Source organism: Miniopterus natalensis, chromosome X (assembly GCF_054644295.1).
Source record: "Miniopterus natalensis isolate mMinNat1 chromosome X, mMinNat1.hap1, whole genome shotgun sequence".
NCBI lineage: Eukaryota > Metazoa > Chordata > Mammalia > Chiroptera > Miniopteridae > Miniopterus > Miniopterus natalensis.
Genome location: NC_142103.1, coordinates 7,233,965 through 7,306,053, shown reverse-complemented (window position 1 = coordinate 7,306,053; position 72,089 = coordinate 7,233,965). Strand labels below are relative to the sequence as shown.

The following is a 72,089-nucleotide window of genomic DNA, read 5'->3' as shown; positions in this document are numbered from 1 at the left end:
AAAAATATTCTAGTGTATCCTCTTCATTCCTTCTTATTACTGAGTAGTACTCTATGGTATGGATGTAACGTTTCAAAAGTTGAAGAACATTTTGGTTGCTTCCAATATTTGGCTATTATGAATAAATCTACTACTTCATTTCCCTACTGAAAAAAAAACTTGTGACTTATCATTGCCTACATTAGGGATCTCTATTCTAGGGTTCATGAACTCCAAGGGAGTCAATTAACTTCCTGAAATTATACTGAAAATACGTCATTTTATAACAGTCTTATTTCCATTGATTCCAGTTCTGGGAAGGGTTAATATGTTCAAGGTCACTGCAAATAAATGATCTGACCTCTTGCTCCATTTCTCTGTACAAGTTGCAACTGTTCTTTCTGCTTCCTGCTTATGTGACCAGGTCAGGACTTCTGCCTGTAACTAAATGGCTAATTTCATCTCATTTAGGAGGAAGGAGTAGGATGTCCATTTCGGCCTTGGGGTCATACTATGTTTTCCAACCCAACTTTATTATTAACAAAGCTCATACTTTGTTTCTGATTCATGTGCATATTTCTCTATTGGTTCAGATCCCATAGGGGAGGGAATGTGATTAATTCACATCCTTGACCTTCTTACACACACACACCCCTTAAGAACCTACAGGATAAAGTCCGCATCCCTTCATCTGGGATTCAAGTTGTTCCTAAACCTGATGCTCCACACTTATCCTCCAGTGCTTTCTGTAACAAACCATCTGTTCCAGTCAGAACAATCCACCCATCTTTATTCCAGCCACTGGATCTCTGCTTAGATATTTATTCTGAGATTCTTTCCCCAATCCTCTCTGCCAGTCCAATCCTACCCATATATTTTTTTAAAAAATCATTGAATTAAAAAATTGTATTTTTAAAAATTTATCTTTATTATTTTTTATTTATTTTTAGTATATCTTTATTGATTTCAGAGAGAGGAGGGGAGGGGGAAAGAGAGAGATAGAAACATCAATGATGAGAGAATCATTGATCAGCTGCCTCCTGCACACCCCAAACTGGGAATTGAGCCCAAAACCCAGGCATGTGTCCTGACCAGGAATCAAACCCTGATCTCCTGGATCCTAGGCCAATGCTCAACCGCTGAGCTACGCCCAGCCGGGCTATCTTTATTATTGAAAGTTTTACAGATGTCCCCTTTTCCCTCCCTCCACCCAGGTACTAAAAAAAATTGTATTGAATTTATTGGGGAGACATTGGTTAATAAAATTATATAGGTTTCAAGTGTACAATTCTTTTTTATATTTTCAGGTGTAAAATTCTATAATACATCATCTGTATATTGTGTTGTGTGTGATTTCACTTACATGTGGAATCTAATGAACAAAATAAACAAACAAATCTTACCCATATTTCAAGGACAAGATCCTTTCAAAGTTATATTCTTCTTTGTGAAAACTCTCCTGGCCACTCCAGTACAGAGTATGAATTTAATTATTGTCTGTAGTATAAGTTAAGGTTAACTTTTTCTTTGTCTACGCATCTATTCTCCCCGTAATTACATTTGTGAATCCCTGGAGAGCTTAGGTCACATCATCTCTTTGTCTCCTCAAAGTTTACCAAGAGTTAGAATCACAATAAATATCTGTGGCTAGAATTTATCTTCTCTTATTCCTCCATTCAGAGCACTGCTTTTGCAAGCTGGTCGGTTTTGTTGCTTTTTAATTTTTAATTTATTGCTTTTAGAGAGAGAGGAAGAGGGAAGAGGGAAAGAGAGAAAGATCAATTTGTTGTTCCACTTATCAATGCATTCATTGGTTGATTCTTGTATGTGCCCTGACCAGAGCTCAAACCTGCAACCTTGGCATATGGGGGATGATGCTCTAACCAACTGAGCCACCCAGCCAGGGCCCAAGCTTGTGGTTTTAAGGGCACTAAATTGCCCATCATCCACCATAAATAACAGCAATAGACTGTCTTATAAAACATACATCTATGAGCTTGCGCAGTGGCAGTATTGTAGCCAATGAGGTTTATCTGAGGTGGGATTATTGCTAATTGAAAAATATATTTATAGCTTCCATTTATTAGATGCTTACAGTCTGCCAGGCATGATGCTTTATTGGGATTAACTCATAGATTCCTCATGCAAACCCTTTTAGAGATGAAGAATTTGAGATTCAGAAAGCTTTGGTAATTTATTCAAGGTCCATCGTCAGACAGTGGACTGGGCCAGGACTAAACCCAGGCCTGTCTGAACTTCAAAATCACTGTTTCTCAAATTTGGCTGCACAACACAGGCACCTGGGGAGCTATAAAAAATATTTATGCTTAAAAATTAATTAATTGAACAAAATAAAAAAAATACTGACGCCTGAGTTACAGCCTTGGCATTGGAAGCTTTAAAGTCGCCCCAGGTGATGCAAATGTGCAGCCAGGGCTGGGCTGGGCTTTTAATTTTGATACTCCACTGTCTCCAGTGTGGGTAACAAAGGTGAGAAGGTGAGACCATCTGTTTGCTGACCTAATTCAGCTCAAGCAAGAACTCAGAACCAGAGGTGTGTGATTAGAAGAAAATCAGGTTCTTCTCAGAATGCCAAACACGTGCTGGGGCTCCTATGGATGTGGGACAGGGGGTTAAGCCAACTGCATGGGAATCTCAAATGACAGGGTGACCCCAGTTGACATATGACTTTTACAGACTCCTTGCCTGCCCCAGATGATCACTCATTTACTCTATAACTGCTACTCAAAAGCCTTGGGCAAGGCCTCCTTTTCAAAGTGTCAAGTCTCAAGAGCTTGAAATATTTAAATAAAATATGTAAAAAGTTTCTGATGAAAATAAGGAGGCATATACCTCAAGTAAGGCCTTATCAGCTGCTATCCTGAGTCAGCAGTCAGCAAAAAACAAGCCTCTTTGTTCTGCTTTATCTCACTGTATCTTCTGCAAGGAGTACAGGGCTTCTGAGAATGAGAATAAATGAGTCGGCCTCAGGGTGAGGTCATGCCTCTGCAGGGACATCAGGAAAGGCAGTGGTGAGAGCATAGCCCAAAGCACCAACCTGGCCAATCTCCTGGGAGGTCCTGGACAGGTTTTCTCAGTAGTCAGTAACTCGGTCCTCTCTGGAGGGATTCTCCCCTTCCACCTTGGCTCTAATGTTTCAGGGACCCAGAGCAGGAATGTTGAAGCAAGCCCTCCGTTTGCCCTAGGCCCACAGAAATAGGAACCTCACCAGTGTGGGCATTAACGGTGCTATACTAGCAGCCATCGATAATAGGACAGCCCAGGGAAGGTATCAATGGGGTGACTAGACACATAATTTTGTGACTATGACAGTGCAGGCAGAGCACCAGCAGAGCTGGCCCACAACAGGACCAGCAGCTACCATTTATTGAATACTGTGTACCAGGCACTAAGCAATTTACCTTGTGATATGATACTGTTAGGTGCCCAAAGAGATTTTCCCCATTTCTTATTTTTTCCCCTTTTATTAAAGTATAACTTAGATCATTAAAGTGATTCCTTTTAGGTGCACCGTTCATTGAGTTTTATCACACAATCACCAACAGCTTAAGATGTGGAACATTTCCATTACCCCCAAAAGTTTCTGCATGTCCCTTCACAGTCAATCCCCTAACCCCTAATCCGAGCCCCTGGCAACCACTAATCTGGTTTCTGTCTCTATAGCTTACTTTTTCTCTTGGAACCACAGCTAAGCAAAAGGCACTCAATACTACATAATCTAAGTTCAGAGGACCAGCAACTCTTAAGGCCAGACAACAGCCAACAGATCTTGCTGTGGAAAAACCAGCTTCCTAGTTGATATGAGGTCTAGTTTGGGAGTGTGCAATGTTTCCCTTCCCCAAGTCAAGAAAGACGAAACCCTAAGAGAATCACTCACAAAAATAGAGCGTGCTAGAAGTAACCCACCGTCTTACTAAAATGGGAACTGGTGTCTATCTTTTCTCTGAAAGTTGCAAAGCTACCATACTGGCACTGTGTCTGATGCTGTTGGGGTGTAGAGGAAAATACTATGGGACAGATGAAGGCCTGGGGGTCTTCTATGTGGAGAAAGGGCAAGGACAGGCCCCTCAATTTCCTGATTCTTGAGGTGTAGGTATGATATATATGGCATACGTCTGCAAGCCTGAGAAAAATTGTCCCAAAATGATAGATGAGATTGAAGCCCTTGGGCTTGCTGAAAACTATCACAGTATGGGGGCAAAAAGTTTCATACCTCAGCAGAATGTGATATTATGCCTTCATCAGCGGTACAGCACAGTTGAGCGATAAAGTGAAACCATTTTTATGTATATATCCCAATGAATTGAGGCAACTCAATAAACTTGTTACACTTTCACTGCCTCCATTAATCCTAAAAACATCCAAAAGGTACGTACTCTTATTATTCATATTTTATAGATGAAGGAATTGAAGATCAGAGAGCACAAGTAATGTGTTCCAGGTCACAAAGCAGGTACAAAAATGACAGAACCATGACTTGCATCCAGGTCCGCTTGATTCTAAAAGCTATGTTCCTTCCTTCTACATTGGGCTTCCTTATATGTGTGAATCAGGGAGAGGGGAAGAGAAGGAATCATTTTGAAGTAGAAGTGAGATTCCAGTGGAGACTCAAGGGTGTTCATCATAATTGTTAGGTCCCTGTATTTTTCCCACTTGCTGATCTTCCTCCCTCTTTAGCTAACAAGGGCTTGGTTCCTCAGAATAACCTTGTGAATGTTCTAGTTCATTCCCTGCTCTAAGCTTCTGTCAATATGCTTCTTGTCTCTTCAGGTTGGAAGCCCTCAACCTACTCTGACCACACACCGAAACCTAAAGCTGCCTCCTTGTCTGGGACTGCAAAGCTATATCTGTCCCTCAGTGCCTGTCCCTGCTCCTCGCAGGAAGACTCCAGCTCACTTCTCAGATCCTCAGTTTGTGTGGTACCACTGAAGCCAACTGCACCTTGCCCTGAGATCTGACATAAACACTTCCCAAGTTTTCACCTCAGTATGAGGGCATAACTCAGTATTGACTTGGTAGGTTAAAAAAAATAATGTGCTACCTCGCCCTGGCAGGTGTGGCTCAGTGATTAGAGCATCGGCCTGAGCACAGAATGGTTACAAGTTCAATTCTGGGTCAAGGGCACGCATACCTGGGTTGCAGGTTCAATCCCCCACCCCCAGTCGGGGCATGTTCCAGAGGCAACAGATCAATGTGTCTCTCTCACATTGGTGTTTTCTCTCTCTCTCTCTCTCTCTCTCCCCGCCTGCCTCCATCCCTTCTTCTCTCTAAAAATCAATGGAGCCCAGCCGGGCGTGACTCAGTGGTTGAGCATCAACCTAGGATCCAGGCGATCAGGGTTCGATTCCTGGTCAGGGCACATGCCTGGGTTTCGGGCTCAATACCCAGTCGGGGCGTGCAGGAGGCAGCCAATCAACGACTCTCTCATCACTGATGCTTCCATCTCTCTCTCTCCCTCTCCTTTCCTCTCTCTGAAATCAATAAAGATATATTTTTAAAAATAAATAAATAAAAATCAATGGAAATATCCTTGAGTGAGGATTAAAAAAATAACAATCATGTGCTACCCAGTTTACGTACAGAACAAAACTCTGTTCCATGATATAAAACAATAATCTTGAGCAGATGGTGACCGTAGCCCTAGAAGAAAAAGACATTTCCACCCTAAGCTTCTTGCTACATGGGTTATGATTCACTAAAGTACTTACAGGAATTCTGTTAATGTCAGTACTAAAATTCCTTTCTTAAGAGCATTCTTGTTATGAATAGTAAACACTCAGCATTCATTTGTGAAGATTTTAAACCAGGAGCAACACCATCCCTTAAACTCATCCAGTTTTACAGGTGCTGCCAAAGCAATGCAAAGATTGTCTCCTTGGGATTCACTAGGCCTGAGGATTTCCTGTGTTGAAAGGTGGGTGCTAAGAAATGCAATAAAACCTTGTTAGGTTGATATGAATTTGCAAAACTGTACAGTCACTATTTATAATCTCCTTTACTTTGATTAAAATATTGACCAATCCAAATCCTCTTAATGCTAGAGGTCTGTTTTCTTCAGCTTCTTGCATTTTAAAATAACAAGGTGGTTTTGTTCAATGATGATACTTCCTTAGCTAGCTGGGTCACCTTAGAATATAGAATCATTCCAAAAAATGTAAGAACAGAAGGAATGCAAATGGGGGGGGGGGCAATACTCACATTTGTGCAGTCCAGGATTCTGCTGTTGATGTGGTGGTAGAAAAGGATAAGTGCCCTCCTTTGGTATCAGCCCCCCAAAAGTCAATGATGTCCCCAGACATCTTTAGATTCCTTTACTACTCTACCAAGCTCCCAGGAATTCATGCAAATAATTTTTTTTAAAAAATGTATCTTTATTGATTTCAGAGAGAGGAAAGGAGGAGAGAGAGAGAAACATCAATGATAAGAGAGTCATTGATCAAGCCTGCAACCTGGGCATGTGCCCTGACTGGGAATCGAACCCCGATCGCCTGGATCCTACGTTGACGCTCAACCGCTGAGCCATGGCTGGCCGGGCCATGCAAATAATTTTTAAGTTATCAAATGTCAAGCTAAAACAGTTGGGTGACAAAATTGACTAGAATTATGTCTGCTTCTATTCTCCTGGGTATTAACTGGCTTTGACACATGCCTCACTGTGATGTCAGGCTTCTGGATACTCATTGCTGATGAGTTTTCTGACTCTGACATATGTCTTTTGTTAGTTCAGGCTGATATAACAAATACCTGGGCAACTTAAACAACAAACTTATTTCTCAAGGTTCTGGAGTCTGGAAGTTCAAGATCAGCATGACCGGGTTCTTGATGAAGGCTCTCTCTCTGATTATGTGTTCACGTGACCTTTTCTTGGTCCAGAGGGGGGAGGAAGGACGGAGGGTAGCAGAGAAGAAGAGAGGGAGAGGTTTCGAAGGAGGGAGGAAAAAGAGGAAGAGGGGTCTAGTGTCTCTTCCTCTTTTTATAAGGGCATTAATCTCATTATATAGGCTCCACCCTCATGAGTTAATCTAACCTTAATTACCTCCCAAGGCCCCACCTCCAGATACCATCACATTAAAGACTTGGGGGGTTTAAATGTATGAATTTGGGTGGGACACAAACATTCAGTCCATAGCAACATTCTGCTGTCCTGTCTCCATCTTCAGCTTCTCTGTCTTCCATTACCTATGAGTACTGACCTTGGTGAATGACCAGATTTCTTTTCAATATAACTGAAGGTAAATGGCCACTGGCACCTTTGGGGAAGCACTAGGGGAATATTTATTATACATACTTGCAGTGGCATTATGGAGTTCTCCAAGGGCACCCAGCCTTCCTTTCAATTGCTGGACTCTGGATCTGTGAATTAATTTAGATTGGAAGCTGGATGAAGAATCATGATTTTCCATTGTAGTGCCTGACATTAGCCCTTTACTCCCAGCTGTAAAATATACAAGACAACTGTCACCCTAGTTGGTTGTCTATCTCTTTTGTCCCTAAGAATACAATGCCTATTAAGCATTGCTAGGGATTTCTGTAGGTCAAAGCATTCTGGTCGCTACTTCAGCTTTGTGTCCTGCATTAGTCTGTTCAGGCTGCCATAACAAAGTACCTAAGACTAGGGGGCTTAAATAACAGAGATTTACTTTCTCACAATTATAGAGGATAGAAGTCCAAGATCAAGGCAGGGTTGGGCTCTTCTGAGGCATTTCGCCTTGGCTTGTAGATGGCTGTCTTCTCCCTGTGTCTTCACATGATCTTCCCTCTATGTATGTCTGTGTACTTATCTCCTCTTCTTGTAAGGACACCAGACATATTGGATTAGGGCACTTCTATATGACCTCATTTTGCCTTAATTATCTCTTCAAAGACCCTATCTCCAAATACAGTCACATTGGTACATAGTGGGGGTTAGGACTTCAAAATATGAATTTTGGGGGACACAATTCAGCCCATAACATGGCTTACTATGGCAATTATTTCAATCTTGCCTAGGTCAATTAAATATCATCATTGGCTTTCACTATCTTCTTCATTGATACTGGGGGCCCAGTTCCATCACAGTATCTCCTACTGTCAATCCTGATCTACAAAAGACAATCACTATTGATCTTTTCAAAGAAGCTAGTGCCCCTGCTCACCAGCACATTTCTGGTGAAGAAATGTCTTCTGAACCTTCCCAGGGAACATAGTCAGGTGGCAGTTTATCTGGGGCTATGTTGTAACTCTATTCTAACATTGTCATATCCCTGACACTTTGAACTTTCTGACTCCTTCCCCAATATCTAATCAGTTCTGGAATGTTCACTTAATTTATTGTGGTCATTGTTTGTCCTCCCCACTCTCCCATTCCCCAGCCTCCAGTAGTCATCCCAGCAGCATATTAGTCCTGGCTCCATGTGTCCTTACCAGGACATTAAACTCTGAGTCATGGGTGAGTGCTCCTATGTCAATGAGTTCTCGCTTTTCCACCCTTATATTTCTCCTGTGATCAAACCTGACTATTCTAAGGTACAGGCACTTCCAATCTCAGCCCCAGGACCAGGTCCAGGCCCAGGCCCAATGCTGCTCTTTCTGTTACACTCAGTGAATAAGGAAAAGTCAGCTGATAAATCACTATTTTTTGGAAAATTCAAGGGTTACTCAGAGATTCTCAAGAGGAAACTATGGGCCCCTAAGAACTTGGAGGGGGGTGGCTTGATATCATGATGAAGTAGGACATGTCTATGAGAAGGCTTTGGTTGCCTGGCTTGCTTCAGTAGCTACTGATCTACAATTGAACTGCTTATCTCCCCTCTACTTTGTTAATCTTGGCCCTCTTGCTGGTTGCACCATCTTTTCCCACTCATCTTGAATCCTCATCATGCTCACCCTCTGATTGATCCCTCAAAGAGAGTCACTAAATCCACTCTGTCCCCTGGGCTCTCACTTTGATGGGTCCCCTTTTCTCCAACTTTGAGGCTCCTGCCACAATTCCAATCACCTGCCCTCTTTAGCCCTCTGATTGCAGAGGCCCCACCATAAATGCCCAGCTGAACCTGGAGCCTATTTTCTTCTTACTGCTGTTGGGGCTTCTCTGCCTTACAGCAGCTGAGAGCATATTGTCACATGATCAGAACTGTCACATCTAGAATTTCAGGACCTTTGTTGATCTCAGAGATATAGTGAGACTTACATTGGGCTCTAGAATTAAAAGTGCACTAATACCTGCTCTGAAGCCTGAGTGGATGATATCATTATTTATTCATCCCAACACAAACAATTATTGAACGAGCCACCAGGGGGCAACAGCTGCTCTGTTTTAGTAAATTCTAAATATTACAACCCCCCCCCCCATGTTTTACACAGGAATGATTATGCAAATGTTTGTAGGAAATAAAAAAGCCATGTGACTTTGAGGCGATGATTGGGTCTTTGATAGTTTCTCAGGGACCCTTCCCACTCCTTTCTCCCTTTGGGTTAATGGTGGCACTAACCTCCAGGGGATAATCAAGGCACTCCTCTCCCTGCCCTGCCTGGGCCTTCTCACATGTGGCATCTACTGTCTCTATGCTCCCTGCTGTATTTGGCAGAAAATTTGTTTTCTACGTGTTATGGGCCAAATTGTGTCCTCCCCCAAATTCATATATTGAAGTCCTAACCCCCAGTACCTCATAATGTGACTGTATTCTTCAGAGATAGGGCCTTTAAGATATGCTTAAGGTTAAATGGGATCACTAAGGTGGGCGCTAATCCAGTCTGACTGGTGTCCTTAGAAGAAATTCTGGACAACAGAGAGACATCAGGGATGCATATGCACAAAGGGAAGATCTTGTGAGGACACAATGAGAAGGCAGCTATGTGTAAGCCAAGGAGAGAGGCCTTAGAAGAAACCAACCCTACTGACACCTTGGTCTCCAACTTCTAACCTCCAGAACTGTGAGGAAATAAATTTCTGTTGTTTAAGCCACCCAGTCTGTGGCATTTTGTTATGGCATCCCAAAAAGACTAATATACTATGTGATGTTAATATTTTCTGTTCTCTCTCTCTATATATAAATATATGTGTGGGTATATGTATATTACACATATATGTATAATAAATAATATTACATATATAATTATGTGGTATAATGTGTATATACATTATATTTGTACATATTATATGTATAATATAATGTTTATCATACATATACCCATACATATATTGCATAGTTACAATTTGATATGGCTTTGTATCCTGCTCTTTTCAATATCTGTATCAAATTAACCTTATATTGCTAAAAATTTCTGACAAAATATGATTTTTAATGTTTGCACATCTAAGTGTGGACATACCATAATATATCAAATATTCCTAAGAAAGAAATATTAGTTTGTTTCTAATTCTTTTGCTACTTTAAGAAATGTTGTACTACACATTTCCCTATATATGTTTATCTGCTTTTGTGCTCATAGTTTAGGTTAGATTTCTAGAAACTGAATAGTATCAAAGGTATGAAAGTCTCCAGGCTCTTGGTAGATTTTCTCAGGCTGTTTTCAGGTTATATCAGTTTCCACTTTTGCTAATAATAGAGTATAAGACAATTCATATCATTACATCCCCACTAAAAGTAATCATCATTCAATAATCATTGTATCTGGTAAGCAAAAAGGGTGTCTTTCTAAAAATTCATTTAATTTCTATTTCTTTGCCAATCAAGTGTAGGCTTTTTCATATTTTCCTTATTATTTTTCTTTCATCTTTCCTCATAATCTATAAATTAATTTTGCATGGTCTTTCCTAGTAAAAATATGTTTATATGAGGTCTTTATTAATTGAACACAGTAAATATAATGTTCTGGAAAAGATTTTTCTCAATTCTTTCATTAAATTTCTTTTGATATATACAAATTTCAAAATGTTAACTCATCAAAACTATCAGTGTTTATTTTTTTAGTTATGTTATCATTATACTTAAAAACGTTTTTCCCAGAGACCAGATAAAAATTTGTCTTATTCTCTTACACTTTCTTTAGGTTAAATTTTTAATTCCTTCATGACAGACATACAAAAATGAACACAAGTCTTAAGGGTACAGTACATGAATTTTCAAAAGTTGAGCCTGTCTGCTTAAAAAGCAGCTCCCAAACTGAGAAACAGCATATTACCAGCACCTCAGAAGTCCCACTCAGGCCTCCCTCCAGTCACTACCCACTGAGAGTAACCACTATTCTGACTTCTAACACAACAATTTTACATGTCTTTTACCTTTACAGAATCAGACCACATTTGTCATCTTTTGCTCAATATATGATGTTTGTGAGAGTGATTCATATCCTGTCCATTTATCCCCATGCTGCTGAGTATTCCATCATGTGATTATATATAATTTATCTATTCATTCTACTTTTCATGGGCAATTGGGTAAGTTTAACCTTTTTGGCTATTACAAAGTGTGCTCCTATAAATATTATTGAACATGTCTACTGGTAAACATATGCATGTATTTCTGTTAGGTACAGACCCTGGAGTAGAATTGCTGGATTATAGAGAATTCAATTGTTCAGATTTTTCAAGTCGTTTTCAAAAGTACAGATTTATACTCTCTCCATCAGAATATGAGAATTCTGGCTGCTCCACATTCTCATAAGCACCTAGTGTTTTTTGTTGTGTTCAATCTAGCCATTACGGTGGGTATGTGATGGTATCACATTGTGGTTTTAATTTGTATTTCCCTGATGAGTAATGAAGCTAAGTATTTTTTTCATGTTTACTGGCTATTTGGAAATAACTGTTCACATCTTTTATTCATGTTTCTATTCTTTTCCAGTGTTTTGTTATTTATGATTATTATTTTTAAAATATGTCTTTATTGATTTCAGAGAGAGGGAGAGGGAAAGACAGAGAGATAGAAACGTCAATGATGAGTCATTGATCAGCTGTCTCCTGCATGCCCCTCACTGGGGATCGAACACATAAGCCGGGCATGTGCCCCGACTGGGGATCAAACCGTGACCTCCTGGATCAATGCTCAACTGCTAAGCCATGCCGGCTGGGCTATTTATAATTATTTTTAAATAATTCTTTATATACACTGGACAAAAATCCTTTGTTAGACATATGTACTGCAAATATCTTCTTATCATGTGAATTGCCTTTAACTCTATTAATGGTGCTCAGCTGATCCTGGAACCTATTTTCCTCTTCCTGTTCTTAGTGTGTCTGTAAGTCTTATGTCACTTGAGAGTATATTATGTCATCCGGTAAAGGGTAACAATTACAGTTCCACAAGAACACTCCTCTATGATGCAACAACTTGTCCTACTGAAGGATTTGTGAATCTTCAAAGTCCTGCTTTAGGATTAAAGCCTACAGAGGCACGTGCTCTTCAATTTCAGTGACTGACAACATTGCTCCCTCAGACTAAAGGCAGACAATCACTGAGTGAGCCACCAGGGGGCAAAGCTGCTCCGCCCTCCTGGAGGTCAAAACCTGCCACTGAAGGAAGTAGGAAGTGGAGGATGGAAAACACTACACAGGGTCTGGGGCGAGATTTTGCATCACGTCAGAATAAAACATGCTTTCAAAAGGGCTCAGATCTGCTGTGGGCATCACCTGGAAAGGGCTTTAGCAAAGACCTGCCAAAAAAATTGCACTGAAAGCACATTCGGGATTTCAATGGAATTACCTTCCCTTTGTGGCAGGTGCATCCACTGGGACTCTTGTCACATTTGCTCTGACTTTGGTTATTTTTGTCTTGTTTTTTGTTTTTAACATAACACAATTTTTAAAAGCAGTCTTTGGGTGTCCGTCTCTGGGAACTGTGAAGCCCACCTCTGGCTCTGCTGGCTTGGGCGGTCTGGTTGTTCTGAGTTAACACACACCCCAGATTACTTCCTGGGTTTTCAGGGGTACCTTCCTCCTGGCCGAGCCCTCACGCAATCCTCAAAACTGCTCTGCGCTCAGATGTTCTCTGTTGGATCCTCTCCCTGGTCCACTGGGGGTCTGTGCCCAGGGCCCACCATGGGTCGGGCATGGAGTGGTGTCCAGGAAAGACAGGTTACCAAGTGAATGGCCAAGGGTCTTTGCCTCCACTGAGGCCCTGTGGGTGGCACCGTGAGCCCATCTGTAGGGTGTCCTGAAGGCTTGTCCTGGGAGCATGGAGCCCATTTAACATTTAATGAGCCGCCTGCCTGGGGACTGTGGCATGAATTGGTATGTGGGGAAGCAGGGGGAAGGTGGTGTTCATGTGGGAGACTCCTGATTTCTGTGGAAGGGAGTGTTCTGAGTGGAAGAGCAGTAATGGTTGTTGCCGATGCACTCCGTGGAAGCCAGAGAGAGGGAGGGCTGTCTTGGTGGTCACAGAGGGAGGATTCCGAGAAAGGGTTGGCGGCAGGGCAAGGGAAAGGCTGGACTGGGGTGGCCTTGGGGACTGCTCTGCAGAAAAGGGATAGGGCCCCAGGTCCAGCATGGTTCCAGCTGCAGGTGGCCAAAGTGGGACAGAGCCTGGAGATGGCAACAGTGACTGGTGCGCAGGCAGGGGCATCTACCCTTGTCATGCAGGCAGCCAATCCAGCCCAGTGTGCCTGTGTGGGATTGGGGGTGGGGGTGGGCAGCCAGCCCTTGGAAGCTCTGGCTGGTAGTCTCACTGCCTTGGGCAGACTGTGGGCCATGGTGGCCTGCTGTTTGGGGACATCAGGCAGCTCAGTCATGGGCCCCCATGGGCTCTCTGGCCAGCGAGGGAGGGACCCAACCATAGATAAAATACCTTAAATTACTATAGAAGGATAACAGCCCCTCTGGATAGTGGATATTATCCTGTCCATGAGGTGGCCTCTCCTCTTCCACATACAAACACACTGGTCCCATGGAATAGAATTGACAGCAATTTTTGACTCGGGACATGAAAATGACCCTTAAGTCCTCAGTGGATTTGGGATGACCCTAACATTTTACTCTAAGCTTTTTATCTTCTCTACTTGGGGACGAAGGAGATACAAGTAGGTGATTTCAATACTCATTTCCCCCCACAATGATTAGTGCAAGCTAATCATCATTTTACCATTCCCTCAATTAGCAAGGAAGGGCGAAACAATGGGAAAATGATCCTATCGGGGCCAGAGAAATGTGAAAATTGCACTAGGATGCATCTGAGAAAGGTTTCTTCTTCCTAAGACATAAATGCAGGGAGGAGTCGTCCTTTTCCCCCCTGTGGAAATGGTTAGATATGACCCTTAGGTACTCCTGTAGCCACCTTGCCATGAGCCTGCCAATGAAGCCAAATCATGGAGGATGATAGCCACAAGGGAATCACAAAGAAGCAGAACTGGAGCTGTGTGTCTGGAGCTTGCTATACTCTGGACTTCTCCCCTGATGATTCTAAGAAATGAGAAGCTTTTACTAAGTATGTAACAGGTATTTGAAAAGCACATGTGCATTTCCTCAGTGTGTTTGTGTGTGACGCTATATCTTGCCCAAACATAAATGATTATAGAGTCGCTGACATCAAGCATTGCATTAGCCGTCATCCAAATTGTCACCGGTTTATTGAAGGAATTTAATGAAAATAAGTGAGATGGTGAAACTGAGGCTGTGTAGGGGGAGGTAACCTGCCCAAGTCACTTTGGAAGTTAGTAGTAAATACAAGACCTGATATTGACCTGGGAGAGTTTGAAATTCTCCAAATACTCTGGAATCCTAATGAACAACAGAAGCGATGAGATAAAAGGTTCTTGAAATGACTGCATTTCAAACAGCGACTCTCTAAAGGGCCCTTCATCAGGTATATTTTTTAAAGTATTCCTTCCCAAAGAATATATCAACAGAGGCCTGGCTTGGGGAAACCAGTTGTCTCAGCCTGACAAATATCTCTGTCCATTAGTCAAGACACAGGAGGTGGTGCTATGAGCAGAGTAGTTGGTTAACCACTAATAGCTACATACAGAGATCTTTTAAATGCCACTGTGTCGTTTCAATGGCATGAAGAAGGCATTTCCCAAATTAAAAGGAGTAAGGAAAAATGAATGCACTTGATGCATTATTGGATTGGATCATAGCCATGTTTTCTTCCTCAAACAAGTGCTTTCCTTGGCTTTACTATGAAGTTGCACTGCTGATGGGAGTGCAAATAGGTCCAACGAAATGGGAAACCTTTTTGGCAGTATCTACTAAAGCTAAACATAAGCATCCTGGTGACCCAGGAGCTGTAACTCCGAGTTCTTTACCCAGAAACATACAGATATTTCACAAAAGATATGTACAAGAAGTGACTATTTAGAGTGAGGAAAGGACGTAGATACGACTAGAATGACCCAGGAAAGTGTAAAGGTGGTTTGGACAAGTAGAGGTGCAAAACACTGGTCAGATTCTGCTTGTATACTGATGGTATAGCTTAGGATTTGCTGATAGAGTTAGCGTGAGGCAGGAAAAAAACAGAGGAGCCAAGGAGGACATCAAGGTGATTGGCTTGAGCAATAGGAAGGGAAGAGTTGCCACTTACCAAGATGGGAAAGACAGAGGAAGAGTATACTGGGAAAGAAAATAAACCCAAAGTCTTAATGAATTAACCCTTCACAAATACTAAATGACCCTATTAATTAAAAAAGTAAACCTATAAACTTTCTCAGGCAGGAAATGGAACATTGCAGTTTGGGCCTCTCTGGACTGGATGGCAAGAACAGGGTTACTGATTTTTATGAAATGCCAGGGAGAAACTCATGCTCAACCACCATCATAACATATCCACAGGCAGGTCAGACCGCCACAGTCCTGTTTTCCTTTCCCATTCGGGGAGATTTTAATGACCACCATAACGTTATTTTCTGAAATGTTTAAACTGTGGTAAGCTGTACAGAAGACAGGCGATTTTAGTTCGTTGGAAATTTTATACAAGAACCAGAAAGTATATTGATATGTTTAGAGAACAAACAATGCCAAAAAAACTTTTTCAACTCACTTAGCTAATTTAATTCTGATATTATAAAATCTTTATTAGCCTAGTAGTGTAGTATAATGAAAGATGCTTCAGATACGAGGCACCAAGATTCAAATACAGGCTTCACTTAGAACAAACGGTGCCTACTGCATCCAATTTTGGTCCCACTGACTTCTGGACTGATCTTCTGCAGTCATGCTAGTTACCCTACCTCTGTCTTAACCTCGAGAGCATCAGGAGACTCCCCATACCACCTCCATGATCCTCAAATATGTAATCATGGCCTTCATGAAGTGGCTAAAAGGACCACTTCTCATAAGGAGATATTAAATTACATACTACCTTTAGGGGCATACTTCCCGAAACAAAGTGGAGAGATTAACAAAGGGGAAGAGCGTCAGTAATGGCCAGGAAACCCCATTCCTCCCCACCAAACCCCTGTCCCTAATGCATCAGGTGCTATAGCTCAGAACTCTGCCCTGGTTCAGGCAATGGTGCACATGGCAGAGCCGCAGCTTCCTTGCTCATGCTGGTGTTCACTGTGAGACTAAAATTCTACAAGTGGGATCCACCGAAACAAAAAAATTAGTTGGAAGAACACACGTATTTTACAACGTGCAAGAACCCTAAGCAACAAACACATTTTTCTCTTCTTAAATTAAATTTATTGAGGTAACATTGGTCGATAACATAGTTTTCAGGTGTACAAGATTGTAAGTCAACATGTGTATACTCTATCGTGTGCTCACCACACAAAGTCTAGTTTCCTTCTGTTACCTTATATTTGAATAAACACATTTTAAAGACACCGATATGATGATACCTCGGGGGAACCCAGTAGTAGGTATTTTTAAATTACATTCTCTGAAAGATAGTTCAGGTTATTGTTTGTGGATTAAATCTATTACACAACCAAGCAAATATTTTGTGGTTCATGGGTTTTTAAAAATCAAAGGTAATTAACCAAGAGCTTACTGTCTTAGCACTTTTTTTTGGTCTTAGCCCTTTTGATCCAAGCACTTGGTATACGTACAATAGACCTGCAATTGAGTCCATTGTTAATAAATTGTTTCATTTCTTTCCTTGCTATGAGAGTGCGGTTAAGAGACAAGTTGGGAATCTTCTCGGTCTTTATTGCTGCTTAGTATTGAAACCGAAACCTAGCTATGTTCTAAGCACAAAAAAGATTCTGCTTAAGTACCAAACACAATGTTTCTATCATATTCTCTGCCTATAACTTTAGTTGAATTTCATTAGCACATGTTGGTCAGCTGAAATTGTTAAGATGAATTTTAACAGAACCAGCTAACCCTCTCATTTTAATTTGCAAATACTTGATTTATTTATTTTTGCACTCTTAAAGTTGGGCAATGTAATAAGCGGATATTTGCTTATCTGATTATATATATATTTATATATTTATATATATGTTTATATATATATATTTAAATATATCTTTATTGATTTCAGAGAGAGGGAAGGAGAGGGAGAGAGAGAGAGAGAAACATCAATGATGAGAGAGTCACTGATCGGCCGCCTAGCCCGCAACCCGGGCATGTGCCCTGACCGGGAATCGAACCCCGATCGCCTGGATCCTAGGTCGACGCTCAACGGCTGAGCCACGCCCGGCCGGGCCATATATATATATATATATATATATATATACACACACACACACACACACACATTTATATACATGCGTGTAAACCTCATTTTTTCATGTCTTCAGCTTTTCTAAAATGCTTAACACTGGGCTACTGTTCCTAATATAAAGGAGGAAATGATAAAATTATTGAATACGTGTTTTTTAAAAAATGCATCCTCTGCAGTAAAAGGATATTAATGAGCCATTGCAGGCTATCCCTCATTCTCGGGGCCCTGTCCCAACTCTAAATGTAATAAAAGTGTGATTGGCTCAACTAGCATAAGGTGACAAGCAAAACACCAAGTACTTATGGCCGGGGGAACTGATTCACACAGTAAACAGAAGGGTGTGGGAAGGTCTCAGAGAAAAGGTGCATACTGCAGAGACCAATCAGCCAAATACTTCTGCCTTCCACCCTGTAGAATACAAATACAGTACATACATTCACATTTTGACATGTCGCATATGTAAAATATTTCCAAAGATTTGACCAAGCGCAAAAGCACATATTATACACAGTGAAAACAGCCCAGAGTCCAAGCCAATCCCCAAATCACAGTGCCCCAAAGTCAACTTCTGGTCATATGACAAATAGCTGATGTCACAGGGCCACTCCTCGAGTCGTAGTCCTCCAGGTGAAGTTCGTGGCTTCTGTAGAACTGCTGTGATTCTATGAAATCCCGAATGCTATAAACTAAAGGATAACCTTTTACACTGCCAATGCAAATGCTACACATAAATGAAAAAATCAAGGCAAAACAAAAATACAGAAGCAGTAAATGGCATTTCCCACTTCCTCATGTAGAAGCATTCTTCCCCTTCAGTTCTGCCATCTAACCTCATTTGAGGGGAAGCACCCATCTGGACTTATGGGAGGGTCATTTTATTATTATTTTAAAAGCACTTTATTGAGGTATGAAGGTATGACTGGCATACAAAAAGCTGCACAATGTGCACAATGCTGCACCCTGACTGCACAATGTGTCCTCTCCAAGCTCATACTAGAGTGGAGTCTACAACAGGCCTTTTCCAGCATTCTGTGAGGCTGCCGCATCTGACTGATGGGGGAGACTGAAACAGTCAGCGAATCTTACTTAGGGGGCTCTGAACACAGCCCACTGCTGTTCTTTTCTGAAGTTGATAAGAAGCAGAACAGTAGTTCTGAATATGGCTAGGAAGAGGCAAGGGAAACTCAGAAGGCCAACCCAAATAGAACATGTGAGGTGGCCTGGCTGGCAGCAGTCAGTAATCCATGTATTGTGCTCCTGGAATCAGCATGACAGACTGAGAGGGCAAACGCAAATCCAGAGGCACCTAGAAGGGATCACTCCAACTGTACAGGAGCGCACACATTTTGCACATTATTTCCAGCCTTGTTGAGAGGCCTGCACACTAAATACACCTGACACAAGATCTGAGTCCTCACCTCCGACCAAGTACTACATCAGGCCCTGTGTATCACCAGACATAGAGATCAAACCTCCTCTGCCAGTAGGAGGAGATTAAACCTCTGCTCCTCCGGGGAGGACAGGAGAGGAAAAGTGCAGCTCAACAGACCAACAGACCATTGACATCAGCATATCAACTTAAACCATCCTTAAACAAGATTTGTAGTTTCAATCCTCATTCCAATTGATCATATTGATCATAAGAGAACTCCCCCTGAGGACACTGGTAGGGGTAAAAGCATAAGCAGCCTAGAGGATAAGCAATAAAACATAAATTATCCCCTCTGCCTCTCAGCAATGTATGCAAACCTTATGCACAGCTAAATGAGCCTCTTGGCAATTTTACAACTCAGGACTGTTTCCACAAGGGCCTGGCAGCAAAAATGCTTGCAACGCCTGAGAAGTAGGTAAAGAGGGAAAAACTTAAGCAGTTGAAACCAGAAACGCAGCTACACCCTCCCAAAAACAGAGAGGGAAATGAACACCATAAGCAGTGCCCAAGAATCAATAAAGATACAGGGGAGAGTGCCCTCAGCGGTCCCGGATCTCTCTCTTGCTCAACAGTGTTTGGATGGAACAGACCCAGGGATGCCCCTTTTTCCAGCCTCCGACCGCCTTCCAACGTCTTTTCCAGTCACCACCTTTGGAACCACCTCAGCCGTCCTCAGGCTCTGAGACCAGCCAACACCGTTTTTTAACCTTAACTCCTTATTGCTGAGCAATGAGCTCCCAAATTCGTCAGAATTATGCCACTGAGGTGGAGGCTGCCATCTGAGGTGGAGGCTGCCATCAGCCGCCTGGCCAACCTGCATCTGCGGCCTTCCTACACCTACCTCTCTCTGGGCTTGTATTTCAACCACGAGGATGTGGCTGGGGGGGGGGGGGGGGCGTCAGCCACTTCTTCCCCAAGTTGGTGGAGAAGAAGGGCGAGGCGCTGAGCATCTCTTAAAGATGCAAAACCAGCTCAGTGGCCGCATTATCTTCCAGGAGCTGCTGAAGCCTTCCCAGGATGAGTTGGGTAAACTCAGGACTTTATGGAAGCCGCCATGGCCTTGGAGAGGAACCTGAACCAGGCCCTTTTGGACCTGCAGGCCCTGGGTTCTACACACACACACCCTCATCTCTGTGACTTCCTGGAGAACCACTTCCTGGATGAGGAGGTGAAACTCATCAAGAAGATGGGCGACCTCCTGACTCACCTCCGCAGGCTGGCTGCCGGCTGGCTGGGCTAGGCGAGTATCTCTTCGAAAGGCTCACCCTCAAGCACGACTAGGAGCATTGGAGCCCAGAGGCTTTTGAGGGCCCCTCTGCAATCCCCTGGTGTCTAGCTTTAACCTGAGCCCCTCCCAGAAACGCAGAGCCATTCTTTTAACCACCCTGGAGCCCTCTCCGATGTACCGGACCAAATAAAAACAATAAAGCTTTTAGCAGCCAAAAAAAAAAAAAAGATAAATAAAAATAAATAAATCATAAATAAAGATACAGGAGAAAGGAAGAAAATGTCCCTGGAGAACAAAATCAGCATAAGCAACAGCAGTTCATTCTCAGAACTCCCTCAGGTTATTGTACGATGCAACAACGTAACAGAGTAGAGGGCTACTTTCCCCATGAGGCCATTTTTCACAAGACCAGGGCAAAACACAATAAGCATGACACAGCAAAGCCTTCACTGGCAGCAAAACCACAATCATTTGGAAACTGCAAAATAACACCCTGTCCTTTAAGAAAGGCCTCAACTTTACAAGACAGTCATATTTTCTCATGTCATGGCCATCATTGTCCACTGTTGTCTTCTGTCCCCCAGGTTTGCTGACCCAAAGGCAGCATGGGAGAATGGAGAAAGGGGACAAGGAGACACATCTCTGGACCCACAATGCCCAGCACAACTTTCATACCAAAGTCCCTTGTCTCCCCACCATCAATGTTTCCTTATACTCTCAGGGTATCCTTATATTCCTGCTGGGCTCTCATGAGCTGGCCCCAGATTTCACTAATAAGTGAAATCAAAAGCCTAAAAGGAGGAAACTATAGTGCCCCTTCCCTCCTCAAACAGAACCCCCACTTATCATCTCACACCTCCAGCAGAGACAGTCTCACAGGCGATGCATAAACGCCTCACTCTTGTGTCTACAACACACTTTATCTTGAGGGGGCTGGAAAAGGCCGCTTGAGGCAATGTCATCGCCTCCCGTGACAAGACAAAACTGGCAGAGGGGTCAGACCACCAAACAGCAACCACTACAAGCAGCTAAGAGGAATTGCACGGGTTAATCCTCCAGCCTAGACACCTGACCCAGGAGGTTCCTGGACCTGGAGGTTCATCTGCACATGCCCACAAGGATACAAATGTTCCCAGTTGCATGTACAGGACATTCAGAGGAACCGCGTGACAGTTCTCTTCCCACCAACGTGCAGAGTATGCTCAGCAGAAGAGTGCAGAAATGCTTGGATAAACCATGGGATCTCCTGCATACGACTCCAAGTGCTTTGCCACCCAAAACTCTGGGATACTTTAAGATTCCTTATAGGCCACTGCTATGCAGAGTGGAAACCATTGTGCTCAGCAGGTTGGGACAACTTGCAGATTCTTATCAATAAATGTTGGCCAAGTCCTTCCCTGGGACGCAACATTTCCCATGCCTATGAAGTGTTTTCTTTAAGACATTCCAAGAAATGTGAGCTCTGGGGGGGCGGGGATCAAAGGAAGAAGTAGTCTGGCCAGTATATTAGAAGAATGCCCTAGCTACAAGCATCAGTCACTGCATGGGAACGCACGTCACAATCAGAAGGGACACCTACAGCCTGTGGATATATGCCCTCTTCAGCAGAAGGAATAGGAGGGGTGCATTCTCCAGCCTAGATACCTGTCCTAGGAGGTTCCTGGACCTGGAGGTTCATCTGCACATGCCCATGAGGATATAAATGTCCCCAGTTTCATGTACAGGACATTCAGAGGAACCACGTGACAGTTCTCTTCCCACCAACGTGCAGAGTATGCTCAGCAGAAGAGTGCGGAAATGCCTGGATAAAACATGGAACCTCTTGCATACGACTCCAAGTGCTTTCCCACCCAAAGAACTGGGATACTTTATGATTCCTTACAGGCCATTGCTTTGCAGAGTGGACACCATTGCCCTCAGCACCTTGGTACAATATGCAGATACTTATCAATAACTGTTGGCCAAGTCCTTCCCTGGGAGACCACATTTCCCATGCCTCTTAAGGGTTTTCTTTAAGAGATTACAGGGAATGTGATCCATGGGGTTGTCAAAGGGAGAATTTGTCTGGCCAGTATATTGGAAGACATACTTGCAACTACTTTCAGTCTGCATGGGAACACACCTCAACATCAATATGAGAGACTTTGTGGCCAACTCAACCTCGTGCTATTATTCACCAGAAATTACAGCATTTTGCCTCCCGTAAGACTCCCTTGGTTTATTATTTTAGACTCCATTTTTTGAGCCATTTTTCACAGGCTAAGGTAGTGCACAGAATGAGACTGAGTCAGCAAAGCATTTCCATCTCCCAGCAGCTGAGTCCCAAATTCTCAGTGAAGCTGCATAAATAAGGAACAGCCCCGATCACAAAAATTTTCATCTTTGTAGACGGTCATACATTCTCAGGTCACACTCAACAAAGTGCAGTGTTATCTTCCGTCCTCTAGCTATGCTTAACCCAGGTGTTACCAGGAATGAGGAACACACAACGTGCAATGTACCTTTCACACTGAGGGTCCATACTCTCCTGTCTGCTTTCCCTTGGGCTCTGAGAGTAGCTCTAAGGAAGGCCACTCTTACCAACCCTCTTCCCACCTCTAGGCTTTAGGAACCAGAAGGAAGGACCATATGGAGCTAGTCATTCCATCTTTCCTGATCAGGGAAGCCCTGCTTACTTTTGAGCCTCTAACCTCTATCGTTTTTCTCCTTAAAAGAACCGACAATCAGAACTGGCTGGTGAACCAGTCAGGACCAGAACTACCATATGATACAGCAATCCCACTTCTGGGTACATATCCAAAGGAAATGAAACCACTATCTCAAAGAGTGATCTGCACTCCAATGTTCACTGTAGTATTAATCACCATGGCCAAGGTATGAGTCAACCTCAATGTCTATCAACACATGAATGTGATAATGTGATACACACACACACACACACACACACACACAATGGAATATTTTTCTGCAAGTACCAGGGATCCAGCGTAAAATCAGATAAACCCCATTTCAAAGGCCTTGCCTTAAAGTGTTCAATACTATCCATTCTCTTTCAATCAGTCACAGAAATAAGAGGAATGGGAAAACACTTAAGGCAAACATGAGCTTGATGTGGGATACTTCATACCAGGAATTTATAGCACATTAACATTCCCATTAGTGAGTAGACATTGAGTACATGCCTCAGGAGGCTGAGTGACATGGCAGGTCTAGGAATGACCTCCTGGGAAAGAAGCACAGAGCCCGATCCCCCCTAAAATGCTGAGCAGGGTCACAGACTCTTCCCCTGAGATTCTTCATTTTGAGAATGTCACCAATTAAAGGGTCACCCTTTTGGAATCTTCAACCTTGTGACTTAATTTTAAGTGCCAATACTCAGTGGGCTTACCCAGTAAACCATTCATTTTAGCCTTCCCCAACTTACCCCCAAGAGAGGAGGGAAGATGACTTTGATGGGCAGTGAGTGGGTACAAGTGTGTGTGGAAGGACAAGAAGCCGTCACAGTTATTAAGTTTCACAACTGTTTTTGACTAATAAATAAGCCAAACTCAGTCACTGTCACGTCACTTGGTGAAGGAACACGAGTTTGGGTGCGAGTTTTTCTAAGTATCTCAGGCCTCAGGTGTTGTGTTGTTTTTTCCCCCACTGTGTGGGAATCCACAATGACACCCATCTTCCATGTCTTTAAAGTAACTGAAGCAACTACAGGGATTAATAATAGTCTTTAAATGTCAATGTGCTGTATAAAGGCTACATACTTTAGTTTCAAATCCCAAAGAGGTGTGATTTTGTAGTTGCTGTTTTTACCTGAGTGAACTTCAGGTTCTGTGATGCCAACTTCTGAATAAAACTCATGCTAATAAAGCAATAGAGGAATCAGAGGTATCTGCTAAAGGTTAAAAGCGCCTTTGAAAGCACCTTAAAGTCCTTCTTATTTATACTGAGCACTCTCCCCCACCCAAACTGTCAAAAGCCTTCATCTGGTTTTCAACAAATTAACCACTGCCGAGAAATAAGTGACTTTACATAGGCAAGGAAAGAGAGAGGACCTTTTTGGCACAGCCGGTTAACAAGCACCCTCCAGCCCAAACTTGGCGCTGAGCCACATGGCCTTCGAGCGAGGGCTTCCGAGTTGGACAGAAAGAACTCGGCTCAGAGCAAGGCAAAGTCTGGGTTGCCAGGCTACCTCTGGGCATCATAGGGCATTTAAAGGGTTGGTTTCCAAAGAGATGCTCAGTCACCTGAGGAAATGTGCTGGTCCTGTGAAAGAAAACAAACATTTAGTTGACATTATGGCAAAAGTCTAAAGAAATGAAGCGGGAGTGGGTTCTGGCCAGGTAGGGAGAGGAGCTAACTCAAGCCATAAGGTTCTGCTTCGATATATGGATTCTGGAAATGCTGTCCTAATTTCTTTAGTACCCCCTGTGTGCTGAACACTTTACAGAGATTATCACACTTGATTCTCACAACATCCCTGACAGCAAGGTGTGATTCCCATTTTGCAAATGTGGAAACTGAGGTTTAAAGATGATAGTAAGAAAGAGCCGAGGGTCTTTCAGACTCAGATACTAGAAATTTATTGGGAATGAGACACAATGTGTGGTCTCAGTAACATCTGCAAGGCAAATCAGCAACATCAGCAAGGTAAAAGAAAACTGCCAACAATTTATGGAAGAGTAAATATTTATGGAGTATTAATCTACATATTACTTGAATTGTTAGCCTATGCCTCCAGGACCTCTGCTAAATAAATGCCCAAGCATAGCGGGGGTAGACTGGCAGACTATCATTCTCTGGCACCCCCTTGGTGTACAGGTCGCATCTTTCCCCCCATCCTAGATAGAGCGGACTTTAAATCACATTCAAATCCATGTTCTTGTACCTGAAAAGAAATCACATGAGCAGCACTCCAACAATCTCTGGATTCCTGAAGTTTGTTTTCGACAATCCCATCCAGTCCATGCTGCCTGGTACTACAACAGTATTACAAAAGGATAAAGAAAAAACAAAACCCTTGATGTGAAAATTTGAAGATAAGTTTTTGTTGTTGTTGTTTAATCTGACATTCTAGTGAAGTCAATGTGTCTGTAACAGTGGCACCCACAGTGAACAGAGGAAAAGGTGCCACTGACTAGATAAAATTGATTACAGACACAGGGTCTCTACCATGCAGTTAATAAGCAGTGCCCAGGGAGTGACCCCGGTATTGTTGAAAGTTCCTATCTTAGAGACTCAGGGAAGGGATTTTCAGCACCATCTTAAACAAATGGTAGAGCTAATAGGGGACAGGTGCTACCCTCCGCCCAACATTTGAGGCCCCACCTAACATAAGGTTGCTCTTACTTGTCTGGCTGGTCTTGACTATTGGTTCCGGATACACTCTCTTCTCATTTTGTGTCCACGGGCTGACCAGTACTGGACTGTTCCAACACAGGTCCTGAAGGAGATGGTGATTGTACAAATATGGCTTGCCTGTGGGTGGACAGCCTAGCATAACTGCAGGAAAATTAGGTAACTTGGAAACCCATGAGTTGAGTGGACAGGGCAAACTTCCTCTTTCCCTTACCCAAAGGGAATTTCTGAAAATGGTTAATAGGGCCAGAGTACCCAATCATGAAGCCTGTGTGAGGTAGGTAAGCCAGAAACCGCAAGCTAAGGCTGCTGCTTTAGAGGCTTGATGGTGCCTTCAAAACGAACTATAGTTCGTCCTGTTTTAATCAGACATCATAGGAGAATTGTTAAATATTATGATGAGAGGAACTGCCAGTTGTTTGCTAGAAGGGCAGACTCAGAACTCCATTTTTTTCCTCTTCATTAATAAGGCAATTGACTGATATAAAATTACGGGTAACAAGCCCATGGAATGGGTTACAGGTTCTCACTTTGTTATCAAGTACTGACATATGCCATGCAAGATTATGGTAAACAAATCATCCAAATGGGTTTTGTGTTCAACTAAATAGACCATGAAATGCATATTATACAACTGTGTTGTCATATTAGTCTCAGTAATTGGTAACATAGTAAGATCAAAAATTGCTAAAACTAGAAATGAGCTAATTTAACTCAGAAAGATTTCATTCATTCATTTAATAATCTTGTTACCATCTGACAATGAACCTAGCCTCTGAGGAGAAAGCAACAGAAAAAATGGACATTTGGTAATATATAGATTGGGGAATTTGCTCTTAATTTGCAATTATGCCCCTAGAATTTCTATGGGCAATGGGTATGTAATAAAAGTACCTTCATTCCACACTTAGATGTTGTTCAAGGTCAGGGTTCTGCCTGAAAAGTCGGGATTAGTGAGGCTAGTTAGTGTCCCACTTCCTGAAATTTTCATTCCTGCCAGCACCAATGACACAGATAAAGTAAAACCCAAATACCAGCAACGAATCTTTCACATTCCTAAGTGTAATCAAGGAGGATTTAGAGATCATCAGTGTTTCACAAATATGTCATTAAATCATTTCTACATGAGAGAATATACACACTTTACATCAACATCAAGGATCAACCAGCAAAAAAGGCAACCATCACCATTATCAAGAGGAAGTAACTATTTTACTTGACACCAAGTATCAGGTTACTCTCAGTGCTTAGGGCCCTCAGGGTTTTGAATAAAACAACCGTTTTCCTTTAATTTAATTCTCCCCTTGAATACACATTAGGTGTCACACGATGGAGGCAAGAGTGTAGGCAAGCACTGCCTAGTTCTTAAGTCGATATGCCACCCAGCACTTGAGGCGTTACTGCACAGTCAGCACTTGTGGCCAAAGAGGCAGGGGCAGCATCCTCTGTAATGGGAGGTGGGGGCGGGCAGTAGCATGTCTCGTATGGCCCAGGACCCCAAACAAGGAGGAGGACAGGAGCTGACGTGGGCCCGACTGGCCAGGAAATAAACAGGCATATCCTCCTTTTTTTTTTGTAAATAAAGACTGCACATATCACTTTTCTACGGGAGAACACCTGAGAAGAAGAACCTAGGCCAACGTTTAAAGGAATAATAATATACTAGATGCACACTTACGGTTCTAAAATAACATCCAGAAGGATGCACGGTGCCCTGCAACGGCCATTCACTACTAGAGAACTGAGAACACTTGTTCTCGGGGCGAATTTCTTTACATGTAAATTGAAAATGCTCCGCAATTTTCAAGGGAACTTAATGGGAAGACTAAGGGCAGAGCTGAATTGAATAACATGATAGTCAACATGCAATTACTGGGAGACATGAAATCCCAAAAGAACCCAAACGAAGTCCAGTAGCGGCCGGTCACTGGGACTTCCGGGAATTCACTGCCGTAAAACAACAAACACTCATCCGGACGGTCCCTGCGTGCAGTTTTTACATTTCGAACAAACCTTTCCTCATTTTTAGTAGGTTCATGAAATAAGACACACAAAAACAAACTTTCCGACAAACATACATTTTAATGGTAAAATAAAATGAAAGGTTAGGTGACCTGGCCGCTGAAAGCCAGTTAACTGTCGTAAAGCAAAGGAGCACAAAGACAACTAGAACAATCTTTCCTCATTTGTAAATTGGAGCTAACGTTAAAAATGTCCCACACAGAGCTTAAGAAAAGGGCCAGGACCCACACTTAATAGAAAAAAAATGATATCAAACACTTTTTTCCCCCTGTAAAGCAAAATCCCAGGCTGTGTTAACGGCGGATGATGACACGCGCGGTTAAGAGCATTCTCTGTCGTAAAATGCCAATGAATCAGCCACTGACCGTTCTGCACTGAAAATCGAGAGTAACCCAAAACGTTTATTTTTAAGAAAGCTTATGAATAAGGAACAACTGAATTTTACAAAATAAAAATTATGTCCAACACGCAGTTATATTATAAATTTTAAGGCACTCAATCAGATGTAAATTCCTCTGTAAATGAAAAGTTCCATCAAACCATTTAAAGGAAATTTATGAGTAGCGCCGCGACCAAAATTTAATCGAATCCATGAGGATGAACATGTAAAATTAAATCCCGAGCAAGGTCCAGTCTTGGCCGACAAGAGTGGCTCAGGGGCCTTCAGAGTTTGTTAAACTTTCAAGTGCCCGGCCGGACGATTCATTTCCGAAAGTGTACACTGAAAATATTTTCATGTTAAGAATATTTATGAAACACGGCCAACATCAAAACTAAACAAATGCAAATGAACTGCAATGTAATGACAAAGAAAAAAACCCCACAAAACCCATGCCGTTATATTATAAAATATAACGAGAAATAGGATCCCCGGGCGGGGGCGGGGGCGGGGGCGCGGGGGGGGGGGGAGGCGCCGTGATCCCCTTCAGGGATTTAAAGTGACAAGCTCTTCCCAACCAATTTTCTTATTGGAAATTTGCAAACAGCAAAACACATTTTACGGAAAACGCCGGAGACACCTCTGCGTTTAAATACAATGATATTAAATACACAAATACGTTACATACAAATACAAGCCAGTGTTCAATGAAGGAACCCTGAGCCAGCCAGGCCTGTTTGCTCATTTTTACGTTGGAATTATCAGGACTTTTTTTCCTTACTAGGGCAACATAAGAAAAAGGCCGATTCCAAAATTTAACAAAGCAAGTAATATTAAACATACAGTCATGTTGTTAAGTGACACATCAATAACACCACCACCAACAAACTGCGCTCAAAGGCTGCCAAGGCCGTGAGCCGTCATAAGCGCACTCACACGCCTCAAGGCCTTATTTTCTCTTTCCAGGTCGAAAATGAGAGAAATCCTGTTACTGATAAGAAATCTCACAAAAATAACCAAGACCAAGATTTAAACAAACACCCGGCAACAACAGCGACCCAACAACACTGTACAATAAGAGGCAAAATCAGCTTTCTGGCGGCCAACCACCACTGTGCTGTCCCGGGCCCACGCCGATTAGGCCAAAAGCACCAGCCGTTTCCTCATTTTAAGCAGCAAACACCACAAACCATTTAAGACCACGAATAGTGGGGTTCAAGACCCACATTTAGATCAACGAAATGGTCCGAAAGACCCATCATGCCGTTACATAAAGCACAACACTTCGCCGACACGCGGCGAAGGGAACCTTCCCGGTCACCAATCCAGGAGCACATGGGACAGGTCTGTCCAATTGAATCAGATACACCATCTACCCGAGTCTCTCAAAATCACACTACCGACAGCTAATTACAAAAGCAAGTAAATTAAACTTACACTTTGAGATCACAGGACAGGGAGCCGCCATGTTCCCTCAGCGCTGAGTGAAACCGGCCACGGAAGCCGCACAGTACAATCCAGATTGTAACGAGTTTGGGCGCGTGCTAGAGCTTCTTCTACAGCCTTCTATGGCCCCGCCTTCACGCACCGTCATTGGAGGGCCTGCAATGATTGACAGGGAGACTGTCCACTCTCTCCAGGTCTGAGTGGGAACTTGGCCCAACCGGAAAACTCATCTTTGCTCACATTGTTTTGACTTTTGTATCTACGCCCCTTCGTCAATGTCCACCTCCACTACTCAGGCCTTTGCATATACCATAGCCCCTATGTCATTTCTGACTTGGGAAATCTTGCTGAACAAGTTTACCCAGGCCTAGTGCAATCGCACCCTCCTCCACAGGGCCTTCCACGCTGTGCTTCTCCCACCCCTACGGGTAAATGTGAGTTCTTTGCTATTAGGTGGGAACATGGGGAGATATCAGAGCTGGGATGCAAAGGAATCACGTGAGCTCTGGGATCAGATAGTACTGGCCTGGGCACAATGTGAAAGGCCCAAAGTTTGTACTTACAATTTTGGCAAGTCAGTTAAGGTGGCAGAAACCGGGGGAAAGGCAAGGAAAACCGACAACAGGGTCACTCATAGCAGACTCCCAGGATTGGTCCCAGCAATTAATTCAGACAACTCCCAACCACCCTTTTCAGGGGTTCCATATCCGATCATTTCCTCCCTTTGTCTGTGGAAATCCACCTCTCTTCCCACTTTCAAGATTCAGGCATAAGCAGCCTCTTCCCTGACTCCTTCCCTCATTTCATGTTCCCACCCCCATGTGCAGAGTAAAGATTCCTTCTGTTGTTATAGGATGAAAGATAACTGACCTCAGAACTTGTCTGGAAACCTCAGACCTCAGAACAAGTCCATACAGAACTTGTATGGAAATACCAAGTTTCATATAATTTGAGACTGTCAGCCTACTCTTTTTCAGGAGGGCATCTGCTAACTGAATTTTACAGCTACTCAAACAGGGATATGCGGGTCACTGCGGGATGAGTACCTTCAGTGTTGAATTCAACTGCTCCCAACTGTGGTAGGGAAACCACATAGTCCCTGAGTCATGTATTGTCATTGTTCATGATATTGCCCTACCCACCCTGGAATATCATCCATAGCCAACAGCAGCTGATAGAGATGGCCTCATAGTTCTCCAAGAGGAAACGGGAAGAAACAGCAAAATAAAATTGTTTAAATTCAGTTCCAAACTCCAGATTAGCCAGTTAAAACAGCGGAGGCATCTAGCTAGATTATTTGTGCAGGCCTAAGAATATAGCAATTGGCCCACATGGGTGACTACCCGCTAGAGCCTGTCTACTTCTTTGGAAGCTCAGAGAATGATAGGTGAGTTCCTCCAGAGTCGGGGTTTAAACATTTTCACACCATTTTTTTTGGTTGTTTATTCTTCCATATGAACGTTAAAATAAGCTTGTCTAATCAAAACAAAATCCTCTCGCTGGTTTGGTAGGATGATGCTGGGGGAAAATTAGTGCCCATAGTTGGATTAAACCCCATATTGACTCAGGACATGACCTAGTCATGTGTTGGAAGTGTAATTTGACTTAGGGAAATTTAACATCTTTAAGACGTTGAGTCATCCTCTCCAAGATCTGGGGATATCTTACCATTTGTTTGAGTGTTCTTTTGCATTCCTCTTTAGCACTGAAAACATTTCACCTGGCTTTTACAACTTAAAAAATATATTCCTAGGCACTATTTCCTTTGAACTGCTTTTCTGAATAGGGTACGTGACACTGCTCTATATTTTAAATGGCCATTTTCTGTACCGATAAAAGCCCGTGATGAATTTATATCAATTTTTCCACTCAGCCAGACAAATGAATTCAGATATAATGAGTGATGGTTAACTTCCCCTCCTCTTTTCCAATTTGTGAAACACTTAATCATTCCATTCCTTTATTCTTATGTAGAACACGTTTAAAGTTGCAGTTGGAAAGCATCCCACCTCTCTTATTTTTGTCTTTTGGTTTCTATACTGATAATCCTCTTTTGGCTTCTTCAACAGCACATTAAGAGATTTCTTATGAATCAACCCTCTTTATATTAACTGATTATGGTACATTATTTTTTTAATATCCTGCTCTGGATTATGTTGGCAAACATTTGGGGCTTTTCTGTTATGATGCAAGGCCACCACATCTACAACCATCGGTGCAATACCTCTATGGCTGAGAGATCCATCCATAAGCGGGAAAATGTGTTCACAGAACCTCACTCAAGCGGTGTCTACAGTCCATGGTCAACACAAATTATGCAGGAACCAAGGTGTGAAAGGAGTCATGAGGCAGGCCTCCTCAACCCTGGGAAAGGGACTCTTTAGTCCCCACATGCAGCCTGCACCTCCTTTCCCAGGTTAAAACTCAGCCCAGCCCCTCCAATTTCGTCTGGGCTTCGTTTAGCAGGCCTCAGCTTCACCTCTGACCCCTCCCTCTGTCTTCTCAAGCCTTAGCTCATTGTTCCAGTTTTTCTGTTTCGCGCCTGCGCCCTAGTGACCACCCGGCTGGTGGGCGGAGGCCAGGCTCTGGCGGGTTACATCCTATGGCCCCGCCCACCCTCGTCCTGGGCCCTGGAGCCTACCTCAGCCCGGTGTGCGTCTGCGCACTAGCGACAAACAGGCCTTGTAGGCAGAACCCACACCCGCGCCCGATTACCCCCTTGGCCCCGCCCACTACGTCCCTGGGCCCGCCTCTTCAGACGCGCACTTCCCATCACGCCTCCCCGCCCACCTCCGCCCAGCCCCGCCCAGCGCAGACAAACTAGCTGGGTGCAATGGATGGCCGAGTGCAGCTGATTAAAGCCCTGTTGGCCCTGCCTCTCAGGCACCGGACGCGGCGGTGGAGGAACCCGATTCCCTTCCCAGAGACCTTTGACGGCGATACGGATCGGCTCCCGGAGTTTATCGTGCAGACGGGCGCCTACATGTTGGTGGACGAGACCCTGTTCTCCAGCGATGCCCTGAAGGTGACGTTCCTCATCACCCGCCTCACGGGGCCAGCCCTGCAGTGGGTGATCCCCTACATCAGGAAGGAGAGCCCCCTGCTCAGTGATTACCGGGGCTTCCTGGCTGAGATGAAGCGGGTCTTTGGATGGGTGGAGGACGAGGACTTCTAGGCCAGGAGACTCTCAGGCCTGGGGGCGGGCGCTTTTGGGGGAGGGTCCCCGCGCCAGATTGCCACAGGCGTCCTGCCGCCTGGCCTCCCGGTCCCTTGCGTTCCAGTCTGGGTGATCTCCCCCGCGCTCCTGTCCCCTCCCGCGTAGTGCTTGCCTTTGTTCCAGGAATAGCGCTCCAGGTTCCTGCTGCTGCAGCTGGGCCTCGCTCTGGAGCGCGCTGTCACCCTCTCAGGCCAGCCCGGCCCCTCCCATGCGCACTTGGACTCCGTCCTGGGCTCCAGCTGCGAGCTGGGCTCCCGTTACACGCTGGATAGACCTCTCATCCTGATGGTTGCCACTGTCTCCCTGCCAGGCTAACAGGCCTGCATCGATGTGCCCAGGGATTGGCGCTATGGCTGCCATCGCCACCCACCGCCTCCCACCGACAGACTGCAGCCTCCAGCGATCTGGACTCACCCAGAAGGTATCTATCTGATCTGGCCATTGCCCCTGGACAATGATTCCAACAGCTCACCACCCCCTTGGAGGGGCCTGCCAGACTTTTACCTTCTTCTGGAACCATTCCCTCCCTACTCCCAGATCTCCTGCTCCTGCCAGAAAGCTGCCAGATCCCAAGGGTGCCCGGCAGCCCATTTGAGTCACTCATTTTCTCCTGTGGACCTGTTAGTTGTGCCCAGCATCCAGTTCTCTTCTGAATTTGCAGCTCTCTCTCTCTGATGTGTGCCTTTTGTTCAACACAGTGACCCCTGCACTCTGCCCAGCTCCTCTGCACTACCTGAACAAAAGTCCTTTCCTTAATTTCAATAAATGTCAGATGCTATTAAAAATAAATTGAATGTGAATGAATATGTTGCCTCTCCCTCCCTGGTCCATTACATACGGTCCCTGTCTTGTTCAGCAGGTATTCCCCCTGCCATTCTGTGGCTCATGTTGAGTTTTGCATTATAAAACAGTAAAGGTGGTGGTCCTGGGGATGGAGACCCTTCTAGTGATCATGCAATCCCTGATGCCAATTCTTCCAAGTCATTCAGTTCTATGCCCTTTAGGAAGTATACCTTGATTTGATGTTGGCCAATGCAATGTAAAGACAAGTCAGCTAGGATGCTTTTCAGAGAAGGTCTCTTTCTTTCCAAAAAGCTGCTTGAAAGCACAATACCTAATCGTTACAAACCAGGAGTCCCATACATTTGTTGGTAAACATCTATCAAAGTTTTATTTGACCATTATTCAGGGAACCAGCAGAATGACAAAAGTGCTTTAGAAAATGCATTTTCATTTACATGGTCTTGCATTATGTAAGTAGAGGGAAAGGAATACAGAATTGTGGTTAATTTAGGTATAAACCTGGTAGATGACCTTTAGTACAAAAAATTATAACGTTCTGTAACAGGCAGAAAAGGAAAAAAAAAACACAAACACGTTACTCCTTAGTTTCTCTGCATTCTCACCCCTTAAATGTACAGTGCTGGGGGAAAAACTCTGCTACCTCATATATGACTTGGGAAAGTTAAATATCTCAACATTCAGATAGTAGGTGGGCTTATAAGACAACACTCAGTCAAATCTCCCTCATTTCTAATTTAGGTGATTTTTTCAGAACATCCAAAAGAGGAATCAATCACTACAGTAATTTTGATTTTTCCACTCTATCCATATGAACAGATAAAGATTTGCCATACATGTTTAATAATTCAGAAGGCTGTACATCGAAGTAGATGTTCATTTTCTTCATTATGTATCTGATAATATTTTGTTCTCAGAAATAGTGGAAGCATTAACTTGCAATTTGGCATGTAATAGGTGAAAGTCTTCTTGACATCAGGGAAACTTTTGAGTTAATACAATGAATTTATGGTTCACAGGGTCCTCAAAACAATTGAACGCAGCTAATTACGAGGTTTCTGTTGAAGGACCTGGCAGTCTGCCTTCTGGGATCAGGTGAAAGATTGATCTTGGTAAGCATATTCACTGTTTGGTTTTATATTTTTTAAATTTTTATTTATTGATTTTAGAGAGAGGGAGAGAGAGAAAGAGAGAGAAGGAGAGAGGAGAGAGAGAAAGAACATCAATTCATTGTTCTACTTATTTATACATTTATGGGTTGATTCTTGTATGTGCCCTGACTAGGATCAAGCCTGAAACTATGGCTTATCAGCATGATGCTCTAACCAACTGAGCTACCGGGACAGGGCTGTTGGGTTTTAAATATAGATTCTGCTAAGTTGTTTTGAGAAGTGTTTGGAAGCAGTTTACCTTAGGAAGTAGGTCCAGCATATTTGTTATAATCTGTCTACCCGGCACCAGAGGTAGGTGGATTGGCAGGGGCCTGCTGGGTATCCTTTGAACAATGCCTGTAATCCCCTACCTCCCTCAGTAAAAAATGTCTCTTCCAGAATGGGCTCTTTTAGGGATTGCTCCTTGGACTACACCATTCATATTATCCCAAGTCATATTCCATGCTGAAAATATCTTGGAGAGGGAGGGTATTACTCTGTAAAAATTAATCATAAACATCTCTAGCAAGATTCCATACAGGGACAGAAGCTGTTGCATTTGTAAAAGAAGGGATGCTTTTTTTCATTCCTTTGTGATCTTGCCCCGTGCAGTTGTCATTTTATTTTCTCTCCCTCATTTCCTACTCTAATGTAAACAAAAATCCACATTGAGAAGTAGGTGATACCATAGTCTGTGAAAAGGAAGAAGAATACAGGAACTTCTGGGGAGAAAAAAGAAATTAACTTAAAAAACAATGATGATAAATGATTCCCAGTGAAATACTCAGTATAAGTAAATTAGGGAAGGCCAGTACCTCCTACAGAGACCTGGAGGAACTTTTGATGATGTCACTCAAAAGAACTCATCCTGCCCTAGCCAGTTTGCTCAGTGGTTAGAGCACTGGCCCATGAACTGAAGGGTCCCGAGTTTGATTCCAGCCAAGGGCACATACCTCTGTTGGAGGCTCGTTCCCTTGCCCCAGTTGGGGCATGTGCAGGAGGCAACCAATTGATGTGTCTCTCTCACATAGATGTTTCTCTCTCTTTCCCTTCCACTGTGTCTGAAAAGCAGTGGAAAAAATATCCTCGAGTGAGGATTAAAAACAAGCAGCCTGACCGGGCTTGGCTCAGCGGTTGAGCATTGATCTAGGATCTGGGAGATCATGGTTCCATTCAAGGTCAGGGCACCTGCTTGGGTTGCGGGCTCCATCCCCAGTCAGGGGCATTCAGGAGGCAGCTGATCAATGATGACTCTCTCATCATTGATATTTCCATCTCTCTCTCTCCCTCTCCCTTCCTCTCTGTGAAATCCACAAAGATATATTTAAACAAACAAATTATCCTTATTATTCCTTTCTGTGAACACACCTTGTGCTGTGAGTGAAGCATAATAGCCAGCTGATAGTGCTGTAAAGGTTTTTATCAGCTCAAGTGGTTCATGTTCTTGGAGGGGGCAACACCTGTAGTGAGGCAGAGATTACACTGTGGAATAGTATAACTTTTTTGTTATCTGGAAGAAAGTTCCCAATATGGGAAGCTACTGATAGACCTTTGACTGTAAGTTACAGAGGAATTTTATTCAGGCATCTTCAATATTCAGGTCAATTTGTCATCTGAAGAAGTTTCATTCTTCCACAATGAAAAATTACAAATATAGTCCTGTATTAGTTTGCCTGGACTGCCATAACAAAGTACCACAAACTGGGTGGCTTAAACAATAGTAATTGATTGTCTCACAGTTCTGGAGGCTAGTAGTTGAAAATCCTGGTGTCGACAAAGTTAGCTCCTTCAGAGGCCTGTGAAGAAAGACTGTTCTAGGCCCCTTTCCTTGGCCTGTGGATGGCTGTCTTCACCCTGAGCCTCTTTACATCATCTTCCCTCTATGCATGTTTTCCTCTGGGTCTAAATTTCTCATTGTTATAAGGTCACCAGTCATACTGGATTAGAGCCCGCCCTAATGAACTTATCTAACTTGATTACCTCTGTTAAGGCCCTATCTCCAAATAAGGTCATGTTCTAAGGTACTGGGGGTTAGGATTTCAACATATCATTTTTAGGGGGACACAATTCAATCAATAACAGGTCCCACATTCATATCATTGTCTCAAGAGAAAAACTCTCTCGCCTGGTCTGTTCATGTGGTTTCTTTTATTCTAGATCCTGTATGTCATTTGACTTTGAAATGGGTAGAAGATGTGAGGGAATGCATCTCCCTTTAAGTAGGAATAGGTCCTTGGCTTCTCTCAGTGCAGCAGATCTGTAGGAGAAGAGATAGATAGAGACAGGGAGGGAGAGAGAGAAATACAGTGAATCTCAGTGCAATTCAGATCTTTAACTTCTGTATTGGCCCCCTGAGTATGTATTTTTATTTTTCTGGTTGCTCTTCCACAGCTTTTCCGAAAGCTTTTAGATAAATCAGCATAGTCACCCTGAAATCTTCTCCTCCCCATCAGAAGTGTCCCCTAGTAAGCAGATCCATATATTGGCTTGGGACCTGGATAATTTTTGGAGTTACAAATTGTCCTAATAATTTCTTATACATTCTCAAATCCCTATATAACATTATAACGTAGAGTCACAGAGAGTACTAGTAACAGAGATAAATGCTTTTATAGCAACATATTGAAATTTGAAAAATTATTATATTAGTGGTGAATTACATTGGTGCATTCAGTCCTCTAATCTTTATCAGATTGTATGTGTTAGTTGATTAACAAATGGTATACTTAAAATGCCTAATACAATATTAGTATAATGCTTTTGCAATTGTTTTGCTAGCTCCTTTAAATCTTTTCTGCAAACCTTGATTAATTGACTGGCTCACCCATTTGTCACTTAGTCACTTATTTATTAAGTACTTTCTGTGTCCCACAAACCTTACTCTTAACTATTTATATATTGTTGCAAAATTATGGTCCAATTCTTCATGGAATTTAGAGTCCACTTGGCTGTAGTGGAAAAACATGTATATGGTAAAACAGTCTTGGGTTTAAGGACTTGAAGCCATGCTTGGTCATACCAGCTGTATGACTTTATACAAATTTCTTAACCTTCTTAAGCCATTAGTTATTTCCTCATATGTAAAGTGGGTAATATATATATTGGGTTCCTTATGAGAATCCAATGGGATAACAAATATAAAGTCTGAACACTCAATAAATGGGATTTGCCGTAATTATAATAACAATAGTTATTATTTTTTTAGGGTATGACAATGACTTGAGGCTTGTATTTGGCACAATGGTAGCATAAGATAAAAAAACACATTTAAATCTGTCTTAGCCTCTTATTGGGACTCCAAGCCCAGGCTATTTCTGGTGCTGCCACAGCTTAAAGAAGGCATCCAGGTGGGTCGTCAGCATCCAGCACTGTAGCTCCCAGTAGCCCAGAGCGAGCACCGCACGCCTGCAGCCGAGCTTGGGCATCCGTCATTGCTCCTCCACCTGCTCCATAGAGAAGGGAAGAAGAGCCAGTCGAGCACGAAGTCCAGCCAGGCTTTGGCCCCCAAAGTATGAAAAGCACATCACTGAGACGAGAGAGCAGGGCAGGCCCCGCAAGCAGCCTCTGAAGGAGCCCAGTGAAGTGCCAACACTTAAAAGACCTCAGGCCTGACCACAAGGGAGCAAAAACAGGGCACTGCCAAGACCCAGAAAATCACCACCACTCTAAGGAGGAAACCAAGGGGCAGGCCCAAAAAACTGGAGGAGGAAGAAGAGGGCATCTCATAGAAGTCCTCAGAGGAGGTGCAGTGACCTTGCCATTCCACCTACATCCTCACTGAGGAGCAGTTTCCTTCTGGGACTGGATAGCTTTGCTCCCACTGCCCCTGCCCCTTCCCCCAGACCCAGTCACTGCCACCCACCTGCACCAGCACCACACTACACAGCACACCAGCTGCTGCAGGGCCCCAGTGGCAAGCAGTTTTACTTTGGTTTTGGTTCCCCACAAAACCTCTTACCCATGTGCATTCACTGAACAAAGCTGACTTTCCACTTAGTAGTACCCTGCACCTCCTGCATCTCTGCTCCCTCAGTGATGGGGACATTGCTGACTGGGCTCGTGATTTAGAGGGTTCCTTCTTTCCCACTCGTCCCTCTGGCTTCCCATTAGAGGGCCTGACCTTGCAGGGCTCCCCTGGACTTAAAGGGGCCCAACCTCCATTTCACTCTGACATGACCACCCACTGTACTGGTGGCAGCAGCACATGTAGCCAATGGATAGGGCTGTTTGGCCCCAACCTTCCCCTTCTTGCCTAGTCCCTTCACTAGGTTGGACAGTCTCCTGGGGTACAGGGAGGAAGGTAGAAGGGGTTTGAGCCCAGTACCCCATCTGCTTCCAGTCTAGGCCTCAAGTTTCCCCTTTCCTCACATGGGGCACTACTAAGCAGGAGCTAGCCTTGCTCACTCCTACCTCCCTGCTCCTCCCCACTCCCAAGGTTCCATCTCTCTGTTCACAAAAGTTGTGGGTTTTTTTGTTCAATGTTTCATTCTTAGACATCTGTAATTGCTGCTGCTACTAGCACCAAATGTTCATCCTCACTGCCTCCTATTCTGTCCACATTCCCCTCCAAGATGCTCTTGGGAAGTGGTCTGGGGCAAAGCAGATGTCAAAGAATGAAACGTTGAACAAAAAAACAACACATTGATTGGTTGTCTCCCACACTCGGCCCGGGGATGATCCTGCAACCCAGGTATGTGCCCTTGGTCGGAATTGAACCCGGGATCCTTCATTCCCGAGCCAACACTCCAACCACTGAACCAAACTGGCTAGGGCAATTTAGTTGTAATTTTGATGTGGTTGTGGGAGGATGGGAGTACCACATTTATCTACACCGTCATCTTGACCAGAAGACTATTCTCACATATCTTCTTTTATGAAGGTTCTGTTCAAGTCACTGGGCCATTTTTAAATTGTCATTTTTCCTTTTATTATTGAGTGATGATGGTTCTTTATTATATTCTGGATAAAAATCCTTTGTCATATATATGCATTCCAAATGTTTTTTCTAGTCATGATACCTGATACAAGGGGTTCGTGGCCACCTGTCACTACTTGAGCCAAAATAAGCAGAAACAGGGTTGAATCATGTATGAGGGTTTATTCCAATAATGCTGGCAGCATGGGGAGAGCAGTCAGTCACCCTGGAAATTCTGCTCTGACCTCCCCTCACCAGTTGGTTGATTATATACCAGTGTGGGAGAAGATAACTACATGCAGCTATGAGTTACAAGTGTAACAGGGAGAGGGGAGGGAAGGGTCTGCAGTACAGCCTTCAGGAGCTCAAAGTCAGATAACCAGGTGGCTAATCTTCTATGATGTTACAAACAGCTTGGCCCATTCCTGGGACAGGAGAATGGTCAGCATTCCTGAGGCAAACTCCTGGAGGGGGTCAGGGTCCCAGCACTGCAACCAAATGAAAGCCTGTCCTGTCCTTGGTCTGTTCTCAAAATGTATTTCTTTTCTGAGTAATAGACCCATTGAGGTATCTTGTCTTTGTACAGACTTGTTTCATCCCCCAGTTTCCGGGGGTCTATAAGAAAACTTCTTATCTCTAATTAGTAAGGTGAATAATTATTAAACAACTGTGGCTCTATTCTTATTATGTGCCCTTATTATGTGCCACTATCATGTGCACCATGCTTTTCAATATTCTGAAAGTAATCTTTTGAAGTGTGATATTTTTCATAGTTTATATGAAATCCATTTATAATTTTTGTCGTTTATTATTTGAGGTTCTCCAAAAAACAGATGCCAAGAAAGAATTAGACATTCATACAGTTTATCAGGGGAAATACCAGTGGAGGGTAAAGGAGAGAGAGAGAGAGAGAGAGAGAAGAAGGGACAGGTGAGGGAACCTTCAACCTATGAAAGGAGAGGGAGAAGGGAGAAAGAACCTAAGCTTACAGTTTAAATTTTGGGGGGGAAAATCTCATTTGGGCAAATTGGGAACTCACAACAAATACTGCTGTTATTGCAGTTGTATATCAGACAGGAATGGCCCAGCTCTAATATCCCTCCGCTGCTCAGTCACTGGCTAATAGCAGACTGAAGAGAGCCTGACCTCAGTGTGAATACTATATTGAGTCCAAAAGTGCAGTAGCTGGAAGGTGGATGCTCACTATTATCATGATAGAAGGTTGTCTTGAAGGGAGAGCCAAGTGGCACACTTCCGTGGCTACCTCAGTGCAACGTTTGTGTAGCACAGTTCTACTTCTCTATGTAAGTTAGGAGAACATCTCCCTTGGTTGATACGGCCTCTTTTCCTGAAAGAAAAGTTACAAGATGTAGATTAGTGTAATTGGTCTCCAATTACTACAATTGTGATTCATCCTCTTTCTCTTCTACTATTTAAAATTCCATCATTTTTATTTATTTAAAAAATTTTTAATTGATTTTAGAGAGGAAGGGAGAGGAGAGAGAGAGAAACATTGATTGGCTGCCTCCCACACGTACCTGGACCAGGAATCAAACCCGAAGCCCTGACCAGGAATTGAACCCACCACCATTCACAGTTAAAACTGAGCAAAGGAATACAGGGAGGTGCCCAAGAGAATTGTCTGTGTTCAAGCCAAATGAAGTTTATTTCCTTCTTTTTTAAGGCTAAATAAAAGTCCACTTTGTGTGTGTGTGTGTGTGTGTGTGTGTGTGTATATATATATATATATATATATATATATATATATATATATATATATATATATTACATCATTCTTATCCATTTACCCATCAGTGGACATTTAGGTTGTTTTCATATCTTGGCTACTGTGAATAATATTGCAATGAACATGGGAGTACAGGTATCTCTTTGAGATCTTGATTTCAATTCCTTGGATAAATACCCAGAAGTGGGAATACTAGATCATATGGTAGTTCTGTTTTTAATTTTTTGAAAAATCTCATACTATTTTTTCATAATGGCTGTACTAATTTACACTTCTAACAACAGTGTACCAGAGTTTTTATCCACATCTGTACCAACACTTATTATTTTTTTAATAATAGCCATCTTAATAGTTGTGAGATGGTCTCTTACTGTGGTTTTTTTTTTCCATTTTCCTAATGATTAGTGATGTTGGGCTCTTTATCATACACCTGTTGGCCATTTGCATGTCTTCTTTGGAAAAATGTATATTCAGGTCCTTTGCACAAATTTTTAATTTTCTTGGCTGTTGAGTTGCAGGAGTTCATTATGCCAGGTATTCTGGTAGATACTATGTTAAGTGTTCTTAGACCACACACATATGCACACATACACACACAAACACACACAAATAATATTAAAGGGAGTAGGAGGAAACATTAGGAGGTGATGGATAACCTATGACCTTGATGGTGATGATATTTTCACAGGTGTAGGTATATTTATCCCCAAGCTCATCAAGTTTTATACATGGGTTGGCAAAAGTAGGTTTACAGTTGTTTGTATGGAAAAAGACATGCAGGTTATGATTATAAAAGCTTTATTAACTCTATATTTCACATACAACTGTACACCTACTTTTGCCCACCCATATATTAAACACATAAAGCTTTATACATATTAATAACACCTCAAGAAATTTTTTTTAAAGGAGAGAACAAAGAGCTCCCCTCCTCCATGTGATAATACAGCAGGAAGGTGGCAAACAAAGAACAGTGCCCTCACCAGACACGGAATCTGCCAACCCCTTGACCTCAGACTTCTCAGCCTCAAGAACTGTGAGAAATAAATGTTGTTTAAACCACTCAATCTATGCTATTTTTTATAGCAGCCTGAACTAAAACAGGGAATGACCAATAATAGATATGAGGTTTCTTTTTGGGGTGATGAAGATGTCCTAAAATTATATTTTGGTGACATTGTAGAACTCTGTAAATAAACTAAAAGCCATTGACCTGTACACTTTAAATGGGTGAATTTTATAGTATGCAAATTATATCTCAATAAAGCTGTTAATAAAAAGAGTCCTAGGAGAGATAGCATATTGGTTAAGAGTGCAGAACTTCTGGTATCTTCAATGAGTCCCAGCTCTGCAAGTTTTTAGCCATAGGACCTTGAGAAAATTAGTTGCCCTTTCTAAGCCTGTTTCCTCAAATATAAATGGTGCTTACCTCGTGGGGGATGTTGAAGATTAAACAAGAACATCTGTGTAAGTTTCCTGGGACACAGGGTGTGCTAAAAAAAACTCCAGCTTTTTGTTATTATATAAGCCTTCATCTCTAATTCAAGGACATCCTTTAAATGGAATAAAGTGAGCCTTATGAAATTGAAAAAATGCTGTAGATTTGAGAGGTTAATTTGTAGAAATGTAGTAATAACTAATATTTTTCAGACATCGAGCAGGTTTGTACTTAAATTAACATTCTTATTACTGCATTCGTTTCCCCACAATCTTTATATGAATCTGTGAATTATCTCTACCATTCTTTTGGTTTCCTGAATGAGTTAAATAAAAATTTTATAGGTGTCCATCAAGAAGCTATGTGAGAATCATGGTTATAATATTTTGAGAGTTGTGCTTTCAAGTCACTTATTACATAAGTTCTCTCTACCATGATTGCCCTGGAACACAAGATCTCAGAACACTAAACCACTCAAAGGCCACTTTGTCCTCGCCATGCCTGCATTTCCTGTATTAAATTTTTTGTTCATGTGTGTCACAAAATTTGTGAAATTATATCTTAATTATAGACTTCAAGTCAATATTGCCCCCAACCACCCTCCCCCAAAATTTTAGTTTAATTGCATTTTCTCTCTCATGCCTCTTATATTTCTCTACCTTTTATGAGCCTTATGTTTCTCCTTTCTTTGATGCTCACTTGAGTGGGGCTTCATGATGGGGAATAGAATAGAATGCTGAGAAGGAAGTGAGGGAAACAGACCAAGAATGACAACTGTAATGGGTAAGATGATCAAAGTAACTGCTATGGACTGAATGTTTGTGTCCCCTTCATTCCAAACCCATATGTTGAAGCCCCAATACCCAATGTGATGATATTTGGTATTTGGAGGCAGGGCATCAGGAGAGGTTATTAGGTTTAGATGAGGGCATGAGGTTGCAGCCCCCAAAATGGAATGGGATCAGTGCCTTTACAAGAGGAAGACACCAGGGTGTGCCCCGCCCCCCCCTCCCGCTCCTCTCCACCATGTGAGGATACAGCAAGAAGGCAGCATTTGCAAATCAGTAAGTGAGCCCTCACAAGACACCTAATGTACCAATACCTTGAGCATGGACTTCCGAGCCTCCAAAACTATGAGAAATAAGTTTTATTGTTTAAGCTACCAAAGCTATGGTATATTGTTATAGCAGCCTAAACTGCCTGAGACACAAATGAAAAAGATTCTACCTTCTCCCCTTACAAATAACATTTCTTCTGTCACTTCATGAGATCTTGCAAAAATATTCATGATTAATTCTTGTAAATTATTAACTCTCCCCAAGACATTTGTATCACATAAAAGGATGGGAGGGTACAACTAGTGTAGATGAAATAATCCTTAAGACAGCCATTCTGACAGAAGGAAGAAAACTGCTGGGGCATTTTTGCTAAGGGAGATAGGGGGTTACTGATATTGTTCAAAGGATACCCAGCAGGTCCCTGCCCATAGTACCTACTTCTAGAACCAGGTGGACACAGATTATGGCGGATATGCTGGACCTACTCCCTAAAGTAAACTGCTTCCAAAAACTTCTCAAATTAGCAAAATCTCTGTTTAAAAGCAATTAACATGCTTATCATCCTATCTATCCATCCAGGAAAACAGACTGCAAGCGCCTCAAATTGGAACTTTATAATTAGCCCTTTTTTCAATTGTTTTAGGAACCTGTGAACCAAAAAACTTCATTTTATTAAGCAATTCAAATTATTACTTTGACTTCAAGACTTTGATGTATTATATGCCATATTGCAAATTATTTGGAGGAACAAGAAATAATCAAGACACATAATGCAGGTAATTTCCTTCCAGCTATGTGTACATACAGTCCTGCAAACCACAGCACATGAATAGCAAACTTACCTGCGCAAATGAAGAAAGAAGACAGTGAAATAAAAGTACAAAAACTGGTGTGAATTATTCCTCTGTGCCATGTCTGGAAAATCACTAAAATTTAGAAATGAGGGGAAAAGTTGACTGTAAGATAGAAGGCAGCAGACCAAAAATTAGATGGATTGACTCCATAAAAGAAGCCATAGGCATGAGTCTGCAGGAGCTGAGCAGGGCTGAGGACAGGACATTGTGGATATCATTCCTGCGTAAGGTCTCCAATATCAGAGCCGACTCAACAGCACACAAACATAACCTTTAAACATATTGCCAAAGAACTGCCTATAAGCTGACCTGTGGATCATCTAACTTGGGATATTTAACTTTCTTGAACAATTAGTGAGGAAGCACAGGCTTTTTACAGTACTATAAATATGAAGTTAAACTGCAGATAAACAAAGAGCAATGACTTTTTTCTGCTCATTAGGGAAGTGTACACTTTTATTGTCCTACAGGTAAAAAACCAGTCTGGTTCCTAAACAATCTCATTTCTACATGTTTTCTCCCACCCCCACTACTTACATAACGATGGCTCCATAAATGTGGTTTTTTATAAGCACCTATGTAATTTTGCTGGGTCCCTGAAAAAAAAAGGGGGGGTTATAAAACAAGATAATTGTTCACCATCTATGTGGGATTTATGGTTAGGACAATTTGGGTGCTTTCAAACCACTTTTTTGGAAATGAGAAAATCATTACAGAGAAGCCACCTGGCTGACTTTTCACATTGCCTTAGCAAAAATAAAGGTCCAATTCATAAGAGGCTTGGAACAATCTTAACTGCTTTAGAGCATTCTTCCTCTGGTATTAAACAGTCATTAGTGGGGTCCACCACCGGGACCACCTTAGGTTTCTAATTTGATGTTTTGAATGCAAGAGTCAACAGAGAGTGTCTCTAAAATCACCGAGACCGGTAAGAGATATATTTTCTGAACAAGAAATGGACAAGGTTTACAGGAACAGGAAAAAAGTGCCATATTTATTGAGACAATTTCTTTTTCAATAGTGTTTCACATTTATTGAAAACAAAGAAGAGACTTATGTCCAGATAGTGTTGAGGAATTTGGTAGAATCTAAGAGTTATTTGGTAGACCAACAAGGACATAACTAAGGAAATACTGCAAAATTCAGAAGAGAACTGGATGCTGGGCACAACTAACAGGTCCACAGGAGAAAATGAGTGACTCAAATGGGCTGCCGGGCACCCTTGGGATCTGGCAGCTTTCTGGCAGGAGCAGGAGATCTGGGAGTAGGGAGGGAATGGTTCCAGAAGAAGGTAAAAGTCTGGCAGGCCCCTCCAAGGGGGTGGTGAGCTGTTGGAATCATTGTCCAGGGGCAATGGCCAGATCAGATAGATACCTTCTGGGTGAGTCCAGATCGCTGGAGGCTGCAGTCTGTCGGTGGGAGGCGGTGGGTGGCGATGGCAGCCATAGCGCCAATCCCTGGGCACATCGATGCAGGCCTGTTAGCCTGGCAGGGAGACAGTGGCAACCATCAGGATGAGAGGTCTATCCAGCGTGTAACGGGAGCCCAGCTCGCAGCTGGAGCCCAGGACGGAGTCCAAGTGCGCATGGGAGGGGCCGGGCTGGCCTGAGAGGGTGACAGCGCGCTCCAGAGCGAGGCCCAGCTGCAGCAGCAGGAACCTGGAGCGCTATTCCTGGAACAAAGGCAAGCACTACGCGGGAGGGGACAGGAGCGCGGGGGAGATCACCCAGACTGGAACGCAAGGGACCGGGAGGCCAGGCGGCAGGACGCCTGTGGCAATCTGGCGCGGGGACCCTCCCCCAAAAGCGCCCGCCCCCAGGCCTGAGAGTCTTCTGGCCTAGAAGTCCTCGTCCTCCACCCATCCAAAGACCCGCTTCATCTCAGCCAGGAAGCCCCGGTAATCACTGAGCAGGGGGCTCTCCTTCCTGATGTAGGGGATCACCCACTGCAGGGCTGGCCCCGTGAGGCGGGTGATGAGGAACGTCACCTTCAGGGCATCGCTGGAGAACAGGGTCTCGTCCACCAACATGTAGGCGCCCGTCTGCACGATAAACTCCGGGAGCCGATCCGTATCGCCGTCAAAGGTCTCTGGGAAGGGAATCGGGTTCCTCCACCGCCGCGTCCGGTGCCTGAGAGGCAGGGCCAACAGGGCTTTAATCAGCTGCACTCGGCCATCCATTGCACCCAGCTAGTTTGTCTGCGCTGGGCGGGGCTGGGCGGAGGTGGGCGGGGAGGCGTGATGGGAAGTGCGCGTCTGAAGAGGCGGGCCCAGGGACGTAGTGGGCGGGGCCAAGGGGGTAATCGGGCGCGGGTGTGGGTTCTGCCTACAAGGCCTGTTTGTCGCTAGTGCGCAGACGCACACCGGGCTGAGGTAGGCTCCAGGGCCCAGGACGAGGGTGGGCGGGGCCATAGGATGTAACCCGCCAGAGCCTGGCCTCCGCCCACCAGCCGGGTGGTCACTAGGGCGCAGGCGCGAAACAGAAAAACTGGAACAATGAGCTAAGGCTTGAGAAGACAGAGGGAGGGGTCAGAGGTGAAGCTGAGGCCTGCTAAACGAAGCCCAGACGAAATTGGAGGGGCTGGGCTGAGTTTTAACCTGGGAAAGGAGGTGCAGGCTGCATGTGGGGACTAAAGAGTCCCTTTCCCAGGGTTGAGGAGGCCTGCCTCATGACTCCTTTCACACCTTGGTTCCTGCATAATTTGTGTTGACCATGGACTGTAGACACCGCTTGAGTGAGGTTCTGTGAACACATTTTCCCGCTTATGGATGGATCTCTCAGCCATAGAGGTATTGCACCGATGGTTGTAGATGTGGTGGCCTTGCATCATAACAGAAAAGCCCCAAATGTTTGCCAACATAATCCAGAGCAGGATATTAAAAAAATAATGTACCATAATCAGTTAATATAAAGAGGGTTGATTCATAAGAAATCTCTTAATGTGCTGTTGAAGAAGCCAAAAGAGGATTATCAGTATAGAAACCAAAAGACAAAAATAAGAGAGGTGGGATGCTTTCCAACTGCAACTTTAAACGTGTTCTACATAAGAATAAAGGAATGGAATGATTAAGTGTTTCACAAATTGGAAAAGAGGAGGGGAAGTTAACCATCACTCATTATATCTGAATTCATTTGTCTGGCTGAGTGGAAAAATTGATATAAATTCATCACGGGCTTTTATCGGTACAGAAAATGGCCATTTAAAATATAGAGCAGTGTCACGTACCCTATTCAGAAAAGCAGTTCAAAGGAAATAGTGCCTAGGAATATATTTTTTAAGTTGTAAAAGCCAGGTGAAATGTTTTCAGTGCTAAAGAGGGATGCAAAAGAACACTCAAACAAATGGTAAGATATCCCCAGATCTTGGAGAGGATGACTCAACGTCTTAAAGATGTTAAATTTCCCTAAGTCAAATTACACTTCCAACACATGACTAGGTCATGTCCTGAGTCAATATGGGGTTTAATCCAACTATGGGCACTAATTTTCCCCCAGCATCATCCTACCAAACCAGCGAGAGGATTTTGTTTTGATTAGACAAGCTTATTTTAACGTTCATATGGAAGAATAAACAACCAAAAAAAATGGTGTGAAAATGTTTAAACCCCGACTCTGGAGGAACTCACCTATCATTCTCTGAGCTTCCAAAGAAGTAGACAGGCTCTAGCGGGTAGTCACCCATGTGGGCCAATTGCTATATTCTTAGGCCTGCACAAATAATCTAGCTAGATGCCTCCGCTGTTTTAACTGGCTAATCTGGAGTTTGGAACTGAATTTAAACAATTTTATTTTGCTGTTTCTTCCCGTTTCCTCTTGGAGAACTATGAGGCCATCTCTATCAGCTGCTGTTGGCTATGGATGATATTCCAGGGTGGGTAGGGCAATATCATGAACAATGACAATACATGACTCAGGGACTATGTGGTTTCCCTACCACAGTTGGGAGCAGTTGAATTCAACACTGAAGGTACTCATCCCGCAGTGACCCGCATATCCCTGTTTGAGTAGCTGTAAAATTCAGTTAGCAGATGCCCTCCTGAAAAAGAGTAGGCTGACAGTCTCAAATTATATGAAACTTGGTATTTCCATACAAGTTCTGTATGGACTTGTTCTGAGGTCTGAGGTTTCCAGACAAGTTCTGAGGTCAGTTATCTTTCATCCTATAACAACAGAAGGAATCTTTACTCTGCACATGGGGGTGGGAACATGAAATGAGGGAAGGAGTCAGGGAAGAGGCTGCTTATGCCTGAATCTTGAAAGTGGGAAGAGAGGTGGATTTCCACAGACAAAGGGAGGAAATGATCGGATATGGAACCCCTGAAAAGGGTGGTTGGGAGTTGTCTGAATTAATTGCTGGGACCAATCCTGGGAGTCTGCTATGAGTGACCCTGTTGTCGGTTTTCCTTGCCTTTCCCCCGGTTTCTGCCACCTTAACTGACTTGCCAAAATTGTAAGTACAAACTTTGGGCCTTTCACATTGTGCCCAGGCCAGTACTATCTGATCCCAGAGCTCACGTGATTCCTTTGCATCCCAGCTCTGATATCTCCCCATGTTCCCACCTAATAGCAAAGAACTCACATTTACCCGTAGGGGTGGGAGAAGCACAGCGTGGAAGGCCCTGTGGAGGAGGGTGCGATTGCACTAGGCCTGGGTAAACTTGTTCAGCAAGATTTCCCAAGTCAGAAATGACATAGGGGCTATGGTATATGCAAAGGCCTGAGTAGTGGAGGTGGACATTGACGAAGGGGCGTAGATACAAAAGTCAAAACAATGTGAGCAAAGATGAGTTTTCCGGTTGGGCCAAGTTCCCACTCAGACCTGGAGAGAGTGGACAGTCTCCCTGTCAATCATTGCAGGCCCTCCAATGACGGTGCGTGAAGGCGGGGCCATAGAAGGCTGTAGAAGAAGCTCTAGCACGCGCCCAAACTCGTTACAATCTGGATTGTACTGTGCGGCTTCCGTGGCCGGTTTCACTCAGCGCTGAGGGAACATGGCGGCTCCCTGTCCTGTGATCTCAAAGTGTAAGTTTAATTTACTTGCTTTTGTAATTAGCTGTCGGTAGTGTGATTTTGAGAGACTCGGGTAGATGGTGTATCTGATTCAATTGGACAGACCTGTCCCATGTGCTCCTGGATTGGTGACCGGGAAGGTTCCCTTCGCCGCGTGTCGGCGAAGTGTTGTGCTTTATGTAACGGCATGATGGGTCTTTCGGACCATTTCGTTGATCTAAATGTGGGTCTTGAACCCCACTATTCGTGGTCTTAAATGGTTTGTGGTGTTTGCTGCTTAAAATGAGGAAACGGCTGGTGCTTTTGGCCTAATCGGCGTGGGCCCGGGACAGCACAGTGGTGGTTGGCCGCCAGAAAGCTGATTTTGCCTCTTATTGTACAGTGTTGTTGGGTCGCTGTTGTTGCCGGGTGTTTGTTTAAATCTTGGTCTTGGTTATTTTTGTGAGATTTCTTATCAGTAACAGGATTTCTCTCATTTTCGACCTGGAAAGAGAAAATAAGGCCTTGAGGCGTGTGAGTGCGCTTATGACGGCTCACGGCCTTGGCAGCCTTTGAGCGCAGTTTGTTGTTGGTGGTGTTATTGATGTGTCACTTAACAACATGACTGTATGTTTAATATTACTTGCTTTGTTAAATTTTGGAATCGGCCTTTTTCTTATGTTGCCCTAGTAAGGAAAAAAAGTCCTGATAATTCCAACGTAAAAATGAGCAAACAGGCCTGGCTGGCTCAGGGTTCCTTCATTGAACACTGGCTTGTATTTGTATGTAACGTATTTGTGTATTTAATATCATTGTATTTAAACGCAGAGGTGTCTCCGGCGTTTTCCGTAAAATGTGTTTTGCTGTTTGCAAATTTCCAATAAGAAAATTGGTTGGGAAGAGCTTGTCACTTTAAATCCCTGAAGGGGATCACGGCGCCTCCCCCCCCCCCCGCGCCCCCGCCCCCGCCCCCGCCCGGGGATCCTATTTCTCGTTATATTTTATAATATAACGGCATGGGTTTTGTGGGGTTTTTTTCTTTGTCATTACATTGCAGTTCATTTGCATTTGTTTAGTTTTGATGTTGGCCGTGTTTCATAAATATTCTTAACATGAAAATATTTTCAGTGTACACTTTCGGAAATGAATCGTCCGGCCGGGCACTTGAAAGTTTAACAAACTCTGAAGGCCCCTGAGCCACTCTTGTCGGCCAAGACTGGACCTTGCTCGGGATTTAATTTTACATGTTCATCCTCATGGATTCGATTAAATTTTGGTCGCGGCGCTACTCATAAATTTCCTTTAAATGGTTTGATGGAACTTTTCATTTACAGAGGAATTTACATCTGATTGAGTGCCTTAAAATTTATAATATAACTGCGTGTTGGACATAATTTTTATTTTGTAAAATTCAGTTGTTCCTTATTCATAAGCTTTCTTAAAAATAAACGTTTTGGGTTACTCTCGATTTTCAGTGCAGAACGGTCAGTGGCTGATTCATTGGCATTTTACGACAGAGAATGCTCTTAACCGCGCGTGTCATCATCCGCCGTTAACACAGCCTGGGATTTTGCTTTACAGGGGGAAAAAAGTGTTTGATATCATTTTTTTTCTATTAAGTGTGGGTCCTGGCCCTTTTCTTAAGCTCTGTGTGGGACATTTTTAACGTTAGCTCCAATTTACAAATGAGGAAAGATTGTTCTAGTTGTCTTTGTGCTCCTTTGCTTTACGACAGTTAACTGGCTTTCAGCGGCCAGGTCACCTAACCTTTCATTTTATTTTACCATTAAAATGTATGTTTGTCGGAAAGTTTGTTTTTGTGTGTCTTATTTCATGAACCTACTAAAAATGAGGAAAGGTTTGTTCGAAATGTAAAAACTGCACGCAGGGACCGTCCGGATGAGTGTTTGTTGTTTTACGGCAGTGAATTCCCGGAAGTCCCAGTGACCGGCCGCTACTGGACTTCGTTTGGGTTCTTTTGGGATTTCATGTCTCCCAGTAATTGCATGTTGACTATCATGTTATTCAATTCAGCTCTGCCCTTAGTCTTCCCATTAAGTTCCCTTGAAAATTGCGGAGCATTTTCAATTTACATGTAAAGAAATTCGCCCCGAGAACAAGTGTTCTCAGTTCTCTAGTAGTGAATGGCCGTTGCAGGGCACCGTGCATCCTTCTGGATGTTATTTTAGAACCGTAAGTGTGCATCTAGTATATTATTATTCCTTTAAACGTTGGCCTAGGTTCTTCTTCTCAGGTGTTCTCCCGTAGAAAAGTGATATGTGCAGTCTTTATTTACAAAAAAAAAAGGAGGATATGCCTGTTTATTTCCTGGCCAGTCGGGCCCACGTCAGCTCCTGTCCTCCTCCTTGTTTGGGGTCCTGGGCCATACGAGACATGCTACTGCCCGCCCCCACCTCCCATTACAGAGGATGCTGCCCCTGCCTCTTTGGCCACAAGTGCTGACTGTGCAGTAACGCCTCAAGTGCTGGGTGGCATATCGACTTAAGAACTAGGCAGTGCTTGCCTACACTCTTGCCTCCATCGTGTGACACCTAATGTGTATTCAAGGGGAGAATTAAATTAAAGGAAAACGGTTGTTTTATTCAAAACCCTGAGGGCCCTAAGCACTGAGAGTAACCTGATACTTGGTGTCAAGTAAAATAGTTACTTCCTCTTGATAATGGTGATGGTTGCCTTTTTTGCTGGTTGATCCTTGATGTTGATGTAAAGTGTGTATATTCTCTCATGTAGAAATGATTTAATGACATATTTGTGAAACACTGATGATCTCTAAATCCTCCTTGATTACACTTAGGAATGTGAAAGATTCGTTGCTGGTATTTGGGTTTTACTTTATCTGTGTCATTGGTGCTGGCAGGAATGAAAATTTCAGGAAGTGGGACACTAACTAGCCTCACTAATCCCGACTTTTCAGGCAGAACCCTGACCTTGAACAACATCTAAGTGTGGAATGAAGGTACTTTTATTACATACCCATTGCCCATAGAAATTCTAGGGGCATAATTGCAAATTAAGAGCAAATTCCCCAATCTATATATTACCAAATGTCCATTTTTTCTGTTGCTTTCTCCTCAGAGGCTAGGTTCATTGTCAGATGGTAACAAGATTATTAAATGAATGAATGAAATCTTTCTGAGTTAAATTAGCTCATTTCTAGTTTTAGCAATTTTTGATCTTACTATGTTACCAATTACTGAGACTAATATGACAACACAGTTGTATAATATGCATTTCATGGTCTATTTAGTTGAACACAAAACCCATTTGGATGATTTGTTTACCATAATCTTGCATGGCATATGTCAGTACTTGATAACAAAGTGAGAACCTGTAACCCATTCCATGGGCTTGTTACCCGTAATTTTATATCAGTCAATTGCCTTATTAATGAAGAGGAAAAAAATGGAGTTCTGAGTCTGCCCTTCTAGCAAACAACTGGCAGTTCCTCTCATCATAATATTTAACAATTCTCCTATGATGTCTGATTAAAACAGGACGAACTATAGTTCGTTTTGAAGGCACCATCAAGCCTCTAAAGCAGCAGCCTTAGCTTGCGGTTTCTGGCTTACCTACCTCACACAGGCTTCATGATTGGGTACTCTGGCCCTATTAACCATTTTCAGAAATTCCCTTTGGGTAAGGGAAAGAGGAAGTTTGCCCTGTCCACTCAACTCATGGGTTTCCAAGTTACCTAATTTTCCTGCAGTTATGCTAGGCTGTCCACCCACAGGCAAGCCATATTTGTACAATCACCATCTCCTTCAGGACCTGTGTTGGAACAGTCCAGTACTGGTCAGCCCGTGGACACAAAATGAGAAGAGAGTGTATCCGGAACCAATAGTCAAGACCAGCCAGACAAGTAAGAGCAACCTTATGTTAGGTGGGGCCTCAAATGTTGGGCGGAGGGTAGCACCTGTCCCCTATTAGCTCTACCATTTGTTTAAGATGGTGCTGAAAATCCCTTCCCTGAGTCTCTAAGATAGGAACTTTCAACAATACCGGGGTCACTCCCTGGGCACTGCTTATTAACTGCATGGTAGAGACCCTGTGTCTGTAATCAATTTTATCTAGTCAGTGGCACCTTTTCCTCTGTTCACTGTGGGTGCCACTGTTACAGACACATTGACTTCACTAGAATGTCAGATTAAACAACAACAACAAAAACTTATCTTCAAATTTTCACATCAAGGGTTTTGTTTTTTCTTTATCCTTTTGTAATACTGTTGTAGTACCAGGCAGCATGGACTGGATGGGATTGTCGAAAACAAACTTCAGGAATCCAGAGATTGTTGGAGTGCTGCTCATGTGATTTCTTTTCAGGTACAAGAACATGGATTTGAATGTGATTTAAAGTCCGCTCTATCTAGGATGGGGGGAAAGATGCGACCTGTACACCAAGGGGGTGCCAGAGAATGATAGTCTGCCAGTCTACCCCCGCTATGCTTGGGCATTTATTTAGCAGAGGTCCTGGAGGCATAGGCTAACAATTCAAGTAATATGTAGATTAATACTCCATAAATATTTACTCTTCCATAAATTGTTGGCAGTTTTCTTTTACCTTGCTGATGTTGCTGATTTGCCTTGCAGATGTTACTGAGACCACACATTGTGTCTCATTCCCAATAAATTTCTAGTATCTGAGTCTGAAAGACCCTCGGCTCTTTCTTACTATCATCTTTAAACCTCAGTTTCCACATTTGCAAAATGGGAATCACACCTTGCTGTCAGGGATGTTGTGAGAATCAAGTGTGATAATCTCTGTAAAGTGTTCAGCACACAGGGGGTACTAAAGAAATTAGGACAGCATTTCCAGAATCCATATATCGAAGCAGAACCTTATGGCTTGAGTTAGCTCCTCTCCCTACCTGGCCAGAACCCACTCCCGCTTCATTTCTTTAGACTTTTGCCATAATGTCAACTAAATGTTTGTTTTCTTTCACAGGACCAGCACATTTCCTCAGGTGACTGAGCATCTCTTTGGAAACCAACCCTTTAAATGCCCTATGATGCCCAGAGGTAGCCTGGCAACCCAGACTTTGCCTTGCTCTGAGCCGAGTTCTTTCTGTCCAACTCGGAAGCCCTCGCTCGAAGGCCATGTGGCTCAGCGCCAAGTTTGGGCTGGAGGGTGCTTGTTAACCGGCTGTGCCAAAAAGGTCCTCTCTCTTTCCTTGCCTATGTAAAGTCACTTATTTCTCGGCAGTGGTTAATTTGTTGAAAACCAGATGAAGGCTTTTGACAGTTTGGGTGGGGGAGAGTGCTCAGTATAAATAAGAAGGACTTTAAGGTGCTTTCAAAGGCGCTTTTAACCTTTAGCAGATACCTCTGATTCCTCTATTGCTTTATTAGCATGAGTTTTATTCAGAAGTTGGCATCACAGAACCTGAAGTTCACTCAGGTAAAAACAGCAACTACAAAATCACACCTCTTTGGGATTTGAAACTAAAGTATGTAGCCTTTATACAGCACATTGACATTTAAAGACTATTATTAATCCCTGTAGTTGCTTCAGTTACTTTAAAGACATGGAAGATGGGTGTCATTGTGGATTCCCACACAGTGGGGGAAAAAACAACACAACACCTGAGGCCTGAGATACTTAGAAAAACTCGCACCCAAACTCGTGTTCCTTCACCAAGTGACGTGACAGTGACTGAGTTTGGCTTATTTATTAGTCAAAAACAGTTGTGAAACTTAATAACTGTGACGGCTTCTTGTCCTTCCACACACACTTGTACCCACTCACTGCCCATCAAAGTCATCTTCCCTCCTCTCTTGGGGGTAAGTTGGGGAAGGCTAAAATGAATGGTTTACTGGGTAAGCCCACTGAGTATTGGCACTTAAAATTAAGTCACAAGGTTGAAGATTCCAAAAGGGTGACCCTTTAATTGGTGACATTCTCAAAATGAAGAATCTCAGGGGAAGAGTCTGTGACCCTGCTCAGCATTTTAGGGGGGATCGGGCTCTGTGCTTCTTTCCCAGGAGGTCATTCCTAGACCTGCCATGTCACTCAGCCTCCTGAGGCATGTACTCAATGTCTACTCACTAATGGGAATGTTAATGTGCTATAAATTCCTGGTATGAAGTATCCCACATCAAGCTCATGTTTGCCTTAAGTGTTTTCCCATTCCTCTTATTTCTGTGACTGATTGAAAGAGAATGGATAGTATTGAACACTTTAAGGCAAGGCCTTTGAAATGGGGTTTATCTGATTTTACGCTGGATCCCTGGTACTTGCAGAAAAATATTCCATTGTGTGTGTGTGTGTGTGTGTGTGTGTGTATCACATTATCACATTCATGTGTTGATAGACATTGAGGTTGACTCATACCTTGGCCATGGTGATTAATACTACAGTGAACATTGGAGTGCAGATCACTCTTTGAGATAGTGGTTTCATTTCCTTTGGATATGTACCCAGAAGTGGGATTGCTGTATCATATGGTAGTTCTGGTCCTGACTGGTTCACCAGCCAGTTCTGATTGTCGGTTCTTTTAAGGAGAAAAACGATAGAGGTTAGAGGCTCAAAAGTAAGCAGGGCTTCCCTGATCAGGAAAGATGGAATGACTAGCTCCATATGGTCCTTCCTTCTGGTTCCTAAAGCCTAGAGGTGGGAAGAGGGTTGGTAAGAGTGGCCTTCCTTAGAGCTACTCTCAGAGCCCAAGGGAAAGCAGACAGGAGAGTATGGACCCTCAGTGTGAAAGGTACATTGCACGTTGTGTGTTCCTCATTCCTGGTAACACCTGGGTTAAGCATAGCTAGAGGACGGAAGATAACACTGCACTTTGTTGAGTGTGACCTGAGAATGTATGACCGTCTACAAAGATGAAAATTTTTGTGATCGGGGCTGTTCCTTATTTATGCAGCTTCACTGAGAATTTGGGACTCAGCTGCTGGGAGATGGAAATGCTTTGCTGACTCAGTCTCATTCTGTGCACTACCTTAGCCTGTGAAAAATGGCTCAAAAAATGGAGTCTAAAATAATAAACCAAGGGAGTCTTACGGGAGGCAAAATGCTGTAATTTCTGGTGAATAATAGCACGAGGTTGAGTTGGCCACAAAGTCTCTCATATTGATGTTGAGGTGTGTTCCCATGCAGACTGAAAGTAGTTGCAAGTATGTCTTCCAATATACTGGCCAGACAAATTCTCCCTTTGACAACCCCATGGATCACATTCCCTGTAATCTCTTAAAGAAAACCCTTAAGAGGCATGGGAAATGTGGTCTCCCAGGGAAGGACTTGGCCAACAGTTATTGATAAGTATCTGCATATTGTACCAAGGTGCTGAGGGCAATGGTGTCCACTCTGCAAAGCAATGGCCTGTAAGGAATCATAAAGTATCCCAGTTCTTTGGGTGGGAAAGCACTTGGAGTCGTATGCAAGAGGTTCCATGTTTTATCCAGGCATTTCCGCACTCTTCTGCTGAGCATACTCTGCACGTTGGTGGGAAGAGAACTGTCACGTGGTTCCTCTGAATGTCCTGTACATGAAACTGGGGACATTTATATCCTCATGGGCATGTGCAGATGAACCTCCAGGTCCAGGAACCTCCTAGGACAGGTATCTAGGCTGGAGAATGCACCCCTCCTATTCCTTCTGCTGAAGAGGGCATATATCCACAGGCTGTAGGTGTCCCTTCTGATTGTGACGTGCGTTCCCATGCAGTGACTGATGCTTGTAGCTAGGGCATTCTTCTAATATACTGGCCAGACTACTTCTTCCTTTGATCCCCGCCCCCCCAGAGCTCACATTTCTTGGAATGTCTTAAAGAAAACACTTCATAGGCATGGGAAATGTTGCGTCCCAGGGAAGGACTTGGCCAACATTTATTGATAAGAATCTGCAAGTTGTCCCAACCTGCTGAGCACAATGGTTTCCACTCTGCATAGCAGTGGCCTATAAGGAATCTTAAAGTATCCCAGAGTTTTGGGTGGCAAAGCACTTGGAGTCGTATGCAGGAGATCCCATGGTTTATCCAAGCATTTCTGCACTCTTCTGCTGAGCATACTCTGCACGTTGGTGGGAAGAGAACTGTCACGCGGTTCCTCTGAATGTCCTGTACATGCAACTGGGAACATTTGTATCCTTGTGGGCATGTGCAGATGAACCTCCAGGTCCAGGAACCTCCTGGGTCAGGTGTCTAGGCTGGAGGATTAACCCGTGCAATTCCTCTTAGCTGCTTGTAGTGGTTGCTGTTTGGTGGTCTGACCCCTCTGCCAGTTTTGTCTTGTCACGGGAGGCGATGACATTGCCTCAAGCGGCCTTTTCCAGCCCCCTCAAGATAAAGTGTGTTGTAGACACAAGAGTGAGGCGTTTATGCATCGCCTGTGAGACTGTCTCTGCTGGAGGTGTGAGATGATAAGTGGGGGTTCTGTTTGAGGAGGGAAGGGGCACTATAGTTTCCTCCTTTTAGGCTTTTGATTTCACTTATTAGTGAAATCTGGGGCCAGCTCATGAGAGCCCAGCAGGAATATAAGGATACCCTGAGAGTATAAGGAAACATTGATGGTGGGGAGACAAGGGACTTTGGTATGAAAGTTGTGCTGGGCATTGTGGGTCCAGAGATGTGTCTCCTTGTCCCCTTTCTCCATTCTCCCATGCTGCCTTTGGGTCAGCAAACCTGGGGGACAGAAGACAACAGTGGACAATGATGGCCATGACATGAGAAAATATGACTGTCTTGTAAAGTTGAGGCCTTTCTTAAAGGACAGGGTGTTATTTTGCAGTTTCCAAATGATTGTGGTTTTGCTGCCAGTGAAGGCTTTGCTGTGTCATGCTTATTGTGTTTTGCCCTGGTCTTGTGAAAAATGGCCTCATGGGGAAAGTAGCCCTCTACTCTGTTACGTTGTTGCATCGTACAATAACCTGAGGGAGTTCTGAGAATGAACTGCTGTTGCTTATGCTGATTTTGTTCTCCAGGGACATTTTCTTCCTTTCTCCTGTATCTTTATTTATGATTTATTTATTTTTATTTATCTTTTTTTTTTTTTTGGCTGCTAAAAGCTTTATTGTTTTTATTTGGTCCGGTACATCGGAGAGGGCTCCAGGGTGGTTAAAAGAATGGCTCTGGGTTTCTGGGAGGGGCTCAGGTTAAAGCTAGACACCAGGGGATTGCAGAGGGGCCCTCAAAAGCCTCTGGGCTCCAATGCTCCTAGTCGTGCTTGAGGGTGAGCCTTTCGAAGAGATACTCGCCTAGCCCAGCCAGCCGGCAGCCAGCCTGCGGAGGTGAGTCAGGAGGTCGCCCATCTTCTTGATGAGTTTCACCTCCTCATCCAGGAAGTGGTTCTCCAGGAAGTCACAGAGATGAGGGTGTGTGTGTGTAGAACCCAGGGCCTGCAGGTCCAAAAGGGCCTGGTTCAGGTTCCTCTCCAAGGCCATGGCGGCTTCCATAAAGTCCTGAGTTTACCCAACTCATCCTGGGAAGGCTTCAGCAGCTCCTGGAAGATAATGCGGCCACTGAGCTGGTTTTGCATCTTTAAGAGATGCTCAGCGCCTCGCCCTTCTTCTCCACCAACTTGGGGAAGAAGTGGCTGACGCCCCCCCCCCCCCCCAGCCACATCCTCGTGGTTGAAATACAAGCCCAGAGAGAGGTAGGTGTAGGAAGGCCGCAGATGCAGGTTGGCCAGGCGGCTGATGGCAGCCTCCACCTCAGATGGCAGCCTCCACCTCAGTGGCATAATTCTGACGAATTTGGGAGCTCATTGCTCAGCAATAAGGAGTTAAGGTTAAAAAACGGTGTTGGCTGGTCTCAGAGCCTGAGGACGGCTGAGGTGGTTCCAAAGGTGGTGACTGGAAAAGACGTTGGAAGGCGGTCGGAGGCTGGAAAAAGGGGCATCCCTGGGTCTGTTCCATCCAAACACTGTTGAGCAAGAGAGAGATCCGGGACCGCTGAGGGCACTCTCCCCTGTATCTTTATTGATTCTTGGGCACTGCTTATGGTGTTCATTTCCCTCTCTGTTTTTGGGAGGGTGTAGCTGCGTTTCTGGTTTCAACTGCTTAAGTTTTTCCCTCTTTACCTACTTCTCAGGCATTGCAAGCATTTTTGCTGCCAGGCCCTTGTGGAAACAGTCCTGAGTTGTAAAATTGCCAAGAGGCTCATTTAGCTGTGCATAAGGTTTGCATACATTGCTGAGAGGCAGAGGGGATAATTTATGTTTTATTGCTTATCCTCTAGGCTGCTTATGCTTTTACCCCTACCAGTGTCCTCAGGGGGAGTTCTCTTATGATCAATATGATCAATTGGAATGAGGATTGAAACTACAAATCTTGTTTAAGGATGGTTTAAGTTGATATGCTGATGTCAATGGTCTGTTGGTCTGTTGAGCTGCACTTTTCCTCTCCTGTCCTCCCCGGAGGAGCAGAGGTTTAATCTCCTCCTACTGGCAGAGGAGGTTTGATCTCTATGTCTGGTGATACACAGGGCCTGATGTAGTACTTGGTCGGAGGTGAGGACTCAGATCTTGTGTCAGGTGTATTTAGTGTGCAGGCCTCTCAACAAGGCTGGAAATAATGTGCAAAATGTGTGCGCTCCTGTACAGTTGGAGTGATCCCTTCTAGGTGCCTCTGGATTTGCGTTTGCCCTCTCAGTCTGTCATGCTGATTCCAGGAGCACAATACATGGATTACTGACTGCTGCCAGCCAGGCCACCTCACATGTTCTATTTGGGTTGGCCTTCTGAGTTTCCCTTGCCTCTTCCTAGCCATATTCAGAACTACTGTTCTGCTTCTTATCAACTTCAGAAAAGAACAGCAGTGGGCTGTGTTCAGAGCCCCCTAAGTAAGATTCGCTGACTGTTTCAGTCTCCCCCATCAGTCAGATGCGGCAGCCTCACAGAATGCTGGAAAAGGCCTGTTGTAGACTCCACTCTAGTATGAGCTTGGAGAGGACACATTGTGCAGTCAGGGTGCAGCATTGTGCACATTGTGCAGCTTTTTGTATGCCAGTCATACCTTCATACCTCAATAAAGTGCTTTTAAAATAATAATAAAATGACCCTCCCATAAGTCCAGATGGGTGCTTCCCCTCAAATGAGGTTAGATGGCAGAACTGAAGGGGAAGAATGCTTCTACATGAGGAAGTGGGAAATGCCATTTACTGCTTCTGTATTTTTGTTTTGCCTTGATTTTTTCATTTATGTGTAGCATTTGCATTGGCAGTGTAAAAGGTTATCCTTTAGTTTATAGCATTCGGGATTTCATAGAATCACAGCAGTTCTACAGAAGCCACGAACTTCACCTGGAGGACTACGACTCGAGGAGTGGCCCTGTGACATCAGCTATTTGTCATATGACCAGAAGTTGACTTTGGGGCACTGTGATTTGGGGATTGGCTTGGACTCTGGGCTGTTTTCACTGTGTATAATATGTGCTTTTGCGCTTGGTCAAATCTTTGGAAATATTTTACATATGCGACATGTCAAAATGTGAATGTATGTACTGTATTTGTATTCTACAGGGTGGAAGGCAGAAGTATTTGGCTGATTGGTCTCTGCAGTATGCACCTTTTCTCTGAGACCTTCCCACACCCTTCTGTTTACTGTGTGAATCAGTTCCCCCGGCCATAAGTACTTGGTGTTTTGCTTGTCACCTTATGCTAGTTGAGCCAATCACACTTTTATTACATTTAGAGTTGGGACAGGGCCCCGAGAATGAGGGATAGCCTGCAATGGCTCATTAATATCCTTTTACTGCAGAGGATGCATTTTTTAAAAAACACGTATTCAATAATTTTATCATTTCCTCCTTTATATTAGGAACAGTAGCCCAGTGTTAAGCATTTTAGAAAAGCTGAAGACATGAAAAAATGAGGTTTACACGCATGTATATAAATGTGTGTGTGTGTGTGTGTGTGTATATATATATATATATATATATATATGGCCCGGCCGGGCGTGGCTCAGCCGTTGAGCGTCGACCTAGGATCCAGGCGATCGGGGTTCGATTCCCGGTCAGGGCACATGCCCGGGTTGCGGGCTAGGCGGCCGATCAGTGACTCTCTCATCATTGATGTTTCTCTCTCTCTCTCTCCCTCTCCTTCCCTCTCTCTGAAATCAATAAAGATATATTTAAATATATATATATAAACATATATATAAATATATAAATATATATATAATCAGATAAGCAAATATCCGCTTATTACATTGCCCAACTTTAAGAGTGCAAAAATAAATAAATCAAGTATTTGCAAATTAAAATGAGAGGGTTAGCTGGTTCTGTTAAAATTCATCTTAACAATTTCAGCTGACCAACATGTGCTAATGAAATTCAACTAAAGTTATAGGCAGAGAATATGATAGAAACATTGTGTTTGGTACTTAAGCAGAATCTTTTTTGTGCTTAGAACATAGCTAGGTTTCGGTTTCAATACTAAGCAGCAATAAAGACCGAGAAGATTCCCAACTTGTCTCTTAACCGCACTCTCATAGCAAGGAAAGAAATGAAACAATTTATTAACAATGGACTCAATTGCAGGTCTATTGTACGTATACCAAGTGCTTGGATCAAAAGGGCTAAGACCAAAAAAAAGTGCTAAGACAGTAAGCTCTTGGTTAATTACCTTTGATTTTTAAAAACCCATGAACCACAAAATATTTGCTTGGTTGTGTAATAGATTTAATCCACAAACAATAACCTGAACTATCTTTCAGAGAATGTAATTTAAAAATACCTACTACTGGGTTCCCCCGAGGTATCATCATATCGGTGTCTTTAAAATGTGTTTATTCAAATATAAGGTAACAGAAGGAAACTAGACTTTGTGTGGTGAGCACACGATAGAGTATACACATGTTGACTTACAATCTTGTACACCTGAAAACTATGTTATCGACCAATGTTACCTCAATAAATTTAATTTAAGAAGAGAAAAATGTGTTTGTTGCTTAGGGTTCTTGCACGTTGTAAAATACGTGTGTTCTTCCAACTAATTTTTTTGTTTCGGTGGATCCCACTTGTAGAATTTTAGTCTCACAGTGAACACCAGCATGAGCAAGGAAGCTGCGGCTCTGCCATGTGCACCATTGCCTGAACCAGGGCAGAGTTCTGAGCTATAGCACCTGATGCATTAGGGACAGGGGTTTGGTGGGGAGGAATGGGGTTTCCTGGCCATTACTGACGCTCTTCCCCTTTGTTAATCTCTCCACTTTGTTTCGGGAAGTATGCCCCTAAAGGTAGTATGTAATTTAATATCTCCTTATGAGAAGTGGTCCTTTTAGCCACTTCATGAAGGCCATGATTACATATTTGAGGATCATGGAGGTGGTATGGGGAGTCTCCTGATGCTCTCGAGGTTAAGACAGAGGTAGGGTAACTAGCATGACTGCAGAAGATCAGTCCAGAAGTCAGTGGGACCAAAATTGGATGCAGTAGGCACCGTTTGTTCTAAGTGAAGCCTGTATTTGAATCTTGGTGCCTCGTATCTGAAGCATCTTTCATTATACTACACTACTAGGCTAATAAAGATTTTATAATATCAGAATTAAATTAGCTAAGTGAGTTGAAAAAGTTTTTTTGGCATTGTTTGTTCTCTAAACATATCAATATACTTTCTGGTTCTTGTATAAAATTTCCAACGAACTAAAATCGCCTGTCTTCTGTACAGCTTACCACAGTTTAAACATTTCAGAAAATAACATTATGGTGGTCATTAAAATCTCCCCGAATGGGAAAGGAAAACAGGACTGTGGCGGTCTGACCTGCCTGTGGATATGTTATGATGGTGGTTGAGCATGAGTTTCTCCCTGGCATTTCATAAAAATCAGTAACCCTGTTCTTGCCATCCAGTCCAGAGAGGCCCAAACTGCAATGTTCCATTTCCTGCCTGAGAAAGTTTATAGGTTTACTTTTTTAATTAATAGGGTCATTTAGTATTTGTGAAGGGTTAATTCATTAAGACTTTGGGTTTATTTTCTTTCCCAGTATACTCTTCCTCTGTCTTTCCCATCTTGGTAAGTGGCAACTCTTCCCTTCCTATTGCTCAAGCCAATCACCTTGATGTCCTCCTTGGCTCCTCTGTTTTTTTCCTGCCTCACGCTAACTCTATCAGCAAATCCTAAGCTATACCATCAGTATACAAGCAGAATCTGACCAGTGTTTTGCACCTCTACTTGTCCAAACCACCTTTACACTTTCCTGGGTCATTCTAGTCGTATCTACGTCCTTTCCTCACTCTAAATAGTCACTTCTTGTACATATCTTTTGTGAAATATCTGTATGTTTCTGGGTAAAGAACTCGGAGTTACAGCTCCTGGGTCACCAGGATGCTTATGTTTAGCTTTAGTAGATACTGCCAAAAAGGTTTCCCATTTCGTTGGACCTATTTGCACTCCCATCAGCAGTGCAACTTCATAGTAAAGCCAAGGAAAGCACTTGTTTGAGGAAGAAAACATGGCTATGATCCAATCCAATAATGCATCAAGTGCATTCATTTTTCCTTACTCCTTTTAATTTGGGAAATGCCTTCTTCATGCCATTGAAACGACACAGTGGCATTTAAAAGATCTCTGTATGTAGCTATTAGTGGTTAACCAACTACTCTGCTCATAGCACCACCTCCTGTGTCTTGACTAATGGACAGAGATATTTGTCAGGCTGAGACAACTGGTTTCCCCAAGCCAGGCCTCTGTTGATATATTCTTTGGGAAGGAATACTTTAAAAAATATACCTGATGAAGGGCCCTTTAGAGAGTCGCTGTTTGAAATGCAGTCATTTCAAGAACCTTTTATCTCATCGCTTCTGTTGTTCATTAGGATTCCAGAGTATTTGGAGAATTTCAAACTCTCCCAGGTCAATATCAGGTCTTGTATTTACTACTAACTTCCAAAGTGACTTGGGCAGGTTACCTCCCCCTACACAGCCTCAGTTTCACCATCTCACTTATTTTCATTAAATTCCTTCAATAAACCGGTGACAATTTGGATGACGGCTAATGCAATGCTTGATGTCAGCGACTCTATAATCATTTATGTTTGGGCAAGATATAGCGTCACACACAAACACACTGAGGAAATGCACATGTGCTTTTCAAATACCTGTTACATACTTAGTAAAAGCTTCTCATTTCTTAGAATCATCAGGGGAGAAGTCCAGAGTATAGCAAGCTCCAGACACACAGCTCCAGTTCTGCTTCTTTGTGATTCCCTTGTGGCTATCATCCTCCATGATTTGGCTTCATTGGCAGGCTCATGGCAAGGTGGCTACAGGAGTACCTAAGGGTCATATCTAACCATTTCCACAGGGGGGAAAAGGACGACTCCTCCCTGCATTTATGTCTTAGGAAGAAGAAACCTTTCTCAGATGCATCCTAGTGCAATTTTCACATTTCTCTGGCCCCGATAGGATCATTTTCCCATTGTTTCGCCCTTCCTTGCTAATTGAGGGAATGGTAAAATGATGATTAGCTTGCACTAATCATTGTGGGGGGAAATGAGTATTGAAATCACCTACTTGTATCTCCTTCGTCCCCAAGTAGAGAAGATAAAAAGCTTAGAGTAAAATGTTAGGGTCATCCCAAATCCACTGAGGACTTAAGGGTCATTTTCATGTCCCGAGTCAAAAATTGCTGTCAATTCTATTCCATGGGACCAGTGTGTTTGTATGTGGAAGAGGAGAGGCCACCTCATGGACAGGATAATATCCACTATCCAGAGGGGCTGTTATCCTTCTATAGTAATTTAAGGTATTTTATCTATGGTTGGGTCCCTCCCTCGCTGGCCAGAGAGCCCATGGGGGCCCGTGACTGAGCTGCCTGATGTCCCCAAACAGCAGGCCACCATGGCCCACAGTCTGCCCAAGGCAGTGAGACTACCAGCCAGAGCTTCCAAGGGCTGGCTGCCCACCCCCACCCCCAATCCCACACAGGCACACTGGGCTGGATTGGCTGCCTGCATGACAAGGGTAGATGCCCCTGCCTGCGCACCAGTCACTGTTGCCATCTCCAGGCTCTGTCCCACTTTGGCCACCTGCAGCTGGAACCATGCTGGACCTGGGGCCCTATCCCATTTCTGCAGAGCAGTCCCCAAGGCCACCCCAGTCCAGCCTTTCCCTTGCCCTGCCGCCAACCCTTTCTCGGAATCCTCCCTCTGTGACCACCAAGACAGCCCTCCCTCTCTCTGGCTTCCACGGAGTGCATCGGCAACAACCATTACTGCTCTTCCACTCAGAACACTCCCTTCCACAGAAATCAGGAGTCTCCCACATGAACACCACCTTCCCCCTGCTTCCCCACATACCAATTCATGCCACAGTCCCCAGGCAGGCGGCTCATTAAATGTTAAATGGGCTCCATGCTCCCAGGACAGGCCTTCAGGACACCCTACAGATGGGCTCACGGTGCCACCCACAGGGCCTCAGTGGAGGCAAAGACCCTTGGCCATTCACTTGGTAACCTGTCTTTCCTGGACACCACTCCATGCCCGACCCATGGTGGGCCCTGGGCACAGACCCCCAGTGGACCAGGGAGAGGATCCAACAGAGAACATCTGAGCGCAGAGCAGTTTTGAGGATTGCGTGAGGGCTCGGCCAGGAGGAAGGTACCCCTGAAAACCCAGGAAGTAATCTGGGGTGTGTGTTAACTCAGAACAACCAGACCGCCCAAGCCAGCAGAGCCAGAGGTGGGCTTCACAGTTCCCAGAGACGGACACCCAAAGACTGCTTTTAAAAATTGTGTTATGTTAAAAACAAAAAACAAGACAAAAATAACCAAAGTCAGAGCAAATGTGACAAGAGTCCCAGTGGGTGCACCTGCCACAACGGGAAGGTAATTCCACTGAAATCCCGAATGTGTTTTCAGTGCAATTTTTTTGGCAGGTCTTTGCTAAAGCCCTTTCCAGGTGATGCCCACATGCTTTTGAAAGCATGTTTTGTTCTGACGTGATGCAAAATCTCGCCCCAGACCCTGTGTAGTGTTTTCCACCCTCCACTTCCTACTTCCCTCAGTGGCAGGTTTTGACCCCCAGGAGGGCAGAGGGCAGAGTGCCGTCCTGCGAGTTCCAGCTCCACGGCTCACAGTTGTGGGGACATGGGCATGTCACGCCGACCCTCTGCACCTGTTTCCTCGTGTGCCCCCTCCCGCCCACAGGAGTGCAGGCCCCAGGGGAGCAATGTCACAGCTGGAGTCGATGTTTTGCAAAGAGCACACGCATTTCTCTTCTGGTCTAGTTTCTCATTTTCTATGGCCGCACCATCACAGCGAGTCTCCACATACATGCCCCGTGCGAGTCACTGCAGTTCGAGGATGCGCTGCTGAGCCAGCTTTTCCCCAATGTCAAATTTAATAAAAAGTCAGACCATATCGCCCTGAGAATCAAGTGAAATTGCTAAAGCACAGGCTCTACAACCTCACACTGACTCCACTCCGCCCACTCCCTTCCTGTGCTCCAGGACCTTCTTTCTCTCTCTCTTCTTGCCCCTTTACCAACACCTGCTGTGCACAGGTGACTCTGGCGCTGAGCTGTAGCCCGTGCAACCAACACCCACCTGGGCTCTCTGATGAAGTTCAAGGGAACAGCCAGTAGATGGCGACGCTCCACTAGCGCAGGCCAGACTGGGGCTGCAGGAAGGAGCATTTCGCCCAGCTCAGGCAGGCAGCTTCCTGTAATTGAGCAAACCGCAAGTATGAGGGGTACAGGTTTTCAAAAGTTATACGTGGTGTGAGCTCTCGAACAAATACGAACCTCTGAACTGATTACGTGCTTCTGATTTCTATGCACGTTACAGCAGTGATTGGCAGATACGACCAGGGAGCAGGGCCCCTCTGTAAGTCAGGGTCCTTTTGGAACACCAGTAATGCTGGGACATGGTCAGTCCCATCTTTAAACTCGGCGCAATGCTGTTTGAGCAGAGTTGGGAGGGGGAAACAGCTGGGGTGGAGCCCTGGCTCTCCAGGTCATGAGCAGGGTGACTATGGCCAGGTCCCTCACACTCTCTGAGCTTCACTTTCTTCACCTGCAAAATGATCAGTACTTGAGAGGTTCTGTGAGGAACCGGTGAAAGAGTGCACATGGCCCTATGAACACTGAGCACGCAGCCTGACTTGTGGGAGCGGTCAGTCAGGAGGACTGGTCTCTGCTAGCTACTAGCCTTATTCATCCTAGGAGCTGCTCAGTCTCAGGGACATCCAAAGGCAGCACTGCGTCACTGTGTCAGTGTCAAGGGCACGAACTTCGTCCTCAGATACAGCAGCTCTACCACCTGACAAGGACTGTGGGAACGCCGCTGGGCCTCTCTGAGCCCCAGCTTCCTGGCTGGTAAGACTAGCATGTGCAACACCCACCTCGCAGGCTGTCATGGGTTAAAAGACCACCCTGTGCCTGTGGAAGTGCCTGGCTCTTAGGAAGGGCTCCACAGGTGGCAGCTGCTGAGGAAGTCCACAAAACAGGAGCACTCCCCACCCCCCACCCCTGCCCCGCCACACACACGTGGAAACAACTCATTCCTTCCACCTTCTCTCAGCCTTGTTCCTCTATTTCTCACCTGCTCGCACTCAGTTGCACAGATCAGGTAGCAGATATCCACGGGGGGGAGGGGGGGGGACACAAAACCCAGAGGAAATTCTATCCGGCAACATTTTCCCCGATTTGGAAAAGACAGCCACTCCATGACTCTGGTGGTTGTACTACAGCTTAAATCCTCGGTGAGCCTCCCTGAAGCTCACAGCCTTCCTCTGCTGGCCCCCAGCTCTGCTGGAAACACTCAAGAGTCCTAGTATGCCTGAACCTTTGACCCTTCACGGCCACAGAGCAAGCTTCTTGGCACTGACTCTCCAGGAGAGTGCCTCTGGGAGGACAAGTGAAGGACCAGAGCCGGGCCACATTCCTGACCTCACTCTATTCTGCCCTCTGCCTCCACCCATCCTTCTCTGTGCTTTTCCATCACTTGTATCTTCCAAAGAGCACAGGCATTTGCTCAGCCTTTCAGGCTACAGAGGGCTTAAAACTGCAAAGTTGGCCAGATTTTCTTTCCATCTGGAACCCTCATGTAACTTCAGACTATTAGGACTCACTTGGGGCTCCTGAGGTCTTTGTGCCCCCACTACCCTGTTAAAATACCCCTGTCCTGGGATCCCTTTCCCTTAAGAATACCTTCTGCTTTCTAATTCATATTGGTGGTTTATCCTGACCACTCTAGTTCTCACTCTAATTCTCAGTCATGAAAGTTGATTGGCACCCTAGCTTGCAGCTCAGCCTCTGGTGAGTTTGCCTCAATTCTTGACTCTTGCAAAAATGAGTTTTTTACTTTGCAGTGCCTAGGACCGGCCCTTCGACATGGTAACCAAGCAGGTTTCGATCCTCAATCTAACTGCCCATGGCACTCTCAAATGTTCAAACTCGAAATGTTCCAAGTTGAACTTGCCTTTTCTAAAAGGCAAAAATACCCTTCTTTTCTTCCTTGGTTCCCTGCCTTGGGTGGTCCCCCCCGCCCTCCCCAAATCAGGAGTAATCTCTGACACTGCTGTGACCTCCCCCACATCCTCATAGCCAGTTAGTAATAATACTCCACTGCCTGTGGTTGCTGGAATCCACCCCCCACCCCCCACCCCCGCTTTCCATACCTACCAGCCTTGCCTTGGTTTAAATCCAAATGGTTTCCCCCTTGGCTCCCTACAAGATTCCTGTCACTGGCTTTCATCCACACCCCCCACCAGTGCCAAATTCATCCTCTTCACTGGGATCATGTGATCTATGGAAAACATGAATATGGCTAGGACACTCACATCCCAAACATCTTCCAACAAATCTCAAAGTTTAGGATTGGGCCACATCTTCAGAGCCTCTGACCCTTTTTCTCTGAGCCCAGTTTCCAATGCACAGTGTGTACTGTGGGACTTGTGTTTCCTGCTCTCCAGAGAATCACAACCTCAATAAAGCACTTTGTGGTCAGGAGGACCTGAATTTGCAGTTGCTCTCCAAGGCAGATTGCATTTCACGAACGTCACGGAAATGTTCAAACACATGGAAGTGAATCCATAATGCAGAGAAACTGCATGTCCCATCATCTATCTACATTGAACATCAACCCATAGTCTATTGGGCTTGATTTCTGCCCCTTCCTCTTTCCTACTACCACGGAATTACTTTATTACTTTATTTATTTTTTAAAAATATATCTTTATTGATTTCAGAGAGAGGAAAGGAGAGGGAGAGAGAGAGATAGAAACATCAATGATGAGGGAGTCATTGATCGGCTGCAGCCCACAACCCGGGTATGTGCCCTGACCGGGAATCGAACCCTGATCGCCTGGATCCTAGGTCGATACTCAACCGCTGAGCCACGCCCGGCCGGGCCCACGGAATTACTTTAAAATCAATCCCACACATCCTCTCTCTCCCTCCCTCCCTCCTATAGGAGCATGTGTAGGAAATTGTGTTCAAAAGGAAGACCAGAAAGCCTTGTGAATAGCTCTCGGATCTGTTGTACTCGTCCATTTTGTTGGCTTGTGAAATCCCCCCTGCAAAGCCAGGACTGGGCTGCTGGGGCGGCTGACACGGGGGTACTTTTTTGAGTTTCTAGGTGCATGAAAGGTATCCAGCCCTATGGGAGAAGAAACCTTTGCAGGTGACTCCAGGTGTGAGGCAAGGAAGTAAGTGTACCAGGCAGTGTGATGCCCTGTGCGAGGGTGCCGCACTGCATAGCAGGTCACCATATGCAGCTTATGGCAAGCCACAGGATGAACTTCTTCCAGATGTATACTAGTGTGCTAGAGGAAGCCCAAGCTCCTTCCCCTTTTCACTGCCTCCCTTGGATCGATACCGGGTCCTGATACTCTGGCACTGGGTGCCCCATCGTGAGATACCAGGTCCCCCAAGCTGCCCTCCCCAACTGGCGATTCCTGAGGTCTAACCCTTTGTTAAGGAAAGAAAGGGAATAGGTAAATAAATAATTCCCTATGAGAAGTGACACTTTGTGCACTACATGAAGGCCACAGATACATATTTGAGGCTTGTAGGAGTGTTCAGGGAAATCTCTTGGCCCTGCTAAGGGTAAGGCAGAGGTAGGGTGGCTGGTATGGTCCTACAGAAGACCATATAAGAAGTCAGAGGACCAGAACTGGAAACAGTGGGTACATGGCTAAACCCTGTTTAAACTGAAATCAGAAACTTGGTCCCTTAACTCCTAAGTTTCTCATTACATCATAGTGCCTGGTTTTATAAAATCTTTGTAAAGGCAGAATCAAAATAGGTAAGTCAGCCCTGGCCAGGTGGCTCAGTTGATTGGAGCATGGTCCCATACACCAAAAGTTTGTAGGTTTGATCCCCGGTCAGGGAACATACCTAGGTGGCGGGTTCCATCCACAGTCAGCGCGTGTACTGGAGGAAACAAATCAATGTTTCTGTCTCCCCCTCCCCCTCCCCCTCCCCCTCCCCCTCCCCCTCCTTCTCCCCCTCCTTCCCCCTCGCCTCCCCCTCCCCCCACCCCCCTCTCCCTCCCTCTGTCTCTCAAATCGATACACATATCCTTGGGTGAGGATAAAAAAACCCAAATAGGTAAGTCACAGGGCTACTTCCCACAGCGGAGCTTCACAGACCCACTCCCAAGTGAAACTGGTGAACATTATTTCAAAATCAGCCATTTAAATTCTCTGGAATGATGCCAGTGGAATATAGTAAGTAAAGAAACATCTATTTAAGAAAGCCTACTCTGAAGAGCAATTTTTAAAATCTATGGAAATAAAGCTCGCCCTTTGCATGACTCCCCCCCCCCCAAAAAAAAAAAGGCCTACTAAAACACCAGCTCTTGATAGGTTCGACCTGATTTGCCTTTGGGGAAGGCTGTGACTTCCAGCTTGTCTTTGTCTTTCAGTTGTTTTCCTTGTTTACAATGTGTGCATTTGTGCTTACACCAAGGATCTATTACGTGAAGAAATGTATCAAAATGTATACGTCCTGTGTTTGTATCCCACAGGGTGAAGGCAGTAGTCACAGGCTGATTGGTTTGTCCAGCAGGCACCTTTTCTCTGAGGACTTCCCACTGCACCCACATGATTCACTTGGTTCTGTAACTGAGTCCCCTGCCACAGCCACTTGTTTTGATACTTGCCTCGTCACCCTAGCTGAGCCAATCTTAGTCTTTGTTCTGTTACTTTCTGAGTATTGAACTAGACCCCAAGACTGATTGATTTCCTGCTAAGTCTCTTTAAAGCCATTTCTTTAGATAATTTTACTTGGAAGACCTGCTGCTGATTTCTCCCGTGCTACCCTTGTTCCTGTCCATCAACACGTGTTTGTTGCTTTGGTTCCTTGGATTTTTTTTTAAAGTACCGGTGGTCTTGTAATTAAATTTGCTTCTTGGAGAAGCTCCCACTTGCAGATTTTTATTATTATTATTATTTTTAAAATATATCTTTATTGATTTCAGAGAGAGGGAGAGAGAGAGTTGAAACATCAACGATGAGAGAGTCATCATTGATCGGCTGCCTCCTGCAAGCCCCCGACTGGGGATCGAGCCCGCAACCCAGGCATGTGCCCTGACCGGGAATCGAACCTCAATCTCCTGGATC

The 72,089-nt window shown here is 44.0% G+C and overlaps 1 protein-coding gene, 2 long non-coding RNA genes and 1 pseudogene across 3 annotated transcripts; 2 read left to right on the top strand and 2 right to left on the bottom strand.

The window, feature by feature from the left end:
• The first annotated feature begins 1,972 nt into the window (after positions 1–1,972).
• Positions 1,973–2,054, top strand: LOC148090398 (U4 spliceosomal RNA; annotated as a pseudogene).
• A 21,078-nt stretch (positions 2,055–23,132) lies between these two features.
• LOC148090397 (uncharacterized) lies at positions 23,133–25,587 on the bottom strand. The gene is made up of 3 exons (XR_015716444.1): positions 25,547–25,587; positions 25,086–25,176; positions 23,133–24,463 (listed from the first exon to the last, which is right to left on the bottom strand). It is a non-coding gene; the product is annotated as an uncharacterized LOC148090397 (long non-coding RNA).
• A 19,961-nt stretch (positions 25,588–45,548) lies between these two features.
• LOC107525772 (retrotransposon Gag-like protein 8) lies at positions 45,549–46,773 on the bottom strand. Its single transcript, XM_016198015.2, has one exon. It carries the CDS (start codon positions 46,760–46,762, stop codon positions 46,421–46,423), a length of 342 nt encoding a protein of 113 aa, XP_016053501.1. The 5' UTR covers positions 46,763–46,773; the 3' UTR covers positions 45,549–46,420.
• A 6,637-nt stretch (positions 46,774–53,410) lies between these two features.
• On the top strand, positions 53,411–55,865 carry LOC148090396 (uncharacterized). The gene is made up of 3 exons (XR_015713681.1): positions 53,411–53,451; positions 53,822–53,912; positions 54,535–55,865. It is a non-coding gene; the product is annotated as an uncharacterized LOC148090396 (long non-coding RNA).
• The last annotated feature ends 16,224 nt before the right edge of the window (positions 55,866–72,089 follow it).

Coding starts and splice junctions, on each gene's coding strand:
- LOC107525772 (XM_016198015.2), bottom strand. CDS start 46,762: ATGGATGGCCGAGTGCAGCTGATTAAAGCCCTGTTGGCCCTGCCTCTC.